This window comes from Azolla caroliniana, unplaced genomic scaffold (genome assembly GCF_043228905.1).
Source record: "Azolla caroliniana isolate FFs.n. ecotype wild unplaced genomic scaffold, voAzoCaro1.0.p SCAF_17, whole genome shotgun sequence".
Classification (NCBI taxonomy): domain Eukaryota; kingdom Viridiplantae; phylum Streptophyta; class Polypodiopsida; order Salviniales; family Salviniaceae; genus Azolla; species Azolla caroliniana.
In genome coordinates, this window is record NW_028230452.1 from 3,722,201 (window position 1) to 3,794,289 (window position 72,089).

The following is a 72,089-nucleotide window of genomic DNA, read 5'->3' on the forward strand; positions in this document are numbered from 1 at the left end:
TCGGCAGCAACTCTGAACCCTCCGGAAACAGGGGGAGTCGAAGTGATGAGAACCGGCAAGGGAAGGCCATCGCGGAGTGTTGGTACTGTGGCAAGAAAGGCCACAGGGAAAGTGAGTGCTGGAAGAAGCACGCCGATTCGGAGAGAACCGATTCCGGAAATGGCTCCGGACATACCGACAAGGGAAATCGGCAGTGATCGCACTACGCCGAAGACTCCGGGAGAGCCAGAGAAGGGTCTGCCTTCGTGACGAGACACGAAGCAAACTCAATGAAACAGACCACCCCGAGATCGGACGAGGTGTGGTACGTAGACTCCGGCGCGTCAAACCACATGACGAGCCATAAGGAGTGGTTCTCGTACCTTGAAAAACCGATGCAACCTGGAGTAGTCGCAACTGGAGACGACACTCCGCATCCGATCGCGAATGTCAGAGAAGTTCCCCTTAGCCATGTCGGGCAGAAAGGGAAACTCATGAACGTGTTGCACATTCCGACAATCACGAAGAACTTGGTCTCGGTCGGACAAATCGTCGACCAAGGGATGGAGGTCCGGTTTACACATCTAGGGTGCATCATTGAGGAAGAAGGCCGTGTGATTGCGCAAGGGTGCAGAGATGGGAGAATGTTCATCCTCGACTCCACTAACGGTGGCACCGCAATGTTCACGAAGGGAAAAAAATCCGAGTCGGACATCGACTTGTGGCACAAGCGGATAGGCCACGTCAACTACCAGCGGCTTCAAGATCTGCAATCGAAACAGGTAGTGTTCGGATTGCCCAAATTTAGTGGCCGAAAGGCACAAATTTGTGAAGCCTGCCAGCTTGGGAAGCAACACCGGCTTCCTTTCCCCAACGAGCGAAACCGGAGCCGGAACAAGCTCGACCTTATACACTCCGATGTATGGGGGCCAGCACAAAACGTTAGTCTTGGCGGGAGCCGATATTTCGTCTCCTTCATCGACGACCATACGCGGCACACGTGGATCTACCTCATTGAGAGGAAGAGCGAAGTCTTCGACTGTTTCTGGGACCTCAAAGGGTTCGTGGAAACGGAAATGGGACGAAAGATCAAGTGCCTGCGGTCGGATGGCGGGAAAGAGTACTTCTCTGGTCAATTCAACGGTTATCTACAACAAATGGGAATTCGGCGCGAATTCAGTTGTAGATACACACCGGAGCAGAACGGCGTGGCCGAGAGGAAGAATCGGGCAGTTGTGGAAGCGGCACGGGCAATGCTGGAGGAGAAGAGCTTGCCCAAGTTCTATTGGGTCGAGGCGGTAAGGACCGCGATATACATCCAGAACCGGATCGGAGACAAAGTGTCGGCGCACGAGCTATATTTCGGAACAACGCCGAACTTGCGACACTTGAGGGTGTTCAGTAGCATTGCGTATGTGCATGTACCGAAGGAGAGAAGGAGGAAGTTGGACGCAAAGGCCGAGAAATTGTTGAGCGGCAAGCTCAACCGGAGCCGGATCGGCTGAATAAGCCGGAGCCGGTAAGCGAGACGGATCGGGCGAAACGGATCGGTATGACGGTGAGCAACCGAACCGGCAAGCAGTGGAGACCGGGTGCAATCCGTAATCGGCAGTCCAATCGGAAGCCTAGTATACGATAGACCACTAGGTAGCTATAGTCTCGTAGTAAGTGTCAGATGCTCGTGTGAGCATTGAAGTACATGGTACTTCTGTCAGTCCCAAGAGGACTTGTATAAATAGTGCTACTTAGCACAGTGTGTTGTTAAGGAGTCTTGATATAATTTTGAAATTGTGTTATGCTCTCTCTCTCTCTCTCTCTCTCTCTCTCTCTCTCTCTCTCTGTCTCTCTCTCTCTCTCTCTCTGTTGTTCTCTGTTTTACGCTTCCGCAAACACTTACGTTTACATGGTATCAGAGCGCGAGGGTTGAGAACCTCTGCTGCAGACATTTACTCTTGAGAAGAAAACCCTAACAGGTCGAAAACAGACATAGTAGAAGACATGGATAGAGGCATGGCTACGTCGCTCCCGGTGGAGAAGCTCGACAGGAGCAACTACGCATCTTGGTCTTACAAGATGCACCAGTACCTGCTTGGACACGGGTACTGGAGTTATGTCGAAGGAGCGAATGATGCGGTGCCAGACTCGGCACACAAGGACTTCCCGGTATGGGAACAGGCGGCAAGCAGGGTGATGTACTGCTTCGCGTCCAGTGTCGGCGATCAGCTGCTCAGCCACATCCGTGACGTCAAGACACCGAAGGATGCTTGGGGGAACCTGAAAAAGGTTTTCGCCGCAAGCACCACTGCCCGGAAGCTGCAACTCAGACAGGAGTTGAGCAATGTTCGACAGAAGAACATGTCCGTGGCAGACTACACGGGCCGAATAAAGGAGATCTGCGACTCGCTCGCCTCTATCAATGTTACCGTAGAGGAAGACGAGATGGTGCAGGTATGTCTCGGAGGCTTGGTGTTCCGGACTGCGGTGTGTACAAGGGAGAATACCCCCTCATTCTTCGACTTACAGTCGATGCTCCTTATAGAGGAGAACCACACCGGTGCATCTACTAGTGCATCCTCGGACAGCCGAATGCTGTACACGGGAACGGATCGGCTCCGTGGGCGTGGTGGAAGAGGTGGGTCGGCACGCAATGGAGGCGGCCGGCAATAGCAGGAACGGAGGCACTATGAGCGTGCCGACAACAGTTCCAGGACTTCCACAAGCAGGGGGAGTCAAGGCGGTGCCGGAGGCCGGCAAGACAAATCCGCTACGGAATGCTGGTACTGTGGCAAAAAAGGCCACAGGGAAAGCGAGTGCTGGAGAAAGCGTGCCGATTCGGACAAATCCGGATCCGGAAAGACCGGTAAGGATGGCCGGAAAAACTCGCACTACGCAAACGGATCAGGAGGATCCGGAACCGGAAAGGCCGATAAGGGACCAGCCTTGGTGATGAATCACAAGGCAAACTCAATGAAGAAGACCACTTCCAAAACGGAGGAAGTGTGGTATGTTGATTCCGGCACGTCGAACCACATGACGAGCCACAAAGAGTGGTTCTCCTTTCTGGAGAAACCGGATCAACCAGGAGTAGTCGAAACCGGAGACGACAGTCCTCACCCAATCGTGCACGTCGGAGAAGTCCCTCTAAGCCACGTCGAACAGAAAGGGAAGCTGATGAACGTATTACACGTTCCGACAATCACGAAGAACCTGGTGTCCGTCGATCAGATTGTCGACCAAGGGATGCAGGTGCGGTTTACGCACCTCGGGTGCTTCATTGAGGATGAGGGCGAAGTCATTGCGCAAGGGCGCAGAGACGGGAGGATGTTTATCCTCAACACCAATGACCTTGGCACCACTCTGTTCGCGAATCGACAGAAGGTCGAGTCGGACATCGACCTGTGGCACAAGCAGATAGGCCACGTCAACTACCAGAGGCTTCAAGTCCTGCAAACGAAACAAGTCGTTTTCGGTTTGCCGAAGTTCAGCGGCCGGAGAGCCGAAATTTGTGAAGCCTGCCAACTTGGGAAGCAACACCGGCTTCCATTCCCCACCGAACGGAACCGGAGCCGTAACAAGCTCGATCTCATCCATTCGGATGTGTGGGGACCGGCACAAAGTGTAAGCCTTGGCGGGAGCCGATACTTCGTCTCCTTCATCGACGACTATACTCGACATACTTGGATCTACCTCATTGAGCGGAAGAGCGAAGTCTTCGACTGTTTCCGGAGCCTCCAGAAGATGGTGGAACGGGAATCGGAGAGGAAGATCAAATGCCTTCGGTCGGATGGCGGAAAGGAATATTTTTCCGGCCAATTCACTAGTTATCTGCAGCAGAAGGGAATTCGGCGAGAGTTCAGCTGCAGATACACACCGGAGCAAAACGGTGTGGCCGAAAGGAAGAACCGGACACTCGTCGAAGCGGCAAGGGCAATGCTGGAGGAGAAGAGCATGCCCCGGTTCTACTGGGCGGAGGCGGTCCAGACGGCCGTCTACATACAAAACCGCATTGGTGACAAGGTGTCAGCTCATGAGCTGTATTTCGGGCGCAAGCCGAACTTAAGACACCTTCGGATATTTGGCAGCATAGCGTATGTGCATGTGCCGGATCAGAAGCGGAGAAAGCTGGATGCAAAATCGGAAAAATGCATCCTAGTCGGCTATGCTCAAGAGCAAAAGGGGTATAAGTGCTATAACCCCCGGACGAAGGAAGTCCGAGTTAGCCGGGATGTCGAGTTCGATGAATCGGCATCCTGGTACTCCGTACCGACTCCGACTTCCGATCCCGACCGAATGCCGGAAGATCAGATCAGTGAGCCTGAATCAGCCCTGGCAGAGGATGATGAAGCCGAGACTCAAGATGAGAGTCCGGAATCGTTACGGTTGAGTGGACCGAACGAGCGACTGAGTCAGTTGGACCAGTCGGATGAAGAGACGGCAAGTGGTGGAGACTCTGCCGTGCTCTCCCCACGCAAGGAACCGAGGAAACGGTTCACGTGCAAAGAGAAGGGGAAGAGGAAGATGCCAGAATTCGAAACCGGCAACGATGAGTCGGATCGGTGCGTATCCGACTCCGGAAAGGAGAAAGGCAGATCTTCGGTAACGAAGACCGAACTGGCCAAGAAGGGCCTCAAATCAGGTGACGGTGTGTTGCGCCGATCAACCCGCCAGAAGGATCCCGTCATATGGTACGGGTACAATGAATACATGCGCATCATTATGCGTACATGACTAAGGTGACAGAAGTGTGTGAGCCGGAGAGCTACGCAAAAGCGGCAAAGGACGCAAATTGGCGTGCCGCTATGGACGAAGAAATGCGGGCGCTCGATACCAACGAAACTTGGGACCTAGTTGATCCTCCCCGTCACTGTAAACCGATCGGATGCAAGTGGGTGTACAAGGTCAAGTACAACACCGACGGTTCTGTTAACCGGTACAAAGCCCGGTTAGTGGGGAAGGGATACGCGCAGACCCACGGAATCGACTACGACGAGACCTTCGCTCCTGTGGCGAAGATGACGACGGTTCGTGTGGTACTGGCGGTTGCTGCGGCAAGGGGGTGGCATCTTCACCAGATGGATGTGAAGAACGTCTTCCTTCAAGGAGAGCTTGAAGAAGAAGTCTTTATGACTCAGCCCCCCGGATTTCAATCGGAGATGAACAAGTCGGCGGTATGCCGACTGAAGAAGTCGCTTTACGGCTTGAAGCAAGCCCCCCGAGCTTGGAACGCGAAGATCACGCACCGGTTGTGTAAGCTGGGGTTTGTTGTCTCTAAGTCGGACTCTTCGTTGTTCATCCGGCAAGGCTCTGACGGTCTGGTCTGTATACTCTTGTATGTGGATGATTTAGTCATCACCAGACCGGGTCTTCCCGAAATCAACCGCGTCAAGTCCCAGTTGTCGGACGCATTCCAAATGAAGGACCTGGGGGACCTTCATTATTTTATTGGGCTCGAAGTGATCTGGACCCCCGACGGCATATTGCTCTCACAACGACATTACGTGTTGAATATGCTGTATAAGTTCGGCATGACGGATTGCCGACCTGTCTCCACACCCCTGGACAGGAACCAGAAGCTCCGTCCCAACTCCGGACCGGCCTGCAATGAGAAACGGTTCCGACAGGTTGTCGGAAGCCTGATCTACTTAACCATCACCCGACCCGACATCAACTATCCGGTCGGGATGGTAAGTCAGTTCATGCAGGAGCCGACCGTGGAGCACCTTCAGTGCGCGCAACGAATATTACGGTATGTCAGCGGCACTAAGGACCGGGGACTGCTATACTGGCGAGGTATAACCGAAGAGCTCGTCGATTACACAGATGCTGACTGGGCCGGCGATGCGTCTAATCGCCGCTCCACTTCCGGATACATGTTCTCCATAGGTAGTGCGGCCGTTGCGTGGAGCAGCAAGAAGCAACCCACAGTGGCTTTGTCAAGCACCGAGGCTGAGTACCGGGCCGCTACCGTTGCCACTTGTGAAGCCATCTGGCTTCGGCGACTGCTGCGAGACTTGCGGATCGAGGTACCGACCCCAATCCCGATTTACTACGATAACATGAGCAGCCTGCAGCTCGCCAGGAACCCTGTGTTCCATGCTCGCACAAAGCACATCGAGGTGCACTACCACTTCGTGCATGAGCGGGTCCTAAGCGGTGAAGTTGACCTACGGTATGTTCATAGGGATCGGCAAGTTGCCGACATCTTCACCAAGCCGCTCGGATCGGACAAGTTGCAGCACTTTACCGACATGCTTGGTATTCAGCATCTTGATGTGCCGCACTTGAGGGGGAGAAGCAAGGGCAAAGTCTCTACCGAAACGGGCAAAGGCCAAAAACCTGTTGAACTCGTCGGTAAGAGGAGAACCGGAAGAAGAGGAGACAAGAAGCTGAAGGAAGCCGAGTCGACGAAGGAAGTCGACACATCCGAACAGGTCGGAGCAAGCGGCTGTGAAGAAGAGTTGTGCACTCATGAAGAGAAGCACATGCTGTGCGGAGGTCATCACGACGGTACTGACCATGATACAGAGTCGAATGAAGAATTCGATTTCGGTTCATCGGCTGAAGAAGCCGAGGGAAGCATGGAGAAGGCCAAGACTCGGAAGTGGTCCGATGTGGTGAGAGGCCTGACACCGGAAGTCGAATCGGAGTGTACCGATTCGGACAAGAGCTGGAACGAGTCGGAGAAAGCTGACTCGGATCAACAGATGGATCCAGATGAAATGGATCGACTGAAGGCCAAGGGGACACGGACACAGCGGAAGTCGATGCCATCATGGGAGAACCGACGGATTGGCAAGCACCTGAGTCACAGCAACGTGACTGCTGAGATGGGCCGATTGAGCAGACATACCGACCGAGAGGGTCGAGGCACGTAGAACCAAAGGGGTCGCGGCAAACGGGACCGGACTGGACGAGGAGCGCGAGCAAGGCGGAGTGTCGCCAGGAGAAGTCGGTTGGAAGAACCGACTGCCAAAGAGGTCAACACTACGACCCCACCTCAGGTTGAGCTTGAGGGGGAGTGTTGAGCGGCAAGCTCAACCGAAACCGGATCGGCTGAATAAACCGGAGCCGGTAAGCGAGACGGATCGGGCAAAACGGATCGGTATGACGATGAGCAACCGAACCGGCAAGCAGTGGAGGCCGGGTGCAATCCGTAACCGGCAGTCCAATCGGAAGCCTAGTATAGGATAGACCACTAGGTAGCTATAGTCTCGTAGTAAGTGTCAGATGCTCGTGTGAGCATTGAAGTACATGGTACTTCTGTCAGTCCCAAGAGGGCTTGTATAAATAGTGCTACTTAGCACAGTGTGTTGTTAAGGAGTCTTGATATAATTTTGAAATTGTGTTCTGCTCTCTCTCTCTCTCTCTCTCTCTCTCTCTCTCTCTCTCTCTCTCTCTCTCTCTCTCTCTCTCTCTCTCTCTGTGTTGTTCTCTGTTTTACGCTTCCGCAAACACTTACGTTTACTGAAATGCATCTTGGTCGGTTACTCGGACGAGCAGAAGGGTTATAAGTGTTATAACCCTCGCACCAAACAAGCGTGTGTTAGCCGCGACGTTGTGTTTGACGAGTCCGCGTCCTGGTACCAGCCCCCGACTCCGCAGCCCGACTCCAATCTGAGCTCTGATGATGAGGTCAGCGAGGCCGAGATGCCTCCGGATTAGCCCGAAATCAAGACCCGCGAAGAGAGTCTGATTTCACTCCGTTTAAGTGGACCAATTGGACGACTGAGTCGGTACGACCAGTCCAATGAAGAGCCGGCGAGTAGTGGAGACTCGGCCGTGCATTCCCCGTGCAGGAAGCTGAGGAGACGGCTTACGCACAAAGAGAAAGGGAAGAAGAAGGTGTCGGATTCCGGCACGGATAGGAACGAGTCAGACCGACGCGAGTCCGACTCAAGGGAACTGGTGAAGTCTGCGTCGACCGAGAAGGCCTCGACATCGGCTAATGTGAGATTACGCTGATCTACCCGCCAAAAGAATCTTGTTTTGTGGTTTGGATACAACGAGTACATGGTGCATCATTATGCGTACATGACCCGTGTAGCGGAAGTGCGTGAGCCGGAGAGCTACGCAGAAGCGGCTAAAGACGCGAATTGGCATGCCGCAATGGAGGAAGAGATGCACGCATTGGCGGAGAACGAGACCTGGGACCTGGTTGACGCACCAAGAGGGGTAAAACCAATCGGGTGTAGGTGGGTGTACAAGGTCAAGTACAACACCGATGGCTCGGTCAACCGGTACAAGGCTCGGCTAGTGGCAAAGGGCTACGCGCAGAAACACGGCATCGACTACGATGAGACGTTTGCGCCGGTCGCGAAAATGACGATCGTCCGTGTTTTGCTCACAGTAGTTGCGGTGAAGGGGTGGCACTTACATCATATGGATGTAAAGAATGCGTTCCTGCAAGGTGACCTTGAGGAACAGGTGTACATGGTACAACCCCCCGGATTTCACTCCGGAACACACTCCTCGGCAGTATGCCGACTGAAGAAGTCCCTTTACGGACTGAAGCAAGGCCCGCGTGCCTGGAACGCGAAGATCATGCAACAACTGCATCAGATGGGCTTCGTCACGTCAAAATCGGACTCTTCCCGATTCATCCGGAAAGGTCGACTCGGACCGGTTAGTATTTTACTATATGTTGATGACTTGGTCATCACCGGCGCCGACCTACGTGAAATCGACCGCGTGAAGCTCCAGCTTGCGGCATCGTTCGACATGAAGGATCTGGGGGACCTTCATTACTTCCTCGGGATCGAAGTGATCCATACCCCCGAAGGCATATTGATTAGCCAACGTCATTACGTGTTGAGTATGCTCTTCAAATTCGGGATGGCCGACTGTAAGTCCGTCTCGACTCCTCTGGACAGAACCGTCAAGCTTCGTCCCGATACGAGAAAGGTATGCGACCCGACGAGGTTCCGACAAATTGTCGGAAGCCTCATATACTTGACCATCACCCGACCCGACATCAGTTATCCGGTTGGAGTGATCAGTCAGTTCATGGCGCAACCTACCGAGGAGCACCTTCAGTGTGCGCAACGCATACTTCGGTATGTCAACGGCACTAAGGACCGAGGACTGCTATATCGGACCGGTGCAGCCGCGCAGTTAGTCGGCTACACCGATGTTGATTGGGCTGGCAACGCCGCCGATCGCCGATCGCCGATCCACGTCCGGATACGCGTTCTCCCTCGGGAGTGCCGCGATCGCGTGGAGCAGTAAGAAGCAGCTGACAATTGCCCTGTCGAGCACCGAAGTTGAGTACCGAGGAGCGGCTGTCGCGACATGCGAAGCCGTATGGTTGAAGCGGCTACTTAAAGACCTGCAAGAGGAGGTGTCAAATCCGACGACGATCTACTGCGACAACCTCAGCAGCATCCAGCTCGCGAAAAACCCCGTTTTCCATGCACGGACCAAGCACATTGAGGTGCACTACCATTTCGTCTGTGAGCGTGTCCTTTCCGATGAAGTCGAACTTCAGTACGTTCCGACGGATCGGCAGACTGCCGACATCTTCACCAAGCCTCTTGGTCTGGACAAGTTGCGGCAATTCTCAAGTGCACTCGGATTGCATCACCTCGACGTGCCAAACTTGAGGGGGAGAACAGTCCCGAACGACCAAGCAAGGCAACAGGAAAGGAGCGGAGACCGCGACACCGAGTCGGTTGACTCGGTTGTCGAGTTTGACTTCAGATCGGCTGAAGAAGCCGAGGGCGGACCCGCGGAAAAGTCCGGAAGCGGACAGAAAGGGATCAGCCGAAGGAGAAAGCCGAAGCCAACCACGCATGGGGAAGATGACGCCATCGAGGGCGAGAAGACCGAAGACAAGTTGGAGACAGCCGACTCGGACGAAAGCGAAAACCGATCAGAGGTAGCCGAGTCGGTTCGGATGTTTGATTCAGATACGTTGAATCAACCGAGGCCCAAGCGGAAGAAAAGGCAGCAGGAGAAGCGTCAACACCGCAATAGCAGAAGAGCTGATAAGGGTCACATGAGCAGACAAGCCGACCGAAAGGGTCGAAGCGCGCGGAGTCGAACAGGTCGTGGAGCGCGAGCGAGGCGTGAAGCCAGGAGGAACCGGAGCTGTGAGCCCGAAGATCCCGAAGAGCCTCAAGTTGAGCTTGAGGGGAGTGTTGAGAGACAAGCTCAACATCGGCCGGATCGGCTGAAGATGTCGAGGACCGGATCGGTTGGGACCGATCGGTTAGGCCGAATGCGTAAACCGGTACGCAGACCGGTGCGTAGGTAGGGCCGGATCGGTGCGTAAACCGGGAGGCCGTTAGGAAAGATATTCCGTGAGGAATATATTTGGGAGTTAGTGTAGGAGCTCTTAATGAGCATTGAAGTACTATCAGTACTTCGGTCAGTCCTTCTAGGACTTGTATAAAAGTGTTCATTGAACACACATATGTACAGAGTATGTTGAATATAGTTCTTGTGTGTTCTCTCACTCTCTCTGTCTCTCCCGCGTATACTGCGTAAGCTCAAGCTCTCCATTAAACCTGTGTTTTCTTCCTTCTGTTCGGTCTTCATACTTGCTTCCGCACGTTACTCTTTACAAGAACCCATGCACAACTTGGAGGGCTTCCTTGATGGGTCAAGTCACTAGACAAATGGGCCATTAAAGGATACTATACTGCAAGGAAATACAATCATTTCTTAATATGAATCCAGCTCATAATTAACTCATCCTCATCATTTAGGAGTTCACACTACATATATCATACAAGCTTCAAAATAGTTCATAACATGTAGAAAGAATATCATTCCATCTACTTACCATCCGTTCTTTATGATTAAGAGTACATATATATTGGTGCACATGGTTTCATAAACTGATAAAACACAAACTTCTTATTAATCAGAGATTTGTATTATATGATAATTAGAGTTTATGAATCAGATCAAGAATAAAAGAGCTTGGACAACTCATGAAAGGTCCTTGCATCTAAGAAAATGGGAGTACAAAATTGCAATAAAACTTTCTTCCATGTGGTCTTTCATTGCCCCGACTACAAAGACGGGGCTATGAGGGTCCCTCAAGTCCTCCAGTGTTGTGTGTGGGTGTGGGTGGGTTTTGTGCACAAGTTGTATGCAACTCATACCGTTCTTACTCAAGTCCAAACCCTTTTTTGGAATTATCTTATTAGAAATATTCCATAATCCATGCATATTTGTACCCATGAATGTGATGATAGATATATCAAAATACAAAGGGATAGTTGGAACAAAAAATCTAACCTAAATGACCGATATGGACAAGATGGGGATTGCATGTGTCGCACATTCAAACATGTAAGCATGCATATACATCTACATTCACACGAAAGATAGAAACATACATGCAAATAGATGAGAAATTAGAGACTTATTAGAGGGACACGAATGGGACGAGGAAAAATTAGTAACTTACTCAGGGTCACAAATGAGATGAAAAAGGCGAACTACTAAGGGAGGGATTTCAACACATAGATAAAATTTCAATCAGGATGATTATCTTGGAGGTGAACAAACTCATTGGTATGTTGGACGGCCCAGAAGATATTGAAATTATTGAGCAATATATAACGTGGAGAAATAAGTGATTGAACCATGGTTAAAAGGGACCACTAAAGTCAAACGCCACAATTGAATCAAGAGAGTCTGAGAAGATAAACTTGATCGATGATGATCCTCGCGAAAGTGACATGGTCAGTCAGGAGCACTTATTGTGAATGAAAAAGTGTCTGTAACTTAGTGCCGGAGCTCAGGATTTCAGAAGTAAAAGGCGGTGCTCGTCGCTCTGACAGATTTCAGAAGGACTTTTCGTCTACAGAAGGTGTGCAGGCTGCAGCTCGAGAGTCGACAAAAGGCGTTACTCCGAGCTCGATCTGAGGTGCTCGTTGCCCGCTCTCACTCTCTCTCATGTCCGGGTTGAGTCTCTTAAGTTCTAACTTCTGAATCTTGACCAGCTCAAACCGGTTAAGTAGGCTCAAGGCTGAACCGAGCCGAGCCGAAACGTTAAACCATTTCAACCCGGTTTAAAGACTCAGTTCAGGCTTCGGCCGAGCCATTGTCTACTCCTAATTGTCAATTCGTCATTGCTTGGGAATGCTTCCATAAAAGGTTCACATGTGCAATCTAGTGAAATTGTGCATATTCTAAATATTGTTGGTTATGCCTCACCAAATACAACCAATTCTTATAGCGTCCATGGTAGTGCACTTGGATAGAAGATGTGAAGCTACTGGACATAACTGACGGGAACTCACCGCTCCTTATGCGCAACGCTTGGCCACAACTGAGCTTAGAATGATACACAGAAAACGGGAAATGAAAAACACGCGACACAAAGGAGAGAAAAGGGTACAGAGAATGTTTACGTGGAAAACCCAAAGAGGGAAAAAAAACCACGGCAGCCCACAGGCTGCAAACTATCACTAAGTTGGAATGTACAAAAAAAACAGTGAGTTCACGAAGGCAACGACCTCGTGCTCACGATCTTCGCCACAAGCGGCGGTTACAACAGAGGCAGCGACCTCTTTCTCTCTCTCTCTCTCTCTGTACACTGTTACGTGCTCTCTCTTCTTCTTGCACCAACAAGAAAATGACAACAACCTAAAAGTTTGCCCTAAGTCATATTTATACTGATATGACTTTTCGGCTATTTACAAATGTAGCCTCGATGGGCTTTCAGAAACATATTTACGAATATGTCTCTTCCTCCGGTTCGCACCAGATCTGCGTCATCCGGCTCTCCGTAGCCGGGTGCTCCTCATCCGGTTCACACCGGGCCTGCACCATCCGGCTCTCCGTAGCCGGGTGCTCCTCATCCGGTTCACACCGGGCTTGCACCATCCGGCTCTCCGTAGCCGGGTACTCCTCATCCGGTTTCGGCCTCGGCCGAGATTGTTCGTCGGCACTGTTCTTCTCCCTTCCCATCCGGAGGGACCTGTCTCCCAACAATAACTAGTTGGAACATGATTTGCATTAAAAATGGCAATACATATTGTGAAGTTGTCACATGCACAGACATATTACCTTCATTAGATGTCAAAGATAACGATAAGAGATCATCCCATTTACAGGTGGATGTGCACACGTAATAGCTATTAATTGTCATTAGATGTTGCTCATAAATATACAGAGAGAAACCTTTTTCATGTGGATGCATTTGTTAGTGCGTAATCTACGTATCCCTAAAATATGCACAAATCCTAGGTCTTGTATGCACCTAACTTTCTCTAGGAATTAATATGTAATGAAGGTTGGAGATAGGTCCATGTGCATATAATGTTATTTTACATAATGTGTGTGTTTGTGTGTTCGTAGCATCATTCTATAGCATAATGTTTTCTCAAGTCTCGATATTCAACATAGAAACTAACATTTTCATCGCTCTTTAAAAGCTGGAAATTTTGAAGGAGGTGTGCTTGTTGTGTATGAGTCAACAGAGGGTGTGTTCGTTGCTCATGAGTCAACGAAAGGCATGCTTGGTACACCGAACCCCTAGGAGTCAAGACTCGATTAAGCCAATTAAGCAGGGCTCAAGTTGAACCAAACCAGTTAATGAGCTCAAGCATGAACCCCACCTGAGCCATACCGCCAAAACCGGTTTAATGGGTCGGTTCCAATTTCAACCAAACCTTTGCTAAGTAAATAACCATGTAAGCTTTCTTTGTCATTGAGTGTAAGTTTTGATTGATTTAGTGTTAAGTGGTCTATGTGGTGTCACTATTAACTATGGCACATGGTGTGAACCACCTTTGAACTAGGGATAAGTTGTATTGCAAAGGAGTTTACAAAATATTACTATTCAAATTCATTTAGCATCATAAATACAACATGTAATGTTTAAGAGGACATGGAACAATGTTACATTGACAAGGTAGCAACCACATATGTATTTAAGCCAATAAGGTTATCCTATGTTGTTTGCAGAATATAAATGTCTCGTGTTCTAGTCTCTTGTTGGTTTATGATATATTCCCAATTGTTTAGCACTAACATCACTTTGGTTTATGATATATTCCTAAATCTTTAACCCAAATGTGTGAGAAAATAAAGGCCAACAATAGTGCTCCAAGGATTGTTCATTACAATTTGAGCCATCATACTCCCACCTCCTATGTATATGCACTCTCGCACGGAATATTTTTCAACTCATATCATTGATGAATGAATTGTACTCATAAATTCACATGTAAATTGTGTAAACCACAAGTTTATGGTGAAGAGGCAAAAACATGGTTTTGATGTAATTATAGTCCTTGTTACCATTCCATTACCAACATTCATAATAGAGTAATTTTGTTATTACCATGATGCTTACAATGGCAAATTCCTTATTATGAAATGAGTACATACATTTGATGAATTCATCTTTTGCTTCCAATATTTGTTTAAGTATATTCAACTAGGGCATTAGGAAATACAAGAAAAGGGGATGTACTATGCTTATCCAAATATTTGCTTCGTTATGATTTTGATTATGTGAATCTATAAGACATCTCTTCATCTCAAGAAGAAGGTGGCAATTTGTCAAATAAAAGGAAGTAATCGATTTTAACTTATCAAAACATATGTACTTCGTTGCATAAAAATACTTGCATAGGCAAACAAAATATCTCCATATTCTCTGTATTCATTTGAACCTACTAGTACATGAAATTGGGTTCACCTGAACAATGCATGAAAAGCCCTTCTCCAAAGACATTAGTTTCTTGGTTTTTAACTTTAGGATATGACAAAGAAAGTGAGGTTATTTAGGATTTTTTCGATCTTAAAATATGTGCTATGTTTTTGCTTTAAATGTATCAACATAGTTTATGGATAAAATGGTTAGAGTAGAGGTTGGTGATAATAAATAAATGTCAAGAAGAAATCATGTTTCTTGTACTTCCATTGGCATTTATCTCAACATTGTATGATGAATTGCACCAAACATGTTGGGAGAATTTAAGCTTGTTCACTTCTATGACTACAATTGATGATTGCAATCTACCATATTTTGTGATGCAACATTCATTGACCTTTTGAACTAACAAGTTGTTGGAAATAAGATTATTTGTTATCGCCATAATCATCAAAGTGTCTTGCTTGAAAATTTAATTCAAGTCAATCAAATGCCATTATTATAAGGGAAAAGTACCAGGATACACCTGGAAGTTCATCTATTTACCAGAATGCCCCTGGAAGTTCCAAATTTACCAAACTACACCTATGTCCAAAAAATTCTACTTTATAAAGTAATTATACACTCAAATCTACAAGCCCTATTTACCAAAGATGGAAAAACTAGACCCGAACTAGCCCTATTTACCAAAGATTTGAGTGTATAATTACTTTATAAAGTGTAATTTTTTGGACATAGGGGTAGTTTGGTAAATTTAGAACTTCAAGGGGCATTCTGGTAAATAGACGAACTTCCAACGGTATCCTGGTACTTTTCCCTTGTTATAAATTCTCCCACATGCTACAAACGATTAAACGTAGTATTGAATGTTTATGAACTTTAAACAACAAACTCCATCTAACTCTTGTTATATCCATCAAATATTGCCATCATCACATGCCTCTATGTGTGCACTCGTAGTGGTTGAAGTTTTGTAAGGATCGTGATCTTTCAATTATATTCATCATATGCCTCTTTGTGTGCACTTGTAATGGTTGAAGGCTTGTAAGGCTCGTGATCTTTCACTTATATTCAATCCTATAACAAGTTTGATTTGATTAAAAAAGAGAGGGGCAATGCTAATTCAAGGACCGACCTTGATTTTGATAAATTCCATTTTATATCTTTACAAGTCCTCCATGCATGAAAAGACATTTTGTTCTCAATGCCTTTATGTTTATATTCCACCAAATGAGATGTCATGCGTGCATAATCAACCTCAAAGCAAGCCCAGTTGCTCAAAATCAGAAAAAAACATTCAAAAAGTAATACTTATACTTTGCCCAACCTAGTATTCTAAGTGTTTTACCTTCACACTCGTATTCTAAGTGTTAACTCAAGGAGTTTGATCAACAATAGATTAAATGTTTGAAAACAAGTTGATGAAAATAAATATGATTTATTAGATGAATAAAAAGTTAGGTAAGGATAAATGCTAAGCGAAAGGATCACACCTAGGTTCCCATTACAATCACCAAAACGGTCATTATCTGAAAATAAATTACTCGATAAACTTGATACGCAATTGTACTGAAAGACAATAAGACACTTATAGGAATTGCAAAGAAATAAGAAGAGAGGAACAATAAACATTTCCCCCACCAAAGAGGCCGAAGCTAGATATATAATTGATCCATGTTGCATTGTTCATATCCTCATTACCTAAGAAGTCAATCATGCAAAAGAAAACGAATAAGACAAATCAAGTGCAATATTAGACGTTGTTCAAGGAGTTTGAAGAATAACTTTGCCTAAAGGAGGCATGCCGCATGAGTTCACGATACCACCAAACATTCATGGCTTGCATAAACACCCCAAACAAAGTAACATGTACATAACAAATAGTATGCATTGAATCCAACACTAGAAATATAATGGATGTTAGTTGATTGAAATAAATACTAAGTATAACTCAGGAGAGAGTACAATGAGTTGGTGGATGCTTAACGAGAGATGGGAAAAGAAACCAAAGAGGATGCGGAGAGTATCATTGTCCTTGGTTGAATGGTTGGAAGCAATCAAATATTTGGTCTCGATGCAAAGAGCTACATTGCACAACTTGACTTTGGTTGAGTCAACACATTTGAAGATATGGTATTGATGACAATGCAAAGTTGTCAGGTACATAGGGGGAGTTATCTAAGGTATCAATAACAATGTGGTCAATCATGTACCATCGACCGAAAATTGAAGTGTGGTTTGGGGGAGTGTCGTGAATAACTTCCAAGCTGGAGATTCATGCAACTAACACGAATGCTAAATTTAGCTTATAAGCAAAAGGTAGTTTTGTAAAAAAATATATTGGGGGAGGGCTTGTCTGTTAACCTTTAAGAATAAGGTAAAACATACCTTAAGACGTATTATTGACATTCAAAACACATGGATATATAAAAATTCAATGGAAGGAAGGAAGTTAGTTGCATTAGTCCAAGTTCATAAGGATCCGCAGAAAGAAGTTAAGATAGAGATGGATATAACTTATTACCATGTTTTTACAATAATCTCTTTGTGAGAATAACAATAAATTGAATTGAGCATATTGGAGATATTATTATCATTATCTAGGTCTTTAATCACATATTTCCATATTTAATTTGCGAAGATTCTAGCCACTAGTTAAGTTACAATTCCTTGACGTCATTTGAAAAACTTATTGCATTAGCTATAGCTTTCGATTGTGAAAATATTGGACAACGTTGCATTCACAAGGCTAAAAGCATCGTTCACACATTATGCTTCAACACATTCTTTCATTTCTTAAATTACCGCCATATGGAATGTTTTTATATGGTGCTTCGCAAGCCCATATTTTTAGTAAATGAGATTAATCTTGCTTATACTAGCACGGTTTTGTATAATACTTTAGATGTTAGACATGAATTGACATGCATCAAACTACATGATATATGCTTAGTGAATTCCATCTTAATATCAATAGTAGGGTATAGAAATAGAACACAAATGATGAAAAGAGATACAAAGTACCTTGTGTAGCCATTTGCTCTCTCTCTCTCTCTCTCTCTCTCTCTCACACACACACACACACACACACACACACACACACACACACACATCATAATATACAATGATCTTTGCAACAAAAAATCTTACTACGCTAACAACCCCTTGTCAACACTCTTTTAATGTTGGCCTAAAATGTCCTTCTTCTTGCGTTATTATATTTGCATTAATGTGACTGTTTACAACTCCCAATCTTGTCGGTTTCAACAAATATTATGTAACATCAATCATAAGCATAAGTGAGGTCATCCATTTGGGGAGGAAAGAAGGAAAAACTAGAACCGAGAGACCTACATGGACATATTCTATTGTAGCGTCATCACATCATCTTCTCCACGGTATCTTCATTAATTAGCAAGGCAACGCTTAACATTAATCTTTGGGCAAAAAGCTCATGAAAGTATACAAACAACGTATTTTTATAGTTGCCGATTTAGTCAAGGCGAGGTAAACAAAGTGCCGAATCAAAAAACATGACGCTACGATATGCATGACGACAATAGATTGCATAAACGAAGTTGTTTCATGCATTGAGGGTGAGGTACACGAAGTGTTATATTACGGAACACAAAGATTAAGTGGGTAATAGATGGAAATGAAGGTAATCCGCGGATATATGACAAATAAGGTATGAAACAAACGGACTCATTGGCCGAAGACAGGACATGCCAATTGGAAGGTAAGGCAAGCAAGGGAGCTTGCAATCAAAGTAGGTTGGGTAATGGTTATCACATGGAACGGAAAAGATTAAGTGGGTAATGGACAGAAATGAAGGTAAGCAGAGCATGCACGACAAATGAGGTATGAGACAAACAAACTCATTGGCCGAAGATAGGACATGCCAATTGGAAGGTAAGGCAAGCAACGGAGCTTGCAATCAAAGTAGGTCGGGTAATGGTTATCACATGGAACGAAAAAGATTAAGTGGGTAATGGACGGAAATGAAGGTAAACAGAGCATACACGACAAATGAGGTATGAAACAAACGGACTCATCGGCCGAAGATAGACATGCCAATTGGAAGGTAAGGCAAGCAAGGGAGCTTGCAATCAAAGTAGGTCGGGTAATGGTTATCACATGGAACAGGAAAGATTAAGTGGGTAATGGACGGAAATGAAGGTAAGCAGAGCATACACGACAAATGAGGTACGAAACCATTACGAGAGTTAGGCCACGCGTACTCTGCGGAGGTTAGGTTCGTAGTAGCTGGACGAGTAGATGTGGACGATGTCTCCAGAGGCAGGGCAGGGCACGACACATTTGCTACAGTTTACAAAAAATAAATAAATTCGGGTGGGCACGCAGAGGTGGCATTTCGGGATCGGGAGATATTCGTCGGAAAATATAGGCGGGATACGGAGGCGAGGAGGCGGCATTTCCCGATCCAACAACAACAAACAGCGGCAAAAGATAGAACTTAGAAGGATTTCCGGGGCGGCAGGCGGCCAAGCGGGCGGTTCCGCCGCCGGAGAACAACACATATTATGTACATATATTGATAAGGGAGTACAGATCACAATCACAGACAGAGACAGAGAACACAGACAGACAAGACTCTCTTCCTTTTATCTACTTCCTCCTCCTCCTCCTCCTCCTCCTCTTCTTGTGTACACAGAGATTTCGTTCTTTCTTCTCAGGAAGCAAATCAAAAGCTTAACTTTGGCATAAGCGCACCATCCATCCATCGCCATTCATGGAGCATCCAAGAGGTATGTATGTATCAGTATGTATGTATCAGTATGTATGTATGTATGTACTCGAGAGTGCTTGCGCCGCGCTTGAGTAATAGAAGTAGAAGAGAAAGAGGAGGACCAGAAAGGATCTTCATCGCTCCCCTATGTTCAATCCATGGAGCTTCTTTTGTTCCTGTTCCTGTTTCTGCATCTGCTGCTGCAGATCTATCCATAGTTTGTCGGTTCCAGTGATCATCCGTAATGATGGATCATCCATAACTTGTTTGCCTTCGTGCACTTGCACCCCAACTCTCTGCACTGTGTGTCATCCAGAATCTTATTCCTATATCTGCAGGAAATGAAGATACCATTCCATTCACAGCTTTGTTCCAATTTTGTTGGTGACAATCGAACGAGAAGTGATGATCCCTACTACTTATTTGTTTCTGGACATTTTCCGTTTCTTTGTTCCGGCAGAAATTAGTGTATCAGATGCTTTGCTTTCAGCTATTGCTTAGTTAAGGCCATTTCTCTCAATTCATTCATTTTCAACATTCTTCTTCTTTACAGCTTTTGTATAGATTGATATGTAATCACACCATAGATAGTATTTTGGCAGAGTTTATCATATCATTATATTTGTTATCCAACTCTTATTTCATTCTCGAGGTTTTCTGTTTCTTCGTTGTTGCAGGTATCGGTTCAGTTCATCAGATTCTTTGCTTTCAGCTATGGCCTCCAGCTTCTGTCAAATTCAAATAATTCTAGATATTTGTGGTATGTGACATATATTTCATTTGCTTTTTTCTCATCTGTGGTTGTAGTGGACTGATATTTAGTCACAACATATTTGTGCCATGTTTTTATACCTCTTTGATTAGAGCCTTTCTTCTTCTTCTTTGCAACTGTTGTGGATTTGATATTGTTCATGCAGTCACCAGATACGTATTTTGTCAGAATGGTCTAAATCCTTATTTTTTTGAACGGAGTTTTCTGCTTGTTTGTGCTCGCAGAAAACAGTTCAGCAAATTCTTTGCTTTTACATCTCTCACTCTACTTAATTCTAGTATGCTTTTACACGCCTCTCATTGCTCCATTCTTCTTCTTTGCAGTTTATGTGCATAGTCGCACTGCCACAAGATATATGTCTGCCACATTTATCATCTTCTTGAAGCCCTCTGTTCATTCATTTGTGCATCTCTTTCATTGCTCCACTCTCAGTATCATGCTGCTTCTATTGCTCCATTCTTCTTCTTCACAGTTGTTGTGGATCGACATTTGCTTTCAGTCAGAAGTTATATATTTGTTGAAATGTATCAAATTAATACCTTTTTGAAGATATTGAATTCTTGAAGTTTTAGATTTCTCTGTACTGCAGAGAGCAATTCATCAAATCCAATTCTTTTGGCTATGGCTCCCAGTTTGTGTTAACGTCACATTATATTTCCAAAGAATGGCATCCACTTTGCCTAACTTGATGGCAAATAGCTCTGGAATGGGATATTTTCGGTATGTCTTTTCATCTCTTTTGTCAATCCATTTGATTTCGTTTTTTTAGCGAAGTTGCAGATTGATGTTTTCGAACAGTCACAAGCTATATAATGATCAGAATTCATCTAAACCTTTATTTTCTGCCATTAGAGCTATCATTGTTGCTTGAATAAACACAGTCAACTGTCATCTTTAGGGTCTCCTTGTTCACATAACTGATTGGTTTCCTCTTACATGCAGCAGTGTACAAGATAATGAAAGAGGAAGACGATTCAATGCATTAACTTCATCACTTTTAGGCTGCTGTTTGTCGAAAGTTCAATTGAGAAAGATACTGAGAGGGTATCATCAGAAGGAATTTCTCTATAGATCTTGGATGCTGAGCAGAAAAACGAAACAATCACAAGCTATAGTAGCATGGACTCCATTGGAAGGAGTCTCTTGCTATGGTGTTTCGAATAAAAGTTCAACCACAGACATATGTGATGAAACTAGAAAGGTGTTGGATTCATCCATTAATTCCACAGAAATTGTGCAAGCCGTACATGAAACTGCCAGAATGTTTCAAGTAGCGATAGAGAAACAGAAATCTCTAACAAAGGGACCATTATTCACTAAAGCCTGGTTGGGTATTGACCACAATGCCTGGATTAAATCGATATCTTATCAGGTCCTTTCCCTCCCTATCTAGGTTGGTTTTTTATGTGGTTTTACGTCTCATAATAGTGCACGTTGATGAAGGATTCTAGGTATTTGATCTCCATCCTCACATTGTTAGCGTTTAGTCAATAGGCTGCTGTCATTGCTCTGTTTAAGGCAACCTTGGATATTTCTGGAAGAACAGAAGGGAACAACCTAAGCACAAATTCTATCATGCAACAAAGGTTTAACATATTGTTTGTGTGTATTCTTACACTGCCATTCAGTGCTTTGCATATAGTAAGTTTTTCTCACATCTAATATCAAAATTCAGCTTGTTGCACTTATCTGGTCCATTGGAGGAATCTATACAGCAACAGTTACTATCTAGAGACCCAGCTGCAGAGACATGGTTCTGGTACCAACAACAACCTGTTGCAGTTACAAAACTAGTGGGTGATCTGGAAAAGCATCTGCATTCTTCCTCGGCAATCATGTAGGCAACCTTTTTCATTTAGAGTATAGCAGTAGGAGATGCTAGACAACAATTTTCTTGTGCAATAAATAGATGTCTGCGCTTACTGATAACAAATGTATTGTCCTTAACTTTTCAAGCAGAGACTCCCAAGATATATCCCAACTGTCAACCAAGCATTTTGATGTGAAATTATTTACAATGGCTTTGACTATCTTTGCATCAATTATAAAGTTAGGGCCTGGAAAGCTATCAAATCACATTTTTACTGTATACTTGCTAGAAGAGACAAGCCAATTGATGGGAGCACTGTCAGAGTGCTTATCCATTGAACAAGTTTATCAATTTACCGAAACAGTTGGTCTAAGAACACAATTCCTAAAATACTTTGGTCCACGAGCAGCACAGAAAAGTATACCTGATTTTGATGAAAAGGAGAGAACATTTTGGATTGGAGTGGTTCAGACATTACTTAAAGGTGCAATGACAAGAGAGGGAGTTCGTGCGAAGCTTCCTCCCCTGGAGGTTGTTTGCTTATGCTTCAGTTTATTAACATTCTGGTGTGAATGCAATGCATACATATTCTTTTCATTTCATCTGGCTAAATGTTACTATATTTCCAGGTCCTTGAACAAGATCTTGCAGTGTTTGGATTTTTTGCTGCTCTAGGAAGGAGTGCTCGTTCTTTATTAGGTTCGAAAAGAATTCATTTGGATGATCCTACTCTTATTTTTTTCAGGTATTTTAAAAATGCATTCATACCCATTTCTAACATTGACTGATGGGGGCATTATATTGTGTAATGACCATGCCATTTCTAGATCCATCTTGTTGTCATATTGCAGGATATTTTTCTGAAAACTAAATGATTTGTAGGTATTTGGAGGGTGGTGCTGTTGCATTTTACCCACAATTAGCAACTTTGACGACATATCAACTTTTTGTGGAGGTTCTGTGAAAAATTCTGGGAAAGAAGAGAAAATTTAGTATTTTATTCAATTCAAGAGGTTCCAATGGAAGAATAACTTATGATGAAATGATGTCCCCTGTATTTTATTTCAGGTGGCTAGTGAGGAGTTAACATGGATTCCTTTCTTTGAAGAAACCATGGATAGTGTGAAGGATATGCATGATAATGAAGGAGAGACTCTAGCTGCTGTTTTGACCATTTGTTCATGTTGGGTTGATGATTTCATGTTGTATAGTGACTGGATTATGCAGGATCAAAGCCCTGCAACAAGGACATTCTTGTCAAATGTGTAAGAAACTTCATTTTATTCTTTCGTATCTTGCCATTTTCTGGTGCATGCAGATGATAAGAATTTTGATGTTGTTTTGTGTGGTATAAATGATATTGGATAGCAGTCGGTCGCATCTTTATGATTGTGTGGCAGCCATGAGTAGAAGATATCGACCAAGAAGTTTCAGTAGGTCGGTAATATGCATTTCTTATAATCAGAGCAATTCTTTAGAATTGATTATTTTCCTCGCTTGTTAGTTTTCAGTGCTATTAACGTTCTGCATTGGGTTGAGAATAATGCTGTAGTTTATGACGTGTTAATCTCTGTACAATTTAATATTGATGACATTTTGTTTAGTGCTAAAGGATGATGATGGCTAGAGCTGCAATGAAAGTGGAACAAACTCTCAGCTACTTACTGCACGAGGATTCAACATACAAAGGTATTGGAGAGAAGGCGAGAAGTTTCCTTCGATCTTGGGACTCTGGGGGAATAAAGGAGGATTTGAGTGTAATTGATGTGAAAGAGGATGTTGAGCCAAGCATATTGAAAGAGCAATTGGAAGCCTTTGACAAGGTAGGTATTTATTAATTAATGCCCCCTCCTTTTTCTCCCAATTGAACCAGTCATTGCGTTGAACTCTGAAGGCTAATTAGAAATTTAAATATTGAACCATATAAATATATCATCTGAAGCTTCACATATATTCTTACTTCAAGACAATTATGAAGATGCATCACCATTAAAAATAAATTATGGTTCTTGTAGACAGTCCCATTTTCATATTGCTCGTCATTACATGCAACATACATTTAAGTACAATATTTCCATAACTTTAGTTCAATGCTATGACTTTAGGCTGGTGGTTTGAAAAATCAATATAACATGGATCTAAATATCTATAGATATAACAGAGTATTCCATTGCTGGCCTACAGATAAAATGTCATCATTAATGTGGTCAACCCATACACCATTCATTTTTCATCTCATTATATCATCACACCAATGCCCCTGAGAATGGGGTCAATTGGGGGAGAGCCAATAATTGATCTTCACAACACATGAATCGTGCCTGCCTAGACTACGGCCCTGACACCCATCATTACCAAATCAAGGCCATCATCCATTGACAATGGAGACACTTTCCTTTACATGGAGACCTCTCTCTCATTGCCAAATCACGGTTGTCATCCTCGATTACAGAGGTATTTTCCTCGATGGCACTAAGCAGTTAATACCCTTCTGTTTAATTCTTGTAATCATCTTAGTATGGGCTTTAGTATGTACACTCTAGGTAGTTTCCTCATTTATTTCATTTCTTTCCGAATTAGACAGATTGGTCAATTGTGATCCCTTGTGTGTTGAAGGGTCTCATAGGTCACCGTGCTCTCTGAGATCTTAATAAATCTTCTGTTCTTTCTCCCACTTACATGTACTACTTTGTGAGTCCAGATAATTATGGTCTTATAAAGATATTTTAAGGAATGGGGTAGTGGAAACCGGAAAGCAGCAGTTCCAGTGACATTGAAGATCCACCACGAAGATCACAAATCTGGAACAAACCATCCTTGGTTCATGTTATAGGATGTAGGATTCTCTACCATATAATAATAGTCAATAGGCTGTTGGAAACGGCTGGATAAGACATGTCTATAGAAATATATATTGTATGCAAAAGCTAATCAGTTGAGGTCTGGCAAATGCTGATAAGAATAGAAAGAGAAGAAATTCAAATGTTGCTGCAAGGTCAGTTGACAGAAAAATACATTTTCAATGCAGTTTCGGAGAGCTGTTAGAACACTTCTTTTTTAAAAATTGGATGAAATGACATAGTAATTTGCTGTGGCAGTGACTAAATTCTTTCACCCTGGGAAAAGGAAAAGTTGGCTGTGCAAAAATTGACAAGACAGAAATAGGAAAATGCAGTAGCAGCATCTCCCTTTTAGTCAGGGCCAGAAACACGGTTTTGGTAACCGTCACTCTCTGTTTTGGTTTGTAATATGTAAAGTCTATGAAATCCATTTCGGATGGTCCTACCCGTAGAGGCTCCAGGATCCATATCTTACTTTAAGGAGTAATTTAGGAGAAACTTGGATATTTCATTGTTTACTTATGTAATACTGATTATCTTATGTGAATCTATGTATACTAAGTAAAGGCATTTGTCAAATAGGATTTGAAGACTGTGGAGGAAGTGTTGTTCAAGTTAGAAGAGCTATTGAAGCAATCTAAGCTATCAAACTTCAGAAATGGGAGTGTGCATTTGACAGCTATACAGATAAGCCTTCAAAAATTGAAGCGCTTGAAAAGAGAAGCAGAGGCTTTGAAAGCAACTTTAAAGGATAAGACATGTGTCAGGGAACAGAGAATATTAAACCAGGTATAAGATTTCTTATAGCTCTTTCTGAGTAGATATGCATTGTCTGCAAATGTTTGCATTGTATCCTTTCATTTTCTCTTTTGTTATGATTGTTTTTTTACGATACTTTACACATAAACATACTCCTGCCTGTTGTTTTCTTCTTAAATTTGATTGAATTACATGTAAATTTTATGAGCAGATTTTAAAAGAGGATGTGGCTCAGACCAATTTTGTTAACAATGGGGATACAGAGGATGCTGATGGAATGCTCCCAAAGCAAACACTAAGGTTCACTTTTTCTGCATATAAACTTGTTTTTCGTTGCAAATAAGCCCCACAACCTCCTTGGGTTCAGTAGAATGTTTCTGTTATCTTAATCTGTTGCTCAAGTGAAGATGTTGTCCATGTCCGGTATGCCAGTTTGTTTAAATTTTAATCTGTAGTACGTCAAAATGTTGTCTTGTTATCTATGTTAGAAGAATGTCCGTTTGTTATGTTATGAAAGTTTTTCCATGATTGCATTTCGTGTAGGAAACCTTCAACCATAGAGAGAACCAAGACTTTAGCTCAGGGCCTAACCAAAAAATTGGCCTCTGCAAAAGTGGCACCACGTGATGATATACCATTTGATGTAAGCTTGACCCTCGTAATTTCACATTGGATTCTGTAATGATGTGGCATGGTGGTTTTCCACATCCAACGACAGGTTTATTCCTGCAGCTCAATAAGGCAAATAAATGCAGGTTGAAGCTACATATGAGGTTCCTGTTATGGCATCCCAGAGAGCTGCTGTATCAAAGGAATTTGCTAAGTTTGAGGATTTGCAACGCGAGTTGTTTGAGCTTGATCTTCGAATCCGTGCTTGTACTGAAGACAGACCTGAAGATACACCAGATGCAAACGTAATACCTCAAAACGTTTTCTAAATTCTCATCAAGCCTATGAAATTTTGTATACTTACTTAATATGTGGGTAATGCTCTAGATTGAAATTACTTGTCAAGTTTTTTTTTTGTAAATGTCAGTTCAATGTTTAAATCTATGGTTCTGTATACTTCTGCCTGACTGTTTGTACTATGGCTTTTTTGGAAAAGATAATGGAGTAAGGTTGTATGTTGCATTCAACAGTTGAAATTCACAATGCTGAGAATATTGTTTCTTTTCATATTGTTGGTCCCGTTTTATGTGAAGGACTGCCAGCCTTACATATCCTGCTATCCTACCATTAGTACCCTTTACTTGAACTTACCCTAGACAATCCTTGGAATAATCGTACACATTTGTCCATCCCACAAGCATAGGATATAGACAACAACTATATGCATACCAAAAAACTGATGGTATGAGTCACATAGTCCAAGCCTACCCAAATTTGAATCCCATTGCAACAATTTGATTCCATCAGGTATATACAAGGACCCAACTTTGTGAAATTAAGAACTGTTGGAGCTCTATGCCAATCGGAGTACACTACTCCAACCTTCCTGACTTATATTGCTGTTTTAATTTTGGCTCTTCCAGCAACGAAAAGTGTTTATTCTTGGTTGGATTCCCTAGTTTAAAATTTATGTGAGATTCAGATTTAAAAAAATGAATTGTTGAAACAAAATATTAGAATGTTAAAACCTATGCTAGATATGAACTTTTACATACCTTTTCATGGTATACTTGTGTATTTCTATGTTATCCCGAAGACTTGTTTATATTTTAATTGCCCGTCATGAGTTGTCTCTGAAGGATTCCGTAATTTTATAAAGTTAATTTGAAACTTTAGGACCTGTTGAAGATTCAACATTCTGTAGAGGTTCTCTCAAGTGCATGTTTTCCAATTCCTTGATTTTGCCTTGTTCGTGAGTAGGAGGATTCTACAGCTCTCTCGCATACTGCTCAAACCAGCAAAGAGAGAGGCAAAGCATGGGAAATTTTGAGTAATTCAACGATCAAGTTAAAAAATGCGACTATGGTGAGATTAATGTTACGATCTCCGTAGTCTCATATTGACAAATTGGAAAATTTTAAGGTTTATATTTTGATTTTGGTATTTTGCAGGATGTACTGAAAGGAACACAGCTTCTTGCCACAGATGTGACAGTTGCTGTTTCCCTACTCAAAAGTAGCATGTCAGGCCACAATTTGACAGAGAGAGAAAGGAAAGTCTTAAGGAGGACATGTACAGATTTGGCATCAGTTATACCTATCGGCATCCTCATGCTTCTTCCTGTGAGGAGTTCTCTCTCATTTATTAATAACGTCTGGAATTTTCTGTCAGATTAACTTCATTTTCAAGCGGATTCAATATTTGATAAACTCAATGTCATTTACTTTTCTAGGTGACAGCTGTTGGTCATGCTGCCATACTAGCTGCAATACAGAAATATGTTCCTGGTCTAGTAAGGATATAAGTTTTAAATTTTTTACTATGATGCATTAAGGTTTTTGCATTTTGGATGGTCCAAGGATTGCTTTAAAGTGGAACTATTATAATTTATCACATACTATGAGTATTAAAAATGCCAGATGAAATAAATCAACCAAATAGCATTAGTGATTTTAGTGGCTTTTGAGTGGATCTCTTTTTATAGACACACAGAAATAGACAAGATGGCAGTCATATTCCCGAGTTACTTATAATGCTCTAACTTGTTGTATATGCCTGCTGAAATAGAATTTTAATTGGAATTTGTATTTTTAACATAATACTTGCAAGGAAATTGCCATAGTTTGTTTAATGCCAGTAAGAGATTGTACCACTTTTCACCCTTACAATGCATATGATTATTGCAGATTCCATCTGCATATTCTACAGAACGGCTTGATTTGTTAAAGCAGTTGGAACAACTGAGAAAAATGGATGCACAGGTACAAGAAACGAATCTCCTCCAATTGCAGAACAGAAGTGAAGTTTTGAAGTAGGATATACAGGTTTTTTGTTAACCAGCACAAGAGTAACTGATACTGCTGGTTTCCCTGGATCACAAGCTTAGAATAAGTTTGTATTTTTCATAATCTGCTCAAATAGCACAGACAAAGAGCCATGAACTTGGTCATAGAGCTCATACAACTGAAAAACTTGGGAAAATCACTTCAATTCTTTTGTTGAATTGAATCAAGGTTGCTTGCATCGTATGCTTCAAATTGTTTTGCTGGATCATTACCCTAATATGGCAGTTGTGTTATGGATAATTCCCTGTGACAATTACCTTCGATTTCTAGAAACAACTATTCATTGGAATTAATGGATTTAATTGTGTGACAGTAACATAGTCTGTATCCAGAAGACCTTGGATTGCTATGCAAAGCTAAAATCTATTGCAATCCAAGCGAGATGACACTATATATTATTCTGTACCTATCTTTCTCATATATATCGATTCAAAAGGAAGATATTTAGAAAGTGTAGATTACTTCTGAACATGGTAGCATTCACATTCAGATTGAAAGGCCAATTGATGCCAATTTATTTTATCTCATCAGAAGTTTTCTTCGTTGAGTAGGTTATAGGTAAGATAACACATATATTTGGTTGTGAAGTTAATCACACCATAAAACTTTAGTCAGTACATAAATGAAACGGGCCATCCATGCTGGTCTATTTCATAGTCTTAATATTCTGTGTGACATGCATCATGTCATACATGTATAGCTAGGGAATATGTACTTTTTGTTGCAAGTCTTAATATCCTCTGCGACATGCATCATGTCATATATATGTGGCTAGGGAGAATGTAAATGTTGTGGCAGCTTGTCTACTATACATGGCGCAGCGCTTGTCACCATAGAGTACAAGGATTTTATCTCAAGGCAATGGATCTTGGAAGAGCATGACTCATGCATGATTTACCCTATTTTCTACAATTGGGGGATGGGAGTGTAAAGTTAAAAGTTAAACCTTACATTAATGGAGTACATCATGACACAGATGACTCCATCAACTTTTTGTGATCATCAAATCCATCCAAAACATGGATCATCACATTCTTAGGTTATGGAAAATGAATTTGCAAAAAAACAAATTTAACTAAGAAAAATTATAGGGAAAATCGCTAAATATCTAATCTAAATTGGATGATTAGTGGGTAGTGAAAAATGAACTAAAAGGAGAATGGCACAAGTTAACTACACAAACATCGCATAGTCAAATATGAAAGTTGTTTGCAAATAGTACAACATTGTTTTCATTGTTTCAAACTTACCCATGATTTGTCATGTATCTGTGACTACATTATCACATTTATAATATAAACTACAATAGACACATGAATGCCATGCTTTCACATTGTTCTTTAGCACGTAATGTTTTGCTTTCATTAACATCTCTCCTTTAACCCTCTGTGTTCTCATTTTCTCTCTCTAACTCATAAATATCTTATCACTTCAACGTTTCTCTTTTCTTTCACATTGCAATAACTTAGCAATGAGTTAAAGTTGCACTAGATATTCTCAACAAAATCTTCTACTCGTTGATGTCACATTAACATTGTATGCTATATATTCAACCCGTCTATCTCTAATTCAAGGTTCAAGAGTAAAATCCGTGAAGTCCAACCACCATGGGCAAAGGTTCCATACATATCATCTTTGTGATCCCTCGGGACATGGGAGAGAATTAGAAAATTTTAGGATTATGATTTTAATCATAGACAAGGAGGCCAACGTGAAGAAATGTATACATCTTGTAGTTGTAGTTAAAAATTCTCTATGAGAAAATAATGCATGCTCATATGAGCTCCACCTTCTAGGCGGTGTTTTGACTATGGCACCTAACTTACCATCCCCACTTGAACTTTATATATAGCAAAAATCACGTTATATATTGTGAATATGAGGAGTAAATGAGATCTGTCCTCCTCCACCAACACTTCGTTGCATACATGGCATATCTTCATACAACAATTCGATGAAGGAATTTGGTGTCAAAATGCTTACATGCAACAATGGAGATATGTTCCCGAAAGCATGCACGGAAAACTATTCTTGTACTCATGGCGAGGGAAATTTCAATGAGAAATGGATAAAAGGCCATACGTACCACACTTCGAAGCGTGTAGTAAAAGTGCGTTTTGTAGGGTAGAGTTAGGCATGCATTAAGTGGATGGGGAGATCTTAGGTGAAAAAAGAAGCGGCTATGGAAAACTTTGTACATCACTTAGATGAAGTGACCAATGTTGACACAAGTAAATAAATGATGGGAGGAAATGCCTTGTATCCACTCAAATATAGGAAATGTGGTAGATAGAGCCACCATGGGTGAATGTGTGTGTGAAGCAAAAAGCAAAAAGTAAAATCCAAAAAGCAAAAAGCAAATTGCAAGAGGGTGCCTTATACATACATACATACATACATACATGTATGTATGTATGTATGTATATATATATACAAGGTACCCTGCCTTGCAATTTGCTTTTTGCTTTTCGGATGTGATATGTATACATACATATATATTGCCAGCATGGGGTGGTTGCAAAAGCAAAAAGCAAAACCCCAAAATCCCAAAAAGCATGTATGTATGTATGTATATATTATATATATATACAAGGCACCCTGCCTTGCAATTTGCTTTTTGCTTTTCGGATGTGATATGTATACATATGTACATATATATTGCCAGCATGGGGTGGTTGCAAAAGCAAAAAGCAAAACCCCAAAATCCCAAAAAGCAAAAAGCAAAAAGCAAATTACGCATCATATGTCAATATATATACATATATATATATGCTTGGGAGATGAAGAGCATTTTGCCTGCATCAGGGAAGGGGGTGGGGTTCATGAATCACAATCAATGCCAACAGAAGCCCCAAAACTGGTTTGGTTGATGAATGACAGCGATTTGCAACATAAACGAACAAAAATGGGTGTCGCTAGTAGGCATTCAATGCAAAAGCAGAAGAAAGCAGAAGAAGAAATTGAATGCGATTTCGTATTTGGAATGGGACATAAATGACAGTAGGCAAATTGTATCAGTAGTTAAATTGGGCTTTGGATTGAGAGAATATATGTGTGTGTGTGTGTGTGTGTGTGTGTGTGTGTGTGTTTGTGTGTCTGTGAGAGAGAGATAGAGAACTAAAACTAAGGTGAAATTGGTCATACACCATGGACAACACCTTGGGAGCTGATCCAAGCTTTACCAGGAAGAGTTTAAGCCCCTCTCTCAGGATGAGCCTGGAGAATGTGGCACCCTTGGATGATGGTTTATGCATGAATCCAGAAGCATTACACCATTCCACCTTGGAGATGAACCAGCCCCCATTGCCCCCACCTCCTGCGCCCAATCACGCACCGCCACCTGGCATGTCGGTCCGACCTGGTGGGTTGAGCCCGCTCAGCCACACGCTTTGGAAGAGTACGCTTCAGAAGGCGAGCCCCATCGTCGGAGACCTCTCGGCATGGCTCACATGGAAGGACCTCGACGTGTTTGCGATTAATGGCCGGGGCGAGAAACGGCCCATCCTGAGTGGGATCACTGGATATGCCGAGCCTGGCCATATGATGGCCATAATGGGGCCCTCTGGCTCTGGCAAGTCCATGTTGCTCGACACTCTCGCAGGTACACACACAAGTTCATGCCCCTAGTACAGCTCCCTACAAAAATCTTGATATGTTTATGACAATCACATCATCCTTTCTTACACTTGTAATGCTAACAGATTCTGCTAGTGTGTGCACATTACTTACTAACTTCATTGATGCAACAGTGATGAGGTTAAATAGTCTATTGGATATGTCGTTTCTTGACTCCATGTACATCTTTTCAAATACTTGGTTACATCTACTGGAATTAGAATGTAGGCATGATATTGAACTCTCTTCTCTCATGTCTTACACCAGAATTCTTTCATGTACCTTCCCACGAATTAATTTTGTTAGCTTATGGGAGAAAGAATCTGGTATGGTGATGATTTAAAGCAAGTATCATGTGTACCACTCATCAATGTCTGACTCTTATGATGTGCACTCAATTCATAGTTATGCAAGCATATACATTTGCTTCTTAATTTCCAAGTACAGATCATACTTGATGCCCCTTATAATGGTTGTGGATGTTAATCAGGGCGTCTTGGAAAGAACACCATGATGACTGGTGAGGTTCTCATCAATGGACGACGGAGAAAACTTTCAACTAGCGCGATGGTAATGGTTTCAAGATCATGATTTTGTCATAAATGTCAAAGTGGGGTCCATTGATTGAATATAAGAAGGGTGCATATGGATGAAAGTTCTAACATTGGGGGTGTAATGGGACTTCAGGCATATGTGACACAAGAAGACACATTAACGGGGACACTAACGGTGCGAGAGACCATTAGATACTCAGCGTATCTACGGCTGCCGACTGCAATGTTGAGAGAGGAAAAGGAAACTATTATAGAGAGTGCGATCTTCGAGATGGGGTTGCAAGATTGTGCGGACACACCGGTGGGAAATTGGCACTTGCGAGGCCTGAGCGGTGGTGAGAAGCGTCGAGTGAGCATAGCACTTGAGATCCTGATGAGGCCTCGATTGCTCTTCCTCGACGAGCCCACGAGCGGGCTAGATAGGTAAATGAGATTTCAATCATATATGGTTTATGAGTTTTCCACCTAAAGTTAGTTGCACAATGACCATGTTTAGAAACCTTGCTTCCCCTCATATGTTTCCCCTTGCACTTGTAAATTGGAACATTTCATGTATACTCCACATTTGCATACCCAGAAGCTCATAATGTTAAGCCCAAAACCTTTTGAAATACTGGTTCTGTCAAATGAATCACACTTCATGATGATGTAAGGGAATGGAATATATAGGAAATGTGAAACTTATACTCTTCTTCTTTTTCCTTTTATATATGCACATATGGTATAGTGCAGCTGCCTTCTTTGTAGTGAGAACATTGAGGAATTTGTCTCGTGATGGGAGGACTGTGCTCTTCTCCATCCACCAACCTAATAGTGAAGTCTTTGCTCTTTTCGACAACCTCTTTCTCCTCGCATCTGGGCAACCTGTTTACTTCGGAGAAGCTGCCCGAGCTCATGAGGTAAAAATCCCCTGACTCCAATATGCATGGAGCATCTTTCAGGTAGAGCTTAACAAAGAGAATTCTAATGTCAATGCCAATGTTGTCAAAACCTATGATTATAATTTTACGGAACAAATCAGAGCTCTCGAATGTTAGTGTGGATGATCTCAAACTAAAGTTATGAAGAGTTTTATGCTGCAGCAAACTGTTAATGTCAATGTCAACAATGTTGCCAAGCCATATTTTTGAGGAGCAAACTTGTTATATTATAGTAACTGAGAATGCAACACAGAAAGCTCCATTTCTCTGCTCGACTAGAGCTCCACAATCTAACACAATCACAAGACTACATTAAACTTCATCACACCAACGACATATGTATATTCATATATACACACACATTTGACTTTCCAAAATTTGAATGTGATAATCCATGAATGTTTAGTATACGCAATGCTGTGGGGATTCTGAATTCTAGTATAGCATGCAGAATGATGATGTTATATCAGAAAATGTGCTTTAGCCTTTAATGTCTTGTTTCCTTCTTTCAGTTCTTTGCAGATTCTGGCTTCCCTTGCCCTCCCCGGCGCAATCCATCAGATCACTTCCTCCGTTGCATTAATACAGATTTCGATAGAGCTAAAGCCACCATGAACGGATCCTTCAGGCTAAACGGCGGCGCGCGTAACATGATATACAAGGTAAGTTCTCTCTTTTCCAATGGCAATTTCTTTCGTTTGCCGAAGGGATGCATGCTTCAGGTAGGTCGTTGGTAAACATGTCCAATTGTTTTCTGTTGATTGATGATTCTATGGGCCAAAAATTGAGATGATTGTATAGTAGTCTTATTTGCACTTCTTTTAATCTATTTCCAGGATAGTCCTCTTCTTGATCCATTGGACAGATGTACAGCCAGTCAAGCCATTGAAAAACTTACCTCTGCTTATTCAGTATCGGAATATGCACAAGAAACAGAGGCTAGAGTCCATGGGATCTCTCAAGTGGTATGTTTCGGCATCTATCTTTTGTTCGGACATATCGTAAAGCTCGTGCTTTCATGCATAGGGTAATGGATCTTAAAGAGTTTGGATGTTTTTTCTTATTTGCATTTCATCCTCTTTGTTTTCCACAGAAAGGGACTATTCTGGATTCTGATGCTTGCCAAGCCGGTATTCTCATGCAAGCCAAGACATTGACAAAGAGATCATTTGTCAATATGTCCCGGGATCTAGGCTACTATTGGGTTCGCCTTGTGATATATATTCTTGTTTCTGTTTGTATTGGGAATGTATATTTCAAAATCGGAACAAACTACAAATCCGTGGTGGTAGGAACTTATTTTGCATTCTTTTGATGTATGTGCTTATACCTTCTTTGTTCAAACCAGCAATCTGCATCTAATTCGACATAATTTACTCCTTTTGCAGGCTAGGGGTGCATGTGCATCCTTTGTTTCTGGATTTGTGACGTTTATGTCGATCGGAGGCTTTCCTTCATTTATTGAAGATATGAAGGTAAGACATTATATTGCATACATGTACATACCTATATACATGTGAGTGTGGTAACGTAAAACCCGACCAACTTGATGATATGCACATCCTTTGGCAGGCCAATGTGATCTTTCCTCTTCGATATGTCGTTTGTTTGTAGACCAAACAAATACATTGCTCTCATTTTGATAATCTTGCTGTAGGTGTTCCAAAGGGAGAGATTAAATGGACACTATGGAGTGTTAACATTTGTCATCGCAAATACCTTATCTTCGATTCCATACCTCTTTATGATTTCTTTGGCAGCGGGGACCATCTCGTATTACATGGCCGGATTGCATCCTGGTCTTCGCCACTACGCATTTTTTGTGCTAACACTATTTGCTTCTGTGGCATGCGTCGAGAGCATGATGATGACAATTGCTAGTTTGGTTCCTAACTACCTCATGGGAATCATCACAGGTGCTGGAATCCTGGTAAGTATCAAAATTCTCTTAAATTATTGTTTTCTATCAAAATATGCCCACCATGCTTCCCTTTTCACTTGACATTTTTTTCATTATATGCTATCGATTAGGGTGTTTTCATGCTTGATTCCGGTTTCTTCCGATTGCCAAATGACTTGCCCAAGGTTATATGGAGATATCCTATGTCATACCTCAGCTTTAATTATTGGGCATTACAGGTAAACAAACATTGGATTTCATCTTTGAGAATGGCATTAACCAAGAGAAGGGTGGAGTTAGTATGAAAAATTCCCTCTAAGTTCAGGGATATTCCACCCTATACATCATGATTGAGATGGATTTAAAACGGATCAATATGGATGTGCCAAATACTTAACGTGAAACCAAAATTTCTTTTTAATTGTGCAGGGGCAATATAAAAATGATCTTCTAGGTTTACAATTTCAAAGACAAAATGGATTGTCTCCTATCCCTGGGGAGCAAATCCTTCGACAAAATTTCCAAGTGGAATCTAGATGGAGTGAATGGTGGGACTTGTTGGTTGTGTTTATTAATGTGTTTGCATATAGGGTTATATTCTTCATAAGCATCAAATCGATACCCTATACTCAAGCATTTTGGCGCAAGTTTCGAACCGGAAGAAATCGCACAAATTAGTTGCATGAAACTCAGATGGGTATTATAACCTCACAATTGTTTGCCATTCACACATTATCATAACCCATAGTCAATGGACAACCTCAAATGAACATCTTGAAAGTACATATTTGCACTCTAAATATGGATTCGAAGAGCAAGATATTGAGGTTTCAGAGACATTGCTAGACAAAATCTTTGGAAACATAATCTTGAGCACATCAAAGTTGTCCTATTTGCACCTCTTTATATGTATACTAAGTGGAATAAATAAACAATAACTTCCAATTCCCACTACAAAGAATCCCCCAACAAAGATGCAAAATAGAACTTTCAATGGTTTTATTGGCACTAGCTTTTGCTGTTATCTTGTTATTAATGTTATTACTATCTATCAATAGGCCATATAAATGCCTTTATCATCATTCAAAGGTTATTCCATTTGTAAAACATTACTCTAATTTGTTTGATAAATCAATGTGTAAGAGTTTCAATAAACCAACAAGATGCTCTCTACACACTACACTATGGGTGTGGATGAAAAAGAGTGAAGTAATGATACAACAAATTGACTTGACATTTGTATTTGCGCTTCCCCTAACCATTGTTCATTGGGATGACAAGCTCAACCACTCACATTGTGTATGTACACATGTAAGCATTAGATGCCTTACCTTTTTTTGTAAGAGCACAACCACCCTTGTCATATGTAAGGAGAACAACCTATAACATTCAATGTAAAAGATAATCTTACATCTTACCCACTCTCATCATGACAAAGTTGTTACAAGGTAGTGAGTCAAAGGTAGAGCTATATAAGCAAGCTTGCTTCTTGTATATTGTATTCATTAAGTAAGGTAGAGCTATATAAGCAAGCTCTCTTCTTGTATATTGTGTTCATTAAGTGTTGATTTACATGTTAATAAATAATGTAGCCTCATTGTAATGATCCCTCATTGCTTAATATAAGTTTATTTCCTTGAATGCATTCTCTCTCTCTCTCTCTCTCTCTCTCTCTCTCTCTCTCTCTCTCTCATGAACTTATCTATGCATTCTAAGAACTTATATGAGCAATCAAATGTTGGAAAGATGGTTTTATGGCTTTCTTTTACATCTAACTTCCTTCTTACGGGTTGAAGACGTACGTGTAAGGATTAAGAAATTGGTCCCTTGAAATGCAGAAGGTCTTCAATGTATAAAGAGGTTGAAATTGAGTAGATGGGAAAGGAAGTGCAAGCATGGACAAGTTTTATGTTTAATCATGCATTGCAATATGACATACCTTATGGTTGAATTACAAATTGGATCAAACTTTTGCATACAAGTGGAGATAGGATGTGCTCTAACAAATATTGATGTGTGTGGTTTCCCCATAAGGTGAAGAATATCGTTTTGCAGTTAGGTATATCATACATAGTATATTTACTTGTTTTTCGCAAATAGTTTAAGAGATGCACTAATGCTTGTGAGGGCATTGGAAGAGTTTTGCATTCAAACTAAGTTGAGTGTCGATAACTCTAAAAAGAAGATTATGCTTTTAAAGAGCCAAAATAAAGATAAACCGTGCATTATGTATAATAATGAGCCTCGTGAAACTATAATGAAAAACTTTAAATAGCTTGTCCTTAAGGCTCCCTTAAATCATAGTCTATAGATAGAATGAATGTGATACTTCTAGCTGAAAGTTGATAAAAAAAAGCATATTATACATAAGAGAACTTATGCAATAATGGAGAAATTAAAGGTTGAGTCCTCAAGAAATTACCTTGTCGACACTTTTGTGATACTTGTGCTTCTCTAGGGGCATAAGAATGGGAGCTAGCATGCCTAAGCTTAGTTTGAATGAGTTTGAAGATGTCAAAATTCGTTTTCTTACAAACGTCCTTCAAGTCAAGAAACAAAAACCGCACACCCTCCCACTTATGAAGATTTTAGTTCCCATTGAGATTATTGCCACGGAAATGGTTGAGTAGTACATATGTAAGCATAAAAAAAGACCCTCCCATCAACTTCCCAAGATTGCATGGTCCTAAAGACACATTAAGGAAATTTTGTGTACCTTGATTGGATGCAAAACATGAAACAATGGTTTAAAAGGTAGGAGGAAACACACTTGTTTTATGATGCATCAATAGATTCCTTGGTGAATGAGGGTGTAATGTCAATGTATCATGAGATGGGGAAATGTGGAGGCTTTGCACATATGATATACCTATCAGCAAAACCATATTCTTCAATGTCAATGTATCATGAGATGGGGAAATGTGGAGGCTTTGCACATATGATATACCTATCTGCAAAACCATATTCTTCACCATATGGGGAAACAACACACATTAATATTTGTTAGAGCGCATCCTATTGTCCGTCATTTCCATCCAATTTAGTTAACTCTCACCAATTTGATATGAGACTAGATATTGGGGCACAAGTGATGAGACTATTAACCATGGTCCTTTTTCCCTAAGACATGTTTGTGAAGCCCTTCATCACACTTTGATATAACGCTCTTCCTCTAATCAAATTTGACTATGAATTTCTCTCACAATCATAATGTACACCCTCAATTGTGATGATGTTCATTAGTGAAGTTCTTGAACATTAAGAGTCACTACTCACTTTCCTATGTATCATATGAAAAGTTATATTTTTTGTCTCATGGGTATTTGACTTCTCTACATGATATTTATATATATGTATATATGTGCATGTTAAATACCAATTTAATCAAGAAATAATTGATGTGTACAACTGTGGAATGTATGATGGCATCCTTGATTTGGATCCTAGGGAAGTCCCACTAGGGTTAAAGTCATTGCGTCCTCCAGTCGCATGCTTTTCTTCACACCACACTCAACAATGTATGCATACATGGGAGAGCCAAGCAAAAAATTTGATATGACTATGGATGTTGTAAACAAATGAGAAGCTTGAAACAATTTGTATACATAAACAAGAAAGAGAAACATTCCAAAACCTTGTGAGGAAGAGGAAAGTTGTACTTGGCTAAATCTAAAGCAAGGGTGTAACAGTTGTTTCTAGGACAAGAAAGTAAAAGAGCATGTACAATGCTTAACGAGACACAACCTATCACATAACTACCTTACCCTGAAATCATGACATGAATATGCAAAGGTACTCTATCACATCTTCAACAAGCCCTCCCTCTCCCAAATAGCTCATGCTCATGTGAACCCACCTTTTCTTACTTCACGAAAGACCATAAATGTGATTGTAAGGTTGCAATCTTCAAAGGCCCAAGATCATGATGGATCAATGGGTGAAATTTTAATAGACACCTTGATCACGCTCTTGTTGCTTGCACACATATTTAATAGAACTATGTGGGAAGGGTTCCCTAGTATCTAGACAAAACATAACATAATACCTCTCAAGATTCGAAATCCTAGAAATTGTAGTACTATCTTGATTGGTCGTTAGTTGGTTAAACTAGATATTTTGATCTTAGAGTTAGAATTGAGCATATGGAAAGAGAGAAATGTTTGTCGCCTAGATAGAGAAATACATTTCTGAAAGTTATGGTTCAAAACTTTGGATCACATATTCACTGGAAAAGAGAATATATTATTGCTTTGTACCACATGCACGTTTCATGGAGTGATTAGAAACCCTTAAAAGTCTTAGTGGAAGGCAACAGGGGATCTATGCACCATTTGGAAAAGTGTAAGGGAAAGTGCGCACTCTTATTGGGTTGTTAAGCTTGTGGTTAACATGATTAGAGTCGACAAAGTATGCTCATTATTGTCTACAACTCTCTTCGATCTCTATGCAAATGAGATATCGTATTGCACAGAGAGATTGGATGGTTCAAGATCATGCTTACTACGAGTACCCATACCACTACTATTGCATGCCGATGACATTATTTTGATATTTGACTCTTTAGAGGGCCTATAAAGATATTGAAATTCTTTAAAGAATTTTTTTACACGCGTATGCATATTTTCCCAACATCATTCCAATATAACTTGCATAGTCCACACTTGAACATGACATGACGAAAGTGGATAAGAAGTCAACTAGTACTAGAAAATTAGGTAATGAAAGAACATCTCTTGTGTAAGAAGATGATCGAGTACAAGGCACTCTTTTTGCATGTTGTTGGACAAGCTTGAGACCTTTCATCTGTGTGCAATTAAATCTTTTCAACACCAAATCATTATCGTATATTATGTTATATCTTGATCTTTTATCCCTTTTCTTGTATAAATTATGGCTTCATCTTTTATCAATTTCTCATGTAGTTGAGTAAAATCTCATTTACTTAGATTCATGAAAATCTTGGGGTTTTTTGGAGACTTTAGTACTCATGGAGTTTGTTATTACAAAGTTAATATATTTGTTTCTAGTTCTCAGGAGTCAGAACCGTTGTAGTAGTTCCTAGTTTTGTTGTGTGTTCTCAACACTCACATGTTGAAGTCTTTGAGGAACCTCTTATTCTCTTGCTTTGATTGCCACAAATTTCGTTTTGTGGAGCTCCAACTTTGTTAGGACATGCCTATATTCTTGCTTACTTATAATGAACTTCATACCTAGACAAATTCTCAATGGGGTTCTCAAGACAAAAAAGAGGTGGAGAGGAGGAATTCTAGTTCAAACATTCGAGGATGGCAACAAAAAATAATACCACATTGGAAAGGGGAAAGGGCAAGGAGTTTTATTATAAATAATAAGAAGTATCTATGAAGGTTACATCAAAAATTGGTGTTGAATGAGAATTTTGACAACCTTCTCACTTCTCTTTCCTTGTGTGTTGACTATATATGTCATATCACGGTGTGCAACAATGAGCCAACGTCTCAATCTTGGTTAGAGTTATGCCTACTCACAAAGGCCATTTGTTGGATAGGGCTATCATCTACCTAATTGGTAGCAATAAAGGTAAGAATCCTCATCGATCATTCCCAAATTACAAACAATCATACTAATTACTAAGACATGCTCCTTTAACCTCTCTCATATTAATTGTCTAATTAAGAGACAATGTACGCTATCTTATGACCTGATCCAAACACTTTAAAATGCTTAGGCATCAAGAAATTAAACGAAGACAATAAATACACATCTATTTATAAAGGTAATCAAGGTCATACAAGTATTAGCAATAAGTCAATTGTAAAGCACTACATGCTAATCTTGAGAGAACGAGACAAGAGTTCAAACTTAAATTTATGAGGAGCTTATTCCTTGGCATTTATAGCTCTTTACACTTTAAGTGCATTTGGCTTTGTCCCCTTTCCCATCATGGGGACACAAGACATTATTTAAAGTTCTCAAACTCTCTTCCTCCTAAACATGCCAATGCACATGCTCATGTTGGTGAAGCATAAGTATAGACTATGTTGCGTACAACAAGTGCTTAACATTAGCTTTGTATACCCTTCATAATACAATATTTCTTGTTGACAATCAAATTTGGTGTGCTTTACCACCATGACTTTGGTCTTCGCACCATTTATTACTATCTCACCATGCTTAAAAAACATATGTCGCAAATCTAAAAACAAAATCACATTTCAACTCTAAAAACCATGGAATATTGTACAACATTAATTACATAAATCAAATGCATCCTTGTAAAATGTTCTATTGACATTCTTTTTCGCATGTTCGAGTAGGCTTCTCAAGTAAATTCTCTTAGTTGATCAATAGAAAGACCAAATAGAATAAATGATAAATGCATGGTTCACTACCATATGCTCTTGAACTCTCTAAATGAGCCGTGAGGTGTAGCGTAGTTGAACCAGGGTTCCTTGATCCATGTGTATTGGTATGCAGTTTTTCCCATTCTCTCCCATAACTTTGCCTTTGGGCTTTGCCCTTGAGATTTTGTTAAATTCATTCTTGAAATCTACAACACCAACCTACAATAGTTTAGAGAGAGAGATTAATACCTATAAAACCACACTACCAATTATTTTCCTTGAGATTAGATGATATTAGCTTTTTTTTCCAAAAAAAAAAACTACTTCCAGATATTAGCTTTTATCATCCTTCACATGGCCAATTTTGACCTATTGATCGTGTATTGACTCCTTCCTAAGAGGGGGTTAACTACTTTGTAGTAAAAACTCTGTGTGAAAATAATACACATATGCTCACTCTTCTTGGTGGATTCGAGGGCACTTTTATCATGCTCTTCTAACATGTCATCATACTTCTCACAGTATACATTATACGTTGATCATGTGGGCATAAGAGAGAGAATTATTAATCGCTCTATCTTTTTTCGTAAATGATGCCTTTCCCTACGAAAGCCACCACAACAAAATTTAGAGGTCTCTATAAAACATTGATAACTTTGTCCCTCAAATCCACTAATTTCTTTTCTCGATTTCTCATCATAAATTATGGCCCTAATTGTCTGAAAAAGAGACCAAAATAGCCTATCAAACCAAAATCATATGCATCTTATATAGCTAGAAAGCCAGATTATGATGGTAGAGATTAATCATGGTCAAATTATCACAAGCAAATTACATTTTTCACAATACATTTTTTACCAGAGATATTTTGAATATTCACATGTGTAGTTTGATATTACCTTCATTTTTATGTTTCCTTACAAAGTTACAAGTAGGTAGTGTGACCTAATGCGTTTATGTTATATCAAGGCACAATTGATTAAGTAACACATTTTTATTTGTTATGCATAAGGTTATACAGCAGATTCAACAACTTTACCACTAGTACACCATCACATAAAGGCACATTGTGCAATAGTATTTTATTTCTTGTTTATATGAATCACATCGGTAGTACGCTGGAAAAGGCCAAGTTAAATTTGACGCCCATTGGATATGAGTTTATAAGCATCCAAAAAGGGTGTCCTTTTGAGCCAAGGAGTCATGATGAAACCTATGAATTAATAATTCCTAATGATGGAACCTATGAGTTTATGTACCCTACATAGGAAATATGTAATACCCATTAAAGTGTTTTCACATATGAAGCTACACTACGGTGAGTCATCAAGGCTTTCTATATTAAAATTTCAGAAGTCGCCCTTCTCCTGCCCTAATTGGCTTCAAAATTGAGTTCATAGTCTTTCCAATGTTATTAGTCTATTTTTAGACTAGTTACCATAATCTTCAACTATTATTGGTGATAGTCTCGTTCTTCTTTAATCAATGCATCCCCCAAGAGAGTATAATACTCTCAATGTCTATTGTTTCATTTAACAACATATCGAAGAGTGTGACTCTCAATCCAGTATTTGATGAAATTTGATGTTTGTAAACAATGGCATGTGATATATAGCATATTGATCACTCTATGTATTTCCTAATTTAGATGACAATCTTAACTATGACACCAACTCTAATAAAGAAAATTAGAATAAGACAGTGTCAACCATCACTATCTGATAGGTACAAAACAAAGTTTTGCATTGATCGAAAGATCAATTATCAAATATAAAGTAGGATTTTCACAAACATTATTTTGGAACAAAACAACAAATTGAGAGTAGTTGATCACTCGAGAAAAGGTGTGGCTTCATTTAAATTAACTAATTAGAGATGTGGATGGCGGTAGATATGTCTTGTTGATGTGCAAGATATCTACCCACCCTAAGAGAAATCCCCATTGCATATATTTTGCATGTGCAATTGGACGACAATGTTGTGTATGATGGGGAAAGGGTATAGTGGGAAAGGACCCACTAGGCAGGTAAATTTATAGTTGAGAGGTTCTAGCAAATATATTATTATTCAGTCATCTTTTAAAAATAAAGTAAAAACTATTACATGTTACTTTCTCGATTTGAATTATTTTCAGTAAGGGAACAATCGGAATATTGTATTAGGGTTATGATGCCTGTCATCAAGCCTATAATTGGTGATCTTCCCGTAAGGGTTTCAAAAACAACAATACTGCATGCTCAATTTGGAATCAAGATGTGAAAGTTACGGCCATTTCTCTAAAAAATTAGATCCAAGAGTTCCTCAACAAAGGCTCTTCACTATTTGTTAGGAGATAGCCATCCAAGTGCTTAGAATTAGGCCCATAAATTGCCCAAAATTTTCTTGATGAATTTATGTTTATATATCCACGTGATCATACACTTAATTATGAATGTAGTCATGTTGGATATCTTTAGAACACACTTATTTTTTGCGCATCTTGTTACAACTTCCAAGGTTATTAAACATAGACTAAAAGGGAAATATTTTTTGCACATCATGTTGCAACTTCCACGGTTATTAAACATAGACTAAAAAGGGAGGTTTCCCATTGTATTTGTAAACAAGGATCACATAGAATGGAGTGACATGATATTATATATTAGAATGTGAGCCAATATGTATATATAGTGACTAGATTCGAGGTTACGGGAGGATTGCTTTAGCGTGCAACATCCTTTGGTTATGTTATATCTAGGCATTTGATTGATTATGACATTTGGTTGTCTTCTAAGAGAATGATTTGATTTTATATATCAGCATTCGATCTTAGGGTCAATGATAATGTGTGGTGAATTAGCGTAGCAAGTTTCTTAAATATTATGGTCATAGTAATATATCACCATCCTTATTTTCTATCAGTTTTGCAACCTTATATGGAGGCAAAACATGGACATTCTTGATGTTGATTTTATCCGTTAAGATGTGAAATGTTGTCTTGGAACCAAATCTTCTATGAAAAATTGCACACACACACACATAATACTATAATATTTCCATGGCAAGATAGTGATAAATATAGCCTTAAAACCTCTATCTAGTTTCTCAAATATGTTCGTGATCTCAACTACATTTATCACCAACTCTAATCAAAATGGTTGAATGTGATAGTATCGACCATCAGTGTCCATCTACAAAACAATCTATCAAGCAAAAGCTCATGTGTCAATGCGACCTCTAGTTTCCCAAGCATCCATGAAAATAACACATGGTCGGAGATTTTGACTGGAGAATGCGTACATAGTTCACACCAAAAAGAGAACTTTGCATAAATTTTTAACTAAGAGATGTGGATGGTGGTAGATGCTAGTGCATTGTTTATATGTAAACTACCTACCCACCCTACCAGTTCCCACAATTTTTGGTTTGAGTGTGCAAATATTGGCCGATAATGTCATTTGTGATAAGATGTGAAATTACAGTGGACCTCTAGCTTAGGGCCCACCTTATAAGCAAAACAAATGTTGTAGAATTTCTGTACCAAATTGAGTTGCATTATATTGTGAACTCAACTTCGATGATAACCTTATAATCAATTTATATATCAAGTTACTATATTATTTACTAAAAGCAACACCATTATGTTTGTATGTTTAATGCATATAACAAAAATTTAAGCATCATCATTATCCTAATGTATTTCCATTTCGCAACATGTAATCTTTTCTTTCTTTTATTCCAAAATGAAGCTACTTTCGCATTAGGTAGGCAAGATTATACAGACTATACAAGGAGGCTTCTACGCAACATGTAATCTTATTTAGTGGTATGTTAATACACATTGAAGGTCATCACTAGCAATGTAGTTTTGAATAGAATAGAATACCGAGTAATTAGCCCTTATTCTATCCAAACCACATCATAATAATGATGCCATATTGATAGTTAGTACCCGACAACATAGGATAAGTTTGTTTTGCTCCTTATAACTATGACAAAGTAGTTGGGTTATACAATTCAATGACACCGTGGTGATTGCATGAGTTGGCATTAACATGAAGCTATTTTTTTTATGGAAAATAAAGAAATGATCTACAATATCTTTACACCTTGGAGAGTCAAAATTCGAGAATTCGTAATCAGGCTCCCAAAATGCGTTGAAATGGAAATTGTTTCTGGCCCCATGAGTATTCTTGACAAGGATCGCATGCAAAGTGATGACAAAATTAATTATGGGGACATGATTATGATGATAAATTGACATGCAAGAATGACACAAAGTCCCTACACACATTGTGACACTATTGGAGCTAAAGGCATGTCTCGCATGTATTAATGTATGACAAGAGCACAACTTATAAATCTATAAAAAGGCAATTTGAAACAAGTGGTTACGAGCGCCGATCGACCCACCTTATGATACACCTATAAACAAGTTTGTCTCATTAAGCTACATACTAGCTATATTTCTAATTAAAGCCTATGTTTAGGCATGGTTGGACATCAACTCCAATAGTTAGAGGTCGAAGTGTGAACATCCAAGAAATTATTAACATGGTCCAAGTTTAGGCGCACTAGTAGTAGTTGGATAAACTGGAAGTGTCGATTTACAGGCACAGGACTGCGAAGAAAGAGAATGTCGTTAATATTAACGAATGCACTCTGATGGGTGTGGTCATGGGGTAGATGATCACGATGGGCCCGATAATAATAATAATAACAACAACTCATGTCGAAGCGGATGTGTGTGTCTACTACGTATGTGAATGTGTGGGGTTGGGTGGTCGAAAAGGGGTCCCAAGGGGAAGGGTGGGGGGGTGGTAAAAATTTATAGATGATAGTTCTTATAAGGGGGTTTATAACCATGGTCATGTGTCCTATGCTTTTCTTATACAACAAATCATTGTGTGTCACTATGTTTGTGAGTGTCTATGTATGTATGTATGCATGCCATGGAGATAGACGGACTTGAGATGTATGGGAATTGAATTGAACTTAAATTCAATGGCTCATATCTAACCAAGTGTATGTTGGTAGTCTTAGTGGCAAGGTATCTAGAAGAAGAAGAAGTTTTAGTAGTAGTACCGGTGGTGGTGATAGTGGTAGTAGTAGTAGTAGTAGTAGTAGTAGTAGTAGTAAAAAGTTCCCATGATGAGTGAGTCTCCCTTATAACTTATAATTATAAAAGTAAAAAGGGAAGAAACATATGTTCCCAATCTATTTATTATTCATTATCTACCTCCTCCACTTCTTCTTCTTCTTCTTCTTCATTCATCATCACTACATTTCATTATAACTCCCCACATATACTTGGGGACTCTTCAGCCCCATCATCATCATTATGATTATTCTATTCTTATACTATAACCCCATTCATCATTCATTCATATCATATCATATTGAATCCTAGATTGCAAATTTACATTAATATATATACATATGCTAATGCTGCAAATTACCAATGCTCCCTTAATGCTAATTCACTTCCTTAATGCTCCATAATTCTATATATGTATGCGGCAGATGCGTAGTGGCATTGAATTACCATCAATTGGATCCGAGACAGCAATCCGCATATGCGGGTCAATGCACAAGTCCCATCTAATTAGTTAGTTAGTTAGTTAGTTTAGTTAGTTATTCATCACACATCAGTTTGTTGATCGGGCCGTAATATGGGCCGCTCGCCGTACGGCAATAGCATGAGTTGCTCGAAGGATGTATCGAGCTCCGGGAACACCCATCACCATTCCCACTCTCATCATCACCATCAGCAGCACCACCACCACCATTCTATGCTGAAGAAAGGCGCATGGACTCCCGAAGAAGACCAGAAGCTCATCGACTACATCAACGAGCACGGCCACGGCAACTGGCGAGCTCTACCCAAGAAATGTGGTAGGAATTCATTAGCTAGCTAAAGGCACTACTCTGAAATCTGTGTTTTTCTTTCGATGAACTTAAACTAAATATCGCCCCGAGTCTTCTTCTCATTCTCATTTGTCCGAATTCTACTCGCGGGGGGATGATTGCGGATCGGATCGATTATATGTTTCTTTCATTAGTGTATTAGATTGATCATAAATTATAAATGTAAATAAATTTTTAAAATTTTTGTTTTTTGGTCTTTTTGGTTGGGGGATTTGATGAAAATTGGATTTTGGGTGGGTTGTTTAAATTATACAACAAGTAGGGCTTATGAGGTGTGGGAAGAGCTGCAGGCTGCGGTGGACGAACTACCTGCGGCCCGACATCAAGCGCGGCGCCTTCGCCCCGTCCGAGGAGCAGAAGATCATCCAACTGCACGCCCTTGTTGGGAACAGGTATGTATGTATGTATGTATGTATGTAAATCCATCCAATCCATTTTTTTTGACCTAATCCTAATCCAAATTATATATATTCAAATAATATATGTACCTAATCCACCCCCCCCCCCAAAATGAATGTGAACACATCTGAATAGGCCCAATTTATTCCTTCCCTTTCCAACAAATTGGGCCTAATATTCTCATCCATCCATCCATTGCTAACCCACGGAAATGTTTTGGACGCGATAGATGGGCATTCATAGCTTCGCAGCTGCCCAAGCGGACGGACAATGAGATCAAGAACTACTGGAACACCGTCCTCAAGAAGAGGACGCAGAAGCCGGCGCCACCAGCGCCGGCGGCGGCGATGACGATGACGATGGGCACGACGTCATCGTCGTCGATGACGCCGGAGAGCTTGATGGGGATGTTCGCAGCCGCCGCCGCCGCCAAAAGTGGCGGCACGTCCGATCAAACCTGCGCCGCCGCCGCCGCCGCCGACGGCGGCGGCGGCCTCGACATCAACATGTGGATGTACAGCATGCAGAAGAGCATGAGCAAGCCGCCGCCGAGCGTGGCGGCGCCGCCGGAGTCTGGGTCCAATCATCTGGCGCAGTGGGAGACGGCGCGGCTGGAGGCGGAAGCCAGGCTTGCCCAGCAGTCCAAGGCGGCGCCGCCCGCTTCCTCCACCTCCTCCTCCTCCAAGCCGAAGCCGCAGTCCCTGGACTGGCTCTTCCGGTTCAACCTCAACAACAGCCCGCCCGCCGCCGCCGCCACGCCGCCCAGCCATAGCGCCGCCGCCAGGAAAAACAACAGCAGCAGCATTTTCAGCTTCCTTCCCGACCCCGATGGCCACAACAACATCAGCCGCCACTTCAACGCCGCCGCCGCCGCCGCCGCCGCCGGCAACAACTCGGCTTCCAGCAGCTCCGAGACGGCGGAGCTATCGGCGGCGGCGAGATCGGCGGGGACGGCCAAGGCATTGCAACAGCAGCAGGAAGGCAGCATGAAGTACCACGCCATGACCTCCGCCATTAAGCTCGGATCCAACGGCCGCCTCTCCTGGAACAAGCACGAGCTCTCGCTGCCCAGCCTCACCTGCACAGCGCCTCCGCCTCCTCCGCCTCCTCCGCCGCCGTCTAGCTCTGCTTCCATCCTCCTCGACTGCCTCCACAGCCATAGCTCGCCGGAGGATCGCCACGACATCCACGCCAATATGATGAAGCCCTCTGCCGCATCCATGTTGAATCACATGGCGGCGGCGGCCTCCTCCATGGAGAACATGATTAACAGCAGCGGATTAGGCACCGGAACTGCCGCTAATTCCTCAGAGAATGGATTAAGCAACCTGCTGGGGAACATCGCGCCCAATCTGCATGACCTAATGATGGAGGTGGACACGGCTAGCTGCTCCAAGAGCATGAGGAGCAGCATCAATGATTCCTGCATCAAGCTCAGCCAGCTCATCGATTCCAAGAATGGCATACACAACAATCATCATCATCAGAGCGCTTTCAATGTGCTGGATTTCTACTCCATCCTCAGCACTGGCAGCCATGCCGGCGATCAGAAGAGCAACCCTAATCTGCTGCCTAGGTCATCCAACAACAATAGTAACATTTTGATGGAGGATCCTCAGCATGACCATGACCACCATATCCTGCGCCAGCAGTCGCAGTCGCAGTCGCAGTCGCAGACACAGACACAGACACGCAATGGCGCCGCTCCTACATCGTCATCGTCGTCCAAGCTTAACACTTCTCTACCTTCCGCCCATCACTCCAATACCCCCCCTGCTTCTTCTTCCCATAACCTAATCCATTCTCATAATAACCTAAACAGTAGTAACTTCCAGCTCCTCAACCATGCCTTCGATCATGCCTCCAGCATGAACCAGCTCCAAGGGCTTAACTTCCAACAGATCGCCGAGAACTTGATGCTCGGGGAGCCCAATGTGGAATCACAGTTCAATAATCTGCTAATGGACCTTAACTTGTGTTGATTTACTGTATTTAATCATTTGCTCCCCTAGTGGATGGTGATTGCCATTGTCTGGCGCTATCGGCAACATTATTTATACATTTGATCGATCGATCGATCTATTTTATTAATTGATTGATTATATGTCGGAGTAATGATCATCGGATCGATCGATCGATCAATGACGGGGCACGGGTTCATTTTATTCATTGATTTTATGTATCACAAATTAGTGATCAAATGTATAAGTATATTTATCCAAATCTATCATTTTCTTTGATTGATATTTAGTTTACCTGCTGGGCATATCATGAATTCGTGCTGATGGACTGAGTCCTTGGTACCATAGAGTTTAATATAGTTTAATGACAAACACTACTAATGTGGAGTGGTTAATTTGTGTCCATCTACTAATGTGGGCTGCATGATAATGGCATTAGGAGCTGGAATTACTAACTTAATTAATTAAAATCCCCCTATAGCATACAATCATAATATCGAATATAACGAGAAAAAAACCTCGACTGATGCGATGTTTCAAATCTGTGCAGCGTTCCCTTAATTGTTCATCACAAAATACAACACACATGATCGATTAATGACGTTGCAATCTTGATCGTCATTAAAATTTAATCGTGCACAATATCCGCGACGGGGCCTTAGATCATGCCATTGACTGAATGACAAGCGAGATATAATTAGTGGGCATTGTATATATCATTACTTACTTAATCATGGGTATTGTACTCAATTGTGCACAATATGGGTATTGTACTCAATTGTGCACGATATCCGTAACCGGGCCTTCGATCATGCCATTGAATTAATGAATGAATGATAAGCGAGATGTAATTAGTGTGCATCGTATTTATATCATTACTTGATCATGTGTATTGTACTTAATGATGCACAATATCCGTGATCTAGTCTTAGATCATGCCATAGGATGAGTGAATGAATGACAAGCGGCATTGTACTTATACATTACTTAATCGTGGATATTGTACTTAATCATCCACAATATCCATGAGTGGGCCTTAGATCATGCCATTGAAGGAATGAATGAATGATAAGCTAGATGTAATTAGTGTGCATCGTATTTATATCATTATTTGATTGATAACGTCCATAACGTGGTAGCTTGGTAGTGTGACAACATCATCAACCAAAGTATCGATCGATTAAGTGCTTTTATTGTCTTAGCTTGGTAGTGACTCAGGAGAGAGTGTTTATTAGACAACAAAGAAGAACAAAGAACAAGGTGTTATACAATGTTGTTTCAAACATCAAATCATTCATGAAGTTAAGAGTGTGTTGGGGAGGAGGAACTTCATATCATCGTCGTTCATTCACCGAAAAAGTGAGTGCGAAAGTATTCGCTAGAAATGTATGCATTTCGAAATTCATTGAAAAGATCCCTATAAAGAATTTCGATCCACCCCCAATGGACCCCCGAAACTTGGCTAGACGTTATGAAGTGACGCATGTCGTTTTTTAACACGATCGAGTCGTGTGGGACCATATTTTAAATATGGGGCAAGCATTACCATAAGTGACAAAAAGGAAGTGTGCCAAAAGAACTTCCATTCTGTACTGTGGATAAGTAGTTGATATTCAAGGAAGCCTAATAAGTAATGTGCATTTGATGCAACAAAACCTTGTAATCTAGATAGAAGGGTGATAATGTTTTTAATGCAATTCATCTCCATCTACACGAGGACTACTAGGGTAGGCTGAAAAGTTCACAAACATTTCACACATTCCATTAACTATATACTACTTTTAATATTCATGTAAAGCTGGGTTTCAAAGGTTGCAGGGATGGAAATTGTTGTTAGAACTATAGCCAAGAGGATATGTTTTGTGTGTGGGTGGGTGGGCGTGTGTGCATATACGAGAGCATTAAATGATGGCCCATGGCCTTCTTCTTTCATAGGGGAGATCGATAATGGAACAATTAGAGAGAGGAGAGGGCCGAGAATTAGAATGTGAATCCATTCCATTCGAGGTGGGGTTCTAGGGGGATTATTATGGGGGCTTGTTAGAAAATACCTTGTCATACATACAACCATGAATGCACTAAGGTCCAATGATTTTTGGCTTAAAGTCTCGTTTCCCACCCAGGACCTTTCCTACCGTGTTTCCATTATTGGCCCTTGGCCTACCATTTGTGCTATAATAACTTCGTAAATCATCTTCCATTTAATGCTTTAGCCTCTCTCTCTCTCTCTCTCTCTCTCTCTCTCTCTCTCTCTCTTAGTCAGAGGCGCTCGTCTCGCTCATCTAGGAAAGCCATGCTCTATCTACCAGAAAGGGAAACTTGTCCCTCTCATTTATGAAACCGAGTAATAAAAAGCTCTAAGTTCTTCGACAAGTGAAGTTACTAAGGGGTACTGATTAGTTTTTTATAACATACTTTGATCTCCGCTAGATAGCATTACCAATTGCGTTGAACAAACTTCTCCCTTTTTTATGTTTTGGGTTGCAATCGAGTGGTAAGCCAAGTTTTTATTAGCTCTTAAGTTTGTCTTCGGATTATAACTTCATTGGTAACATCAATCGACAAAGAGCAAGAAGTTGTGGGTTCAAGCCTTATGTTTGCATTGGAACTTTCAAAGTGGTGCATATAGTTGGTGAGGTTAGTAAGATGGAAAGTAAGTCATGTATTCAAACCCCCCCCCACAATACAAGTGGAATTTACTAAAGTAGTGCACGTAGTAAAACGTGGGGGTTGAACATGCACAACTTCTTGCTCTTTGTAATCAACCTTACCAACTAAGGTAACAACTTCTTGGTCTTTGGCAATTAACCTTACCAATTGAGCTAACAACTCCTTGGTCTTTGGTGATCAAGCTTACCAACTTAGCTAATAACTTGTTGCTCTCTGACGATCAACCTTACCAATTGAACTAGAACTATCTTTTTCTTTCTTTGCCCAATAATTAACTTAAACTCTTTAATAGTACAAGAACAAAGCAATGATATTAAACACTCCATGTTAAGTAGGTGTGGGAATGTCGTGGAGAACCACCGTGTATGAGAATCTCTCTCTCTCTCTCTCTCTCTCTCTCTCTCTCTCTCTCTCTCTCTACATCATGGTTTTATATTAGAGTACAACTTAGGTTCAAAATGTGAGTTGTGTTCTAATTTGGACAATAGTGCTATAACAAAGTGATGACATTAAACATGTTACACTACGTAATCGGTGGAATGCTTTGGAGAAACATGTATCAAAAACTCTCTCTCGGTGTATAAAATGCAAACACGTACAACCAATAAGAAAAAAGGTTGTATCAACTATCCCGACATTTTCCATATTTTTCTCTAAGTGGTAGATGCCTCCTTTCAATACTCTTTTTCTTTTTAGATAGTTTTTTGCTTCCTTGGTTTATTCTGCAATAAATTGTGAAACCAAAGCTTCTAGGTTTGTATGTATTGAAACTCGCATACAAATAATCCTAAAGTTTGTCCAACATCTATGTTGTGAACATGGTGAATTGAAAGAGAAACCCGAAACAATGGTCATTTATGTCTGTGGCTAAAAGAGATGTAGCCATAATATGATTATGAAAAACATTAACTAGTTTTTAGATGATGAATTAAAAGTTTCAAAATGTGCTATATGGCATATACTTACGACAACAATATTTATATGTGGGCTGTTTTTTTTTTACTTCTATAAATATTCATTGACATCTAGTTCAAATACAACGGTAAGGATGAGTATTGTGCATTAAAATTGAGATTAACATTATTCAAGTTATACATTCCTTATGAATCTGAGGTGAATCTAATAATATACAAGGCGCCCAATGAAATGCAATCACCCAATCAACAAAGCCATGAATGATGTGCACACCCACATAATTGGCATTCTAATAAATATCAAAATCAAAATCACGATAACGATATGTATTTGATGGGAAAGCAAAGTCCTATTGCCATAAAATTAAGGATGTAACGCGTTACTTTAAGAGTGGGGTTGTGCGTGAGATCAATTGTAACAAAAAGTTTTCCCGTTCATAACATTAATATAGTTGTACTATTTTTGCATGCATGGATACATTAGAACGAAAAACGTAGTTTTCATTCATCATTATAAGTGTATTCCCTATATTTTGACGTGATCAATGATCGTCATATTGTGAAACTCATAGATCTTTTGTTTATTGTTATTGCACTAGAGACTATGATTGCTTAGAAGTAACATACTGAGTTCAACAATTAAAGGAATCTGACATTTGACAGAATATAATGATGATTGGGAGACCCTTACCCACATAAGGTTCATTAATATACATGACCTTGTCCCTTCTTATACATGGTCAAATCATATAAAATGTGCATAATATTGCTTTTAACATTCTCCATGGGAACTCTCGAGCCTACACCTTTGAAGGCAATATGCACATCGGTTCATTGATGCCATGATGATACATTTCCTTAGGTATTATCCCTTTCCAGCAGAAACGATTAAGCTCACTTTAAAATTATTTCCCCACCATGAATGGAGGAACGAATCTCAATTCCTTACCTTTTGATTCAATTGAACATGTTTTTGTTTTGTTTAGGAGAGATCAATGTGAGGGGATTACTACAAAGTCAACAATCCATATAAATCATTTGACATTTGTTCTTTGAAAGTAGTGATCGAAGTTTGTTGTTTTGTATGTAAAAGATTCACAGGCTTCTTTTCGGGAGTGGAGGTGGGGGGGGCAAGAATATTAGTGGAGATTCTTCCGATCTCTCTCTATGTTTGTTTTCCTCATCTCCTACTTCTAATCCCAATGGGCCACATGTTAGAAGATGTACATAAAGTTGCTTAGGTCCCATTTCCATTGCGTAAGACTATTTCTTATGAAGTTATGTGGAATCATACTCTCAAAAACTTTACCCACGACATAATAACGCCCTAATTGTGCTTGCACAAGAAAAAATGTCACACAGTTTGAGTAGAGTTGTTAAGAAACTATGTAGAAACATGTGTAGGTGTTAAAAAAACATGTTCAATGATGCCCCAAAACGATTGGCCCCACGCAATGATTTTAGAAACTACGTAAGTACTATTTTGTAACAAGGTTTTTTTGTAACATGGTTTATTCACAGTTGGCTTTTTATTTAAGGTTGTATGTGAGAAAAACTATTCAGCATAAAACTCTATGACTTTCATTCCATGAATTCTAATGATTCACGAGTTCTTGTATTCAACAATTGTTTACTAAAAAAGACGACTAGGTCCAAATCAATGTGCATTACAAGGGAGTGCCTCCCTTGTATGTGAATGTGTAATAAAATGGCATGGGATAATGATAAGTAAAGGGTGGTAGAAAGAACGTGTGTGCTTTCACATGCAAACATCCCTAAGTGGTCGTAGTGAAATTGTCGTTTGTCGTTTACATGCAATGCCTTGTAATCTCAAGTAAGCAACTATTGTATACATGTTATTAGAAAGTAAGATAGTTGGTTTGACATGCACGACCACATGTTGAATGGTAGTCCTCCGAATCAAGTCAACACCATCTAGGTGACAATCTACACAAAAGCATACATCAGTAAAGCACCATAGAGCACACTTCCATTCATTATAAACTATGAAACTTATAACTTTGGGTTAGAACATGTGAGAAGGTTAATAATCTCGCCATTTAGTGAGCACAAATTTCTTAAGCCCTAAACAAAATTATAAAGCTATTAGTGAGCAAGTAGTAACATGTAGCTCTTTGTGTGGATACCAAGTGACATTAATGAGGTCAAAGTGTATGACTTTGAATCAATTATATATCTTTTTGTGAAAGTAAGTGTATGCGCGCACACACACACCTTCTACTAAATATACACATTTATGTGCTATATTTCCTCATGGAGTGTCTATATAACAACAGTACCCATCGTAAGACAAAAAATCCTTACTCTCTTGTATAGAATTTATTGATCATCATTTCCATATCCTTTGGCAATTTCACACTTGGAAGCCCATTTAAGAAATCTAGCTATTTGTTTTTTATTTCAGTTGTGTGAACAATAACCTTTATGATTCATTAATTTGAGGGGAAAAAAGATTAGCATACATGTGTCTCGACAACATAATATTGTATGACTATAACTTTTGTCTCTAAGATATGGGTGAGGTCATTTGTCAAAAACTTATGAACTTTATTCGTCACCTATGATAATTTGGGTTGAGTTAGATACACTATTATGAGTCGAATCACAATATAGCTACGAATTCAATGTTCTCGAGCGTGTTCAGATTGTCACATTTTAGTATTGCCTTTGTCATTTTTAACAAATATATGTCTTTGTTGTAATCTGAAAGGTCACAATAATCCCAAAGTACTCTTTTGTGGTTCAAATTTACACATAAAAACCTTATCAAGTACATGTGAACATTTATGTGGAAATGTAACTTATATCATCTACTTTGTGCATGTACAATAACATCAAATGTATAGGGTTAGAGTTTGGTAAGTTGGAAGTTAGATTGTTATTTAATACTCTAGCTTGTCTGATGTTATGGAAGTTGGGATTGCTATTTACTCTAGCTTGCCCAATGCTATGGAAGTTGTTAACATGTTACAACAATCAATTGTTCTCATTGACATGCACAAAAATAGTTAAAATAGTTGCATATCATTTTCAATATGGAGAAAGATGCAACACGTTACACAAATCCTTAACGTTTCGTTTAATGTGGAAATTTTGGTAATCCATTATATAGGCCAGCCAATTATGGCCCTAGTGTTTTTCATAATGGTTGCGACTAAGTGATACTTATCTAAAAGAAGGGCCTAACTAAGAGGGGGGAAAGGAAAGGTGAAATGTCGTGAATAAGAGCAAGGTTGGATTGTCATTAGTTATCTTGTTCTAATTAGGTTGCATGATTACAACACAATCCCTCGGTTGATCATAGGTCAAATGAGCTTGAGTTAATTAAAACCCCAGTTTCATGAATCGACATCACTTTCCCTCCTTTTATGGCGGTTGATACCTAAGAAAAGTATCCGTTAGTTTTTCTAATGTTTCACTATAGGTAGTCTTCATACTATGAAAACTACTATGGGTAGTACAATCAATGGTACCCCATACACAAGTGCTATTTATGATGTCTTCCTTTTGTTAAAGGGTATTTATGATGTTTTGCTTTCGTTTAAATACGCACACATGCACAACACACACCTACTTTGCTATTATTCATGAACAACATTATTCGAGACATCGAAGATGAAACCTTAACTTTTGTGAGTGAAATATTTCCAATCATCAACCAAACACTACTGTTGAACCACTTTCATTCTATGGAGATGCTACCTGAAAAATATTAACCAAGAAGATTTAATAATCCTCCTACCTATATATATAACATTTACTACAGTATACGAGTCATTTATTTCACCTAGTAGTTATTAGTAACTCAATCATATCCCTTTAAAAGGGATATTTTCACATGATTTGAACAAAGTCTCATTTTTAACAAGGAGAATGATGGAACTTGTAAAAAAAATTAAAAAAATAGAGTTGTGTGTAGTTACGAAAAGAAAAAACAACTACAGAAAACTCAAAGACATACAATCTTGGGATCTCAGTCAAGATCCTATAGATACTTAAGAAGCCATGTGATGTAAAGGCTAACATAAAAGGTGAATATGATGCATTACCAACTCAGATATTGAGAACTCCTCAGATGATAACATCCTCGAGGATTCCAATAATGGGAATGGCCAAGTATGTCTTTTGCACCCCAAATTGTGCCACAAATACGAGTGTTATGCACATGCCAAGCATGTCATAACCCATAATAGATCAAGAACTCATAAACTATTCAAAAGTGCAATGAAGGGAAACCCATGTCTATCTCAAAGAATGCCCATTAGATGCCAAAAACTATTAAAAAGTGTTATGAAGAGAAACCCGAGTCTATCTCTCAAAATATCCATCAAACACCCATGTTATAGAAGCCCATACTACATAATATAAGTCAAATAGAAGACGATGTTGAGCAATTACCAAAGCAATGTTCACTATGGTCTAATGATATCGTGCAAAGAAACACATCATGCCAACAATATTTAGCTTCCTTAAGGCATCTACTAGGGGTTAGAAAGTGCAATATTATTACTTGGCATTAAAATATTCGAAAATGTGACTGAAGTCTGAAAGGCTTACTTAGACAATTACCAGAATTTGAACTAAGATTGTGCATAATCAATTGGTTGTTTGGATAATATAAACGGTGACACTCAACAGGCAAAATTGCAATAATTGAAGTTTCATGTACTATGGGACAAAGGTATATTTTGTATCCATTGTTTTGATAAGGTGGACTAATTTTACTCTAAACCGAAATATTTATGTAAGCTAATAGCTATAGCTTAAAGAATGAGTAAATGATAATACTAATTGTTACTTCTTCATGAATATATTGAGAAGTTATCTAGATTAACAGATTGTAATATCATTATATAATTAGGAAACCATTAAGGATCTCTAGAGTTTAGCGTAGTTAGCCATTTATTGAGGACAATTGGTTCTCATGTGCTATTGAGGTAAAAACAATCTAGATCATGATCAACAATAATTTTATATGATGATTATTTGTAATGAAGTTTTTTCATGGATGAGTGTGATAAATTTGTTAACATGCATTCACATCAAAACAAGATTTGCAATCTAAACATAGGATGATTAGCTTTGAAAGTAACCATTATATCATGGTTTGCATAGATAAACATTTAACTCTAGGTCTTACAACTTCTAAGTATCAATTCTTGTCACACTTTCTACATTTAAATGATCACAATGATATGTTATGAGTATGCCCATAAAATATGATATGAAAGTGTCCAGAGTGTATTGATAATGGAACTGAACATATCATTCACCATTGGAAAGAGTGCACATGTGATGGCGAATAATTGGATAAGAATAAGGTTTGGTAACTGGAGTCTGGTTCACAAAAGCATTGCAATTTTCCACACAAGTTTAGATTTTAAAAAACTTTATAACATAGTGTTAATAAAAATACTCACATAACTTCATGCAAATCATCAAAACATTCAAAATTGAGAAGAATTCTTAGGTTCGAATGAAAGGAACAATATAGACATGTGGTAATTGTTGATTGAAGGGCCCATTCTCTGAGCAAGGTAAACACTCATTAACCGATGATACGAATTACATAAATAATCATCATAGAAGTTTTGTCATTCTAACTTATTCACATTGCATAAGCACTATTGTATTGCACTATTTTTTTGTAAGTTTGTGTGGCTACACACTAGGTATGTACCTATGTACATATAGATAGAACATGGATATCTGCCAACTATCTATGTTTTGGTCAAATTGCATCTGACATAGATAAAACATTCCACGTTTCACTCATGTTGCCATGTCTCAAAATATACTAATCATGATGCAAAAATAATGACATGTTGGTCTTTTCATTGTCATCACTTGTCACCCCAGATCGAGTTTCATATTAATAATATAATGCATTCCAGAAATATTGGAGTGTGTTAATTGTGAAGACAATGCTTTGTGTTATGATTTGACAGGAAATGTCTTATTTATCAATTTCCTAACAGAATTCTAGTAAAATTGGAAAGCTACTAGATATTACTATTAAGCTTTGATTTATCGAGTATTTTTATTATTATCAGTTCCAACACGAGTTTGACATATTTAAATAAAGTCGCGACAATGTCTATAACAAGAGTTAATATGGAAAACCTCCAAAATACCCCGAGTTTTTCTTCATGACCCAACTCACCATGCTATAGGCATAGTCATATAGTTAATTCACCCCAAGTTTCCTCTTGTAGGTGTTGATCAAGGACATTTGGAAAAAAACATATCCTTGGAGTGGTTTGGCCTTCCCCATTACCACAAGTCTCAAAATAAAAAAAGGTGTTAGATTGTACAATAAACTACCGAAATACTTAAAAACATTGTGGCAAGGCACCAAAAGGTTCCTACATTCTAATTAACTTAAAATAGTTGCAACTTTTGATTTGGTTAATTATAACAATACAACATATTGTAATAGATAGACTAAGCAAACATAATCTAATTGAAATGTGTGAGCCTATATATACCGACCATAATACAAGTCTAACGATCGAGTTGGAATTTGATTACAAAGTGACCTCCATAAGCTAATGATGATGCTTAATCACATAATATGAGCTCATACATAATATTCATAATAATCTTTAACTAATTAGTTTTCATGAGAGAGAAAGACCAATTGGGTCGGCTTAGTTTAAACCCTCCAAATACTTTAGTATCTACTCGAGAAAATTAGGGCTTTGTTGAGTGTGGGTCATTTTGGAGTGTGATAACCCTTGTGCATTTGTGGTTTGTAATTGAATTCTAGAAGCCATGGTAACTAGACCATATGATGAAAACCAAAGAGAAGGTGTCTTTTATTCTAATTCTTAATAAGTTTTGCCTAACAATGTTTTTTAATTTTTGTGAGACCGACATGCTCATGATTGTATCCTTTTTTATGTGAGTATGATGTGTCTCTCTTTCATGTTTGTGGAGCATCATACTATGAAGATTGTAATGTCCCAAGAAATTTCCCATTTCCCATTGACACCATGAATAAAACACATGTTTTGTACATCCAATCTCTCAAAATTAATGGATTGTCATTCGATTAATGCTAATCATACAATGAAGAGGGAATGTTCAAGGTAGTACCGACAAAAATCAGTTAGTGAGAACTTGTAGAACATTTGAACCTACCAGAAACGAAAACAAGGAAAGACTTGGTATCATAGTAATTTTAATTATAATATAACTAAAGTGGATGAACATGTTGAACCTTCAAGCACCACTAACTTGTTGAATCTATCTTGTCATATTATTAACTTGAGCCCCTTTTCAAGCATATATATAAAGTTGGCATTTAATATTAAGATATTGTGTAAGCAAATATTTTGATTATTAATACATCAACCTAGAATTTGAGGATCTAAGCTCGTGGCCAAACAAGATAGAGTGCTTGAACATTCCTTGATTTTTTGAGATGCTGACAGTTGGAATGTGTGTTAGTGTTAGTGTTGGTGATGTAGATGTTGTTATAGTGGCAATACATCAGTGTTGGCTTACTCGAGACTAAACAAAGAGGATTTCTTAAAGTGTTAAGTTGCATGGGAACAAATGGGAAAAATCCTTGTTGGCGATCAATAGTGTAATGTATGCCATGGTGGGCACTAGGTTCACGATTGTGTTTGCAACTAAAAGGAGAAAATAGATTCATGTTGAATCTTGACAAGAAATGACAGGAATCAATGAAAGGCATCACGTGGTACCTAAGTCATACAAGGAACCAAAGCATGAGCCTTGAAGTATGCGATGTGGCAATACTTGTTGTTTTGAACTTTGACCATGCCGATCACGTGGATTGTAGGAAGTCAACATAATGACAATTCTTTGAAATTGTGGGAGTGGTGTCGTGTAGGTCAACTCTCCAAGACCAGGTAATAGTATGGACAACTAAAGAGGAGTATATGGTGGGCAATGAAGCATGCAAGAAGATTTTGTCTTTCTCAACTAGTCGCTATCATGGGAGTCACTTGCCAAAGGCCAAGCCGCCACAATTAACACCACCATATGCATATGTAGAATTTTGGCCTTCAGTGTGAGGTTGTTGAATACAAGACACACTAGAAGGAAAAGCCAATTGAAAATGTTTCAAGGCAAATTATACATATGAAAAAAGTAGGGATTGGAGAGTGTTGATAATTTATTAGATAGATAGATTTTATGATCGTTTTTGGAGGCTTGTATAAATTTATAATCTATGAGATATGTGCAAGTGAATAACGACTCTTGATGTTCAAGGAGAGAACTCTCATATATTTGTTGAAAGTAGTGTAAATAGTAGAAGCCACAATCTTCGCCCGTTGTTCATTAATTCCCTTGTTATTTTAGCTTTGTGGGCTTTGAGCATGTTGCAGATCATGCCATTATTCTTTCCCAAATCATGCACTAGGATTGTAATGAAAGAGAGTCGTCAATCCCAATAACATTTTTACAATGCCGAAGGGAAAACGTAGAAGTATTCTAGTGTTTTAAAAAACATGAGAGGGGTATATAGAAAAATCATTACAATGTCAAGGGTATACGATCTTTTGTCTCTGGAGCGTAAAAAGCGAAAATTCCTAGAAATACGATGTCAAGTTCTGGTTAATTTACTTGAAAATTGCATCCTTGAGCTGTTGTTTTATAATGCAAAACACGGTTTGTGCCTGCTTCCCATAAATCGAGCGTCTACTAAGATATCAGATACATAAGGATGGACCGGCTAACTGAATAATCACTTGCCCCTCACTTGCCCCTCACTTGCCCCCTTGCAATTCAGGTGAGGGCATTTGGGAAATAGAGAAACCGTGGGGGTATTTATAAAATAAGTAAAAATTGGAGGGCAATTTCTGATAATTACTTTTATCGCCCCCCCCCCCCCCCCTTCCCTCTGTAATTGTTGGAAACCAAACCCTACTATGTCTTTTGCTGTTGTTCGTCGTCGATCATGGCGATCCTCTTGAGCTCGTGACGACGCCCCGCAGAGACATTACATTTCTAGGTATTTCCTTTGTCCAGATTCTTTCTTGTGTGCTATTTTTCTCGCACTATTCCATCGATGAAATGTGGATCTGTCTCTTATGATCCGAGTAGATTGCATTGTCAAATAATACTAAATCCTTATCATATTATGTCCAAAGAAATGATGTTTTTTGTTTCAGAAAGTCGTTTTTTTTGACATATTTGAGTTAACATGATCAAATGAATTCTTGTGTTATTTGACCTAATCTGATTGATTAATTTCTGGAATATTTGAGCAATATAAAGATATGAGTATTGGCTTATGTATTTGATTAATATGGATTTAGTTTTAAAGTGGATTAATATGGAATTCGCTCTAATCTGGATTAGATTAATAAGAGGCAGAATCGTTTTCCCACGATCCTTAAGATATCGTTGAAAATAACAATCAATCCTAAGGGGGCTGTAACTACATCTAACTCGCTTGACAATTGGATAGTTGTTTGTAGTGATCGATCTAATGTAAAAGCAACCTATGACATTGGGCTTCCATAATGAACACACCTTAGTTGGAGGATATTTAAGGAGGGGAACTAAATCGGGTACCCACCCCTCATTTTGATCCATAAGAGATCACCACTCAGGTTCTTTATCTTAGCTGTTTTGTTGAGGGTGATGTTTGGTAGTATGGGACAACGAGCCTTGTAGGCAAGGGCTGGCGTGTATGATTGGAATCTTATTGTAAAGGACAAAACAATTCCCGAGGTTTTGAACTCAGTAAGACATTTTTCCACATCGAGGAAGCTAGGATTCACTTAAACAAGGAAGTTGATGTTCTGTTGGATTCGAAGTGTGGCAACTTTCTTGGTATTTTTTACTGCTACCTTTCTGATGAAGATACAGATGATTTGGTCTTGATTGTTTTGCAGATTCCCACATCTTATGCACATGGTTGCCACTTGGTCTGCAACTATTTCGTAAACTAAAACAATGTTAAACACGATACAATAACGTAGAGCTCAAGCAAAAACCAAAACTATAAGACTATTTAAGCTATTAAAACTCACAGATAGAGCTTCCAAGATACTCTTGATTGAGGGCATTGGAGAAGAGAACAAAGCATCCACAAGATCCGTAAATTTCAGCCCTCCATTAGCGTTAAAGCTATGTTTCGAGTTCTACATTCAAAGAGGTTTGCTTGAATAATGCAAGTCTTGCTCATGCTTCTAACTGTCACCTCATCAAAACTTTCTGTTTAGCCAACTCACTTATCCACTTATAATTTTTAAGGGATTTTATGTAGGATCTAATTTCAAATTGACCTTATATGGCCCGACTTTATGGTTAGATGCACACAATCCTGCACATATTGGAAACCTATGTTAACTAGTTTGATCACATGCCAATCCAAATATTTGCAGGCCTTACCTCTTGTCTGGGGATCACTTGATCTAGGTGGTTTGACACTGGCAGTGCGATGTTGGTGTTTCACTCAATTTTAAAAGCTCTAGAAGAGGTAATAAAAACAGAAGTTATTTAAATAGTATCACAAAAGAAAACGAATATATCCCCTCTGGTGACATCTGCATAATATGCCCCATGTTTCCGAGCTTCTAGAGGAGATTGCTATACTATGTACAAATATGACTAACATTAGAGGCCAACTTTCCAGAAACTATAGATGAGGAGATCGTGAACTATTGAACAATTGCAGCAAGATGTCCACAAAGCCATTATTTGCCAATGAGGTGCATACATTACCACACATCCTCTTTTACAGTCCCATATTACTTTGAGAAGTTTTTCATTGTTCGTAGCTTATTCTGTACTTTCAAGTCTTTCTGTTGTATGGATGAGATATCACATAAAATCATGTGGGGACTCTTTGGGTCCCATAGGCTGCCGCAAATTCAAAGATGGTAATATGACATTTCTTTCTTTTGCTGTATTTGTCATCCTTTCTCTAACGTCTCACAATAGTGACAATTATAGATTTTTGAACGAGATAAAAAATAGTTTAGTCATGAGAAATTGACATTCAAGAGAGAACGTTCCATAAAATATGAACTACATACTGTGAAGATCATAATAATGAACATTCCCGCATAAGAGAATCGGTCTCCTTGGGTTCGTTGCTTGCCATTGTAAATTTCTTATGTATGATTAGCCATTCTTAAAACACAATATGATCATAATGAAAGCAGTAGGGTTTCTGATTCCTACAAGGTTTCTGGATCCAATAATAATTTTTGTTTCAAAATCTTTCTTACTTTCTCTTATGAGGCTGTTTGTATTTTGGTCACAAGCAAATGACTTACAGTCGCATTGCTCAAAGGAAGCAACAATAGGAGAATCTATGAATTTCCAGGTGGTAGTGTTGGTGGATGGAGCATCAAAACAACTCTTTCCTCTTGTTTCAAAGGTTCAACTCCTAGATGCCCAAATATTCAATTTCTGTCAGATCCTGCTGAAGTTCTTATTGACAGCGATTGTTTTGTGTAGGATGTTCCAAAAGCTTTGCTTCCAGTTGGGAATCGTCCTTCACTCTCCTACGTCTTGGAGCTTCTTGAATCTAGTAATCTCAAGGACATCATTGTAGTGAGTATTGTTTTTGTTAATAATGAGCTGTTCTTATGCTATTATGAGGTGTTTCATAGGTTCATCACCTCTCAAAATTCTAGATCATTTAGATGTATTTTTTGGTGCAAATTTTATAGAAGACTATTCTACACTGTAACATTTCTCTTGCATATGTATACGTGCAAATATACATGGTATCCATTTGTTGCTTCTCTTTTTATCTCATGTCTCTCGACCACAAAGGGGTTAATAGATATATTGTCAGCTGGTCTAGCTATTGACTAATAAATAGATAAAAGCTGTCTTAGGCTACAAAGGTTATGCTATGGGTTTTCATCCTTTATGCTATTTGTTCACATTTTTTGGACAGCGTGAATGCATGCAAGCTTATTGGCGTTGTTTTAACTAATAGGACGATTTGAACCTGTTCCTTTAGGTTTCTTTACTATCGTCAATGTAATCCAGATCATGCTCAAGAACATCTGTCTTTAAAGCTAACAAACCTTGTTCTTTCTCAACCTAAACAATTGCTGTGTCAATGGGTGGCATACTTCTTTGGCAACACATTCATATGAATAACAGTAAATGATCTTTGCTTGCTCAAAACAAGTAGGTGGTGATGGAGGTATATGAGATTTTGCATCATTTGTGAACTTCAATTAGATTATTGGATGATTTGATATAAAAACCATGACATAACACGTCACTGATATTATAAACCTCCACACATTTTTTAGCTCATAATTGTTTAAGATGTTTTTATTTGGTACATTAAACAAACTGATAGGTCTCCGTGTAGATTGAATCTATTCTCATTTTGGGATTCTAAGGCGAGAGAGCATAGAAATCGTAAAACTTGTCAATGAGGGACAAATGTGAGGAATAGACTATAAGCTTGGTCGTTACTATTACGAACACATCAATATGCAATACTAATACATGTGAATGCTATTGCTAACACATCAATATGCAATATTTGGAGTGCTAATGTAGTCTACATGAGTTCCATACGTCATGCTATACATGATGGCTAGAATTTTGCCAGTAGGTCTTCTAAATTAGTGTATCCTTGGAAAAAACTCACTTAAGCCTCATGTGCGCTCATAAGATAAGACATTCTAAATGTCATGCACATTTGTCTCTATTTTGTTTAATTGTTTGAACATCACTCGATGGTAAAATTTATCTCTTGACATATCCCCAATTCTCATATAGGAATGGAGCGAATGATGTCTCATATCCTTGCCTATGGACTTCGCATGGAGCATTTAAAACTAACTGAAAACACTAACGTTGTAGCACAGATCAGGTCTTATGTAGGTAAGATGAATGAGAGACCCAATCAGCATCTTGCCCTCTACACTATCTTCAAATATGGGAGAATATTTTTCATGAGAAAGTTTGGATTGTAGATGATGCATGGCAATGATAGAAGGGGCTTGCAACCAGTCATGCCATAGATTTCAAGAAGTTGTTGAAGATATCTATGCTGGCCGAGAAATATTCCTCTATGATGTTGATAGAGTTCCATGCCCAAGAAGTAATGCAGAAGTCCTAAATCTGTTGTTTATAATGTCGCTGGCTGATAAATATTCCTCCATGATGTTGATAGAGTTCCATGCCCAAGAATTAATGCAGAAGTCCTAAATCTGTCGTTTAAAATGTCGCTTTCAAATAATTGCGAAGATGCAATGTCAGGATCACGAGAGATAGATAGATAGATAGAGAGTATAAATAGAATGAAAATATATTATAAAGAAGGAAGAGTACAAAGATAGAAAGTATCTTCGAGGCTTAAGACTGGTGTTGAACCGAATTCGTTTGAGTAATACAATAAACCTCTATTTATAGGGCCTTCAGGAGTATTCATGAATTTTCTAGAATGTTCTAGAGTATCCTAGAATATTCATGAATTTTCTATATTATTCTGGAAAGTTCTAGGACCTAGCTGAAATAATTAATGACAATTATATAATATGTATTATAATAAGTATCCCAATGGTAAGGTTTTGATGTGTATTGTAATGTCAAAGGTTCAAATCCTTTTGGGACAATATTCATAACACATCTCCCTCTTCAAACGATGAGTATTACGAGTTGTCCTTGCTTGAGGACCTGGTTTGGGTACTGTAGATGAAATTCCTCGATAAGGCTTGAGCATTTGCAACATTCCCTGCCGGTTTCCAAGTGTAGTCGCTTGGGATATAGCCTAGCCAATCCACCAAATAATATAGCTTGTTGCGAATAATCTTAGAATCAAGAATAGCAACAACCTTGTACTTTGGTCCATCCTCAAGTTCAATAGGAGGTGGAGGTGGTATGTTACGATTTGGAATAGAACTTACCCGACATGGTTCTATGAGAGAACTATGAAATATTGGATGTAGCCGTACTTGTGGGGGATGATTAAGATGAAAGGTTACATCATTGATTTTTGCATTAATGACAAAAGGGCCTAAATGTTAGTAATCCAATTTGGTACATGGTCTAGTAGTCTTTATATAATGTTGTAATAACCATACTCGATCCCCAATTTGAAAAGTGTATGGAAGCTGATGTCGATCAACATTGGATTTGTGTGCTACTTGAGCTTCTTGTAGACAAGTGGAAAGTTCCGCCTGAATCTGTCGTAGTTGATCTAAATGATCCTAAGCACTAGGATTTGTCGGTAATTTGGGAGCTTGAAATAAACACCATTGAGGATCATAACTTGTGTATGCATAGAATGGTGTAACCGTAGTAGAGAAATGTACAGAATTATTATATGCAAATTCTGCAAAATGTAATATGTTGGCTAATTATCTTGTTGATAACTGATGAAGCATCGAAGATATTACTCTAATGTTTGATTTGTACACTTTGTTTGGCCATTAGTTTGTGGATGATAACTTGAGCTAACTTGAGGATAGTTTGCAGGAGACTTTGAGCATTGTGAAGAGATGCTTCCAAAATTTAGATATAAATTGTGGTTCACAATCATTGATGATGTTGTTTGGGAGACTATGGTGACGAAATACTTCATGTATGATTAGATTTGTTGTTTCCTCACTAGTGATATCTTTAGTGTACGGATTGAAATCTGCCATTTTTGTATATCGATCAACTATTGTTAATATAGCGTTGAACCGTGTAGAATGTGAAAGATTTGTAATAAAATATAAAGACAAATTGCCATGCCTTCCTCGAAATCAGTAATGGCTGTAATAAACCACAAGGATGATGTTGATGCGTCTTTGTTCAACATATGTCACATGTGTGAACATAATCTTCGATAAATTTACGTAGATGAGGCCACCAGAATGATCGTGTCAACAAATCCAAGGTCTTATTGACACCAAAATGCCCAACCATATACATATCATGGTAATGTTGCATGACTTGGAGGTGGGATGACCCATTAGGAACATAAAGAAGATTCTTGTAGAAAAGTAATCCATTATGCCACTTGAATTGCATATAATCCGTATATGAATGTTGTGACTAATAGCAAGATGTACGATTCGGATCAATATGATCTAAAATGTCTTGAGCAAGGACATTTGTCTTGAGACATGATGAATAATATTAATAATGCTTGAATCTAGTGGAGTATCAAAGTCTGTGGCTGCTTCAAGCCGTCCAAGACCTAGAATTACCTGTTTTTGATTATGGACGACCAGATCACGAGGATAAGGGGCTAAATACGAACGCCGTGATAATGCACATGCTTTTCCTTGTTTTCTTGGACGAAAAGTAATCTTAGAATAAAAAAGAGTAAGGAATTGTGCCCATTTAGCCCGTCTTCTGGTTAATACTCGAGCACTCAGAATATATGTGACGTTTATGTGATCACTAAGTACAATTATTTGATGAGGAGAGCCTTCCAAGAAATGTTCCCATTGTTCAAAGGAATCAACTATAGCTAAGAGCTCCTTATCATGTACCTCATAGTTGATCTCAGAAATATCAAAGTTGCATGAATGGAAAGCCATTGGGTGTAGCTTCCCATCATCACATTGTTGTGGCATAATGCTACCAAGTGCAAAATCTGATGCATATGCTTCAATTATAAATGGTTTTTATGGATCAATATGAGCTAGAATAGGGGTGGATGTAAAGGCCTCCGTAAGATCTAGAAAAGCCTTATCTGCATTAATAGTCCAAACAAATGATTGCTTTTTCCTTGTGTGAGAGGCAAAATAAGAACACCTTTTGTACTTGAGTTGGATCCATAGAGAGTCCTTTAGAAGAGATGATATACCCCAATAATTCTACTTGTTTGCAGTCAAAACCACACTTCTCCAATTTTGCATAAAGGCCATATTCTTGAAGTCGTTTCAATAGATCATCCAAGTAGATGACTAGAAAGGTGTCCAAGAGATCTCGAAAAATGTCATTAACCATGCGTTGAAAAATTGTTGGTGCATTTGTGAGACCAAACAACATGATTGTATACTCAAAATGAATGTATCGAGTTCAGAAAGCTGTCTTCCACTCATCTCTCGGGTGAACTTGTCACAGGTTATATGCACCTCATAAATCAATCTTTGTAAAATATTTTGCCCCACTAATCCTTTTAAGAGACTAGAGATCAAGGGGTGTGCATACCTATTCCTGGCGATAACTTTATTCAAACCCCGGTGGTCCCCTACTAGACAAAGCAAACCGTCTTTTTTTCTTCACAAAGGAAATGGGTGCACTAGTTAGAGATTTTGAATGTTGAATGAATCCGTTACTCAAGCTCGGTTGGTGACAAATTGTAGATTGATCCCCATGATAGTTCCGTTCCATAAATAATGGAATTGCAGCATAGTCATCATATGAAATTCTGAATCTAGAAAGTTGGTTCCATCTATAATAGGCTCTTTGGGAAGTTGAGGAATTATTGAAGATATAATCGTGGCATTGGAGGCCATGGAATCCTTGTGAAGCGGAAAATGGATTTTTGTCACTAGGTGCACAAGGGGCTGCCGACTCTCTGAATGACATTTTAACTGGGACTCTATATTGTTGTTTGGAGAGCTTTCTCAATTGGGTTGGGATGGAAATAGAAAAAAAGAAACAGATTGTTGGCTGCTCAAAGAAAACTGATTTGAATGGGAGAAAAAAATATGAGTGGAGGTTATGGAGATCTCACAATTCTGATACCATGTGATAAAACTGTTTTGAATTGTAGTAAGGTGCCAAAGAATCTAAATGTAAACAATAACTGATTTGGATGGGAGAAAAAAATATGAGTGGAGGTTATGGAGATCTCACAATTCTGATACCATGTGATAAAACTGTTTTGAACTGTAGTAAGGTGTCAAAGAATCTAAATGTAAACAATAACTGATTTGGATGGGAAGAAAAAATATGAGTGGAGGTTATAGAGATCTCACAATTCTGATACCATGTGATAAAACTGTTTTGAACTGTAGTAAGGTGCCAAAGAATCTAAGTGTAAACAATAACTATTTCTTAGTGAGCCTCAAGGTCTTTAAATACAAAAAATGAGAGTGTAAACAATAACTATTTCTTAGTGAGCCTCAATGCCTTTAAATACAAAAAATGAGAGTGGGTTCGTAGCAGATGGGTCAATGGAAGAGGCTAAAATATGCCCTTTTAGAGAGAGAAGAACGTGTAGACAGATAGTGTAGAAGGGAGAGATTATATCTGGGTCTGTCATCCTCCAAGTTTTGGCACCTTAAAATTGATGCATCATTATCGTCTCTTCTTTAACATCTTTTTGGTTATATATTGTAGAAACCATTGATTAGGATAGAGCTGGCTTGATTTTCAAGAATATTATCTTTGATGTAGAGAAGGTACATAAAACCTGGTGGTATATACTCTAGGTTGTTATAACAATTGGAAATTGTGTGTAGCTTCAGTCTTAGTAGCTGTAATCTACAAGACATTTCTGTTTCTGTTCCAGGTAATAGCAGGCACAGAAGATGCAGTTTGTATTGGTGGGTGGATTTCTGGAGCCTATGAGGATCGACTGCGTGTAGAGGTGCAAACTCTTCGACATGAATAGGGAAATTGATATGGATTATGATGAATAATTTTGAAGGGCTTATTTAATTGTCTTATTGAAGGTTGCATCTGTTGCTGATGATGCTGGCACAGCAGATGCATTGAGAGCAGTTGGCCACCGTCTTACAGCAGATAACATTTTGGTATATGGGTATAACTTGTGCAGGACACACTGCTGAGCTGTATAACACTGGATTATTCAAGTTCTGAGTTTTGATGTCTTCTTTTGTATGTGCAGATTGTAAGTGGGGATCTCATTTGTGATGTTCCTCTTGGTGCGGTGGCTGCGACACATTGCAGGAAAAAAGCAGCAATGACAGCACTTCTATGTTCTCGTTCAGCAGCTAGTGTTTCTGATGGAAGTACAACAAGTGGCAAAGAGAAGGCTAAACAGCAAATTCCTAGTGATATAATCGGTCTTGATCCTTCCTGCGAACTTCTGACATTCCTTGCTTCAGGTATGCACCTATTTATGATTTTGATTATATGAGAAAAGTTCCAAATGTCGCTATTTTCTTTGCCTATGAAGGCTTTAAGTTGAACATGGAAACAACAGACTAACAATAGTTCTTGGGTCACATTGGTAGTGAATTACCTGAAAAGTTAAGTTGATATACCCATAAATCAGTGTTTTATGTGTTAGGTAGTCCAGAGTCATTAACCTGAACATATTGAAACATCAGTTCCATATGCTGCATATGGAGTTGATGTATCAATATGTTGAAGTTAATGTGTTGATATGCAATCATCCAATATACAAACTTCAGGTTACACATACAATTTTGAAGCACCTCATGCATTGATCTGACTATGTACATGGAGAATGCATGAGCTTCATCTAGAAATCTATGGACGTGCCACTTTTGTCCAAGGATGATATCTGTAACATGGCTGCTGTTGA

The 72,089-nt window shown here is 39.7% G+C and overlaps 4 protein-coding genes across 11 annotated transcripts in view; all 4 read left to right on the forward strand.

The window, feature by feature from the left end:
* Positions 1–19,255: 19,255 nt before the first annotated feature.
* Positions 19,256–28,888, forward strand: LOC147852880 (uncharacterized). 8 transcript variants are annotated; one of them, XM_087332896.1, is made up of 21 exons: positions 19,258–19,365; positions 20,024–20,106; positions 20,343–20,395; positions 20,708–20,838; positions 21,061–21,490; positions 21,613–21,704; positions 21,794–21,955; positions 22,078–22,459; positions 22,558–22,673; positions 22,811–22,883; positions 22,997–23,193; positions 23,297–23,365; positions 23,541–23,751; positions 25,351–25,557; positions 25,739–25,827; positions 26,071–26,170; positions 26,283–26,441; positions 27,397–27,501; positions 27,588–27,758; positions 27,869–27,928; positions 28,323–28,888. In XM_087332896.1, exons 2-21 carry the CDS (start codon positions 20,061–20,063, stop codon positions 28,449–28,451), a joined length of 2,982 nt encoding a protein of 993 aa, XP_087189022.1. In that variant the 5' UTR covers positions 19,258–19,365; positions 20,024–20,060; the 3' UTR covers positions 28,452–28,888. The 8 variants fall into 8 exon arrangements, with proteins under 8 accessions (XP_087189029.1, XP_087189022.1, XP_087189025.1 ...); XM_087332899.1 differs by having other exon boundaries at positions 21,064–21,490; XM_087332898.1 differs by having other exon boundaries at positions 19,259–19,365; positions 23,300–23,365.
* A 2,680-nt stretch (positions 28,889–31,568) lies between these two features.
* LOC147852881 (ABC transporter G family member 11-like) lies at positions 31,569–36,492 on the forward strand. The gene is made up of 11 exons (XM_087332937.1): positions 31,569–32,082; positions 32,587–32,666; positions 32,784–33,073; positions 33,378–33,549; positions 34,083–34,232; positions 34,407–34,535; positions 34,664–34,858; positions 34,959–35,045; positions 35,228–35,500; positions 35,602–35,709; positions 35,900–36,492. The coding sequence occupies exons 1-11, from the start codon at positions 31,629–31,631 to the stop codon at positions 36,146–36,148; spliced, it is 2,187 nt and encodes a 728-aa protein (XP_087189063.1). The 5' UTR covers positions 31,569–31,628; the 3' UTR covers positions 36,149–36,492.
* Positions 36,493–46,964: 10,472 nt separating this feature from the next.
* LOC147852882 (uncharacterized) lies at positions 46,965–50,355 on the forward strand. The gene is made up of 3 exons (XM_087333197.1): positions 46,965–47,667; positions 47,963–48,092; positions 48,329–50,355. The coding sequence occupies exons 1-3, from the start codon at positions 47,445–47,447 to the stop codon at positions 50,079–50,081; spliced, it is 2,106 nt and encodes a 701-aa protein (XP_087189323.1). The 5' UTR covers positions 46,965–47,444; the 3' UTR covers positions 50,082–50,355.
* Positions 50,356–62,541: 12,186 nt separating this feature from the next.
* Positions 62,542–72,089, forward strand: part of LOC147852883 (transferases/nucleotidyltransferase) — an 18,153-nt gene continuing 8,605 nt past the window's right edge. Inside the window, exons 1-6 of the mRNA XM_087332993.1 lie at positions 62,542–62,651; positions 64,918–65,033; positions 65,114–65,209; positions 71,088–71,165; positions 71,251–71,331; positions 71,427–71,646. Coding sequence (XP_087189119.1) covers positions 64,968–65,033; positions 65,114–65,209; positions 71,088–71,165; positions 71,251–71,331; positions 71,427–71,646 — 541 coding nt within the window. The 5' untranslated portion in view covers positions 62,542–62,651; positions 64,918–64,967. The remainder of the gene's footprint in view (positions 62,652–64,917; positions 65,034–65,113; positions 65,210–71,087; positions 71,166–71,250; positions 71,332–71,426; positions 71,647–72,089) is intronic.

Coding starts and splice junctions, on each gene's coding strand:
- LOC147852881 (XM_087332937.1), top strand. CDS start 31,629: ATGGACAACACCTTGGGAGCTGATCCAAGCTTTACCAGGAAGAGTTTA. Junction 33,074..33,377: donor CCCACGAGCGGGCTAGATAG/GTAAATGAGATT, acceptor CATATGGTATAG/TGCAGCTGCCTTCTTTGTAG. Junction 35,046..35,227: donor CATTTATTGAAGATATGAAG/GTAAGACATTAT, acceptor ATCTTGCTGTAG/GTGTTCCAAAGGGAGAGATT.
- LOC147852882 (XM_087333197.1), top strand. CDS start 47,445: ATGGGCCGCTCGCCGTACGGCAATAGCATGAGTTGCTCGAAGGATGTA. Junction 47,668..47,962: donor AGCTCTACCCAAGAAATGTG/GTAGGAATTCAT, acceptor TACAACAAGTAG/GGCTTATGAGGTGTGGGAAG. Junction 48,093..48,328: donor CACGCCCTTGTTGGGAACAG/GTATGTATGTAT, acceptor TGGACGCGATAG/ATGGGCATTCATAGCTTCGC.
- LOC147852880 (XM_087332896.1), top strand. CDS start 20,061: ATGGCCTCCAGCTTCTGTCAAATTCAAATAATTCTAGATATTTGTG. Junction 20,839..21,060: donor TCTGGAATGGGATATTTTCG/GTATGTCTTTTC, acceptor TCTTACATGCAG/CAGTGTACAAGATAATGAAA. Junction 21,491..21,612: donor TTAAATCGATATCTTATCAG/GTCCTTTCCCTC, acceptor TTTAGTCAATAG/GCTGCTGTCATTGCTCTGTT.